This window comes from Hippoglossus stenolepis, chromosome 3 (assembly GCF_022539355.2).
Source record: "Hippoglossus stenolepis isolate QCI-W04-F060 chromosome 3, HSTE1.2, whole genome shotgun sequence".
Taxonomy (NCBI): Eukaryota; Metazoa; Chordata; class Actinopteri; order Pleuronectiformes; family Pleuronectidae; genus Hippoglossus; species Hippoglossus stenolepis.
This window is the reverse complement of record NC_061485.1, coordinates 26,892,777-26,964,865: the sequence shown is the minus strand read 5'-3', so window position 1 is coordinate 26,964,865 and position 72,089 is coordinate 26,892,777. Positions and strand designations below refer to the sequence as shown.

At 40.9% G+C, this 72,089-nt stretch overlaps 1 protein-coding gene across 9 annotated transcripts; it reads left to right on the top strand.

Moving 5' to 3' along the window:
- The first annotated feature begins 26,849 nt into the window (after positions 1–26,849).
- Positions 26,850–71,834, top strand: klhdc8a (kelch domain containing 8A). Of its 9 annotated transcripts, none has more exons than XM_035153261.2 (9): positions 26,850–27,198; positions 29,621–29,677; positions 47,916–48,257; positions 49,973–50,183; positions 53,318–53,482; positions 53,585–53,803; positions 63,742–63,843; positions 66,310–66,458; positions 68,991–71,834. In XM_035153261.2, the coding sequence occupies exons 3-9, from the start codon at positions 48,093–48,095 to the stop codon at positions 69,042–69,044; spliced, it is 1,065 nt and encodes a 354-aa protein (XP_035009152.1). In that variant the 5' UTR covers positions 26,850–27,198; positions 29,621–29,677; positions 47,916–48,092; the 3' UTR covers positions 69,045–71,834. The 9 variants fall into 9 exon arrangements, with proteins under 9 accessions (XP_035009152.1, XP_035009148.1, XP_035009153.1 ...); XM_035153257.2 differs by having other exon boundaries at positions 47,808–48,257; XM_035153259.2 differs by lacking the exon at positions 26,850–27,198 and adding an exon at positions 44,766–44,876 and having other exon boundaries at positions 29,659–29,796.
- Positions 71,835–72,089: the final 255 nt, after the last annotated feature.

The following is a 72,089-nucleotide window of genomic DNA, read 5'->3' as shown; positions in this document are numbered from 1 at the left end:
CCATGTATCTCCAGTGTAATGATTTAGCTTTCCCATGCTGCCCAAGTCTGAATAAAGAGTGGAAAACATGCTCGTTCTCAAGCCAGAAACATAACAAAATAAAAATAGCATTTACAGACATCTTTGCTGAATGAATTGTTGAAGGGACACTCGATGGATTTAAGATAAGATACAATCGACTTTTTCAATCCCAAGAGACAATTCTTGTGCTAGCTTGCTCCAAGATAACACTTACACAATAAACAAGTGAATACAGTAGAACACAACTGAGTATTTAGTCGAAACTATTTAAATATAAAGTATCTTATTAGTGTAAATTAAAATATAAAATGTATATGGAGTACATGCAGAACCAGTGCCTAGAATATAACATAGAAACCACAATAGAAATGTAAATAAAATAATTTATATGAGCCAGTAAACAAATACTAAAGTGGCAGTAATTAATATGGAATATGATGCTGAACATAATATTATAGTAAACGTAATATTGCACTTGAATAGTAATATTGCACATTTACTTTGTCACTTCCATTAAGTACGACAAATTGAAAGAAATAATGGAAGCAGCAGAACAACATGAAACTCACATGAAAATCACTGGATCCTTCAGTTCCCATAATGCAACTCAGTGGCGTCTTTAGACTTCCCTTTATTTTACACCTCCAGTCTTTCTGTTCTGTCCCTGATGACATCAGCATGCAGGGATATTCTCTCGTCGTCTGAGCACAGAACACATCACAAAACAGTTTCTTACACAGGCACAGACTAGTAAATGTTATGACCCATGAATTAAACTTTACGAGTAAAAGTGAACCTTTCAAAAATATATATTTTTGGTGTCTTGTCAGTTTCTTCTCAGAGAGTTGGACTCATGAATCCGTTTTTCATGTTTTTGCAGTGTGATTGACCCAGAAACCCAAATCATTGCACCAATGTCCAAGACTTTGTGTGTTAATTTTTAGTTTGGTAATCGTGAAGTAGGTTTTGTAAAATAGATGCATGGTGAGATGGACACTATCAATGTGCACGCTACACACACACAAAAACAAACATACACAGGTGTATATTGAGCTGTGTTTTCAAGTGAACAGAGATAAACTTTTCTAATTGGCCCGAGGCTGTAAACAGGTGTCCCACATATCTCATGTCAAATCACCATCATCAATGGGAGATAAATCAATTTCTTTCCCCTTTTTTCCACAGCCTTTTCACTTCATCCTGCTCCTCTTCCTGTTCTCTCTCTTTCTCACACACACACACACACACACACACACACACACACACACACACACACACACACACACACACACACACACACACACACACAAACTTCCACTGAGCTGGTCGATACCAGAGCGGGTATATTGAGCAGTGGCTGTGGTCTAAATGAGATTTTGATTTCTCGGGGGGTGTTAGGCCCCTGTAACTGTGGTGTTGAGTCACCATCAGAGACCTCTTGGCCAAATACTCATTGATGATGTGTGTGTGTGTGTGCTTTCTGTGAGGGCACACTTTAAACACATTTTGATTTACTTGTGTTCAAGAACAATACTTTTCATTAGAGGCTGATAGCTTTCATTAAGAGCAGTTCAGCAGGGCCACTACTGTGAGCTGATCTGCTCTTGAACACTTCATTCTCATTGAAAAAACAATGGAGCGTGGCATTACTCAAAGACACAAACACACACGTACACCCACACACTTGTCCCGATTGCATCTTGGGTCAATTCTGGAAACTGCTACAGTTCATCAGAGCTCCAAATACGTGAAAACTGGCCATCTGCGTCTTTGTCCGGGAAGCTCTGGATTTGCTCTCAGTGACACTGAGCCTTTCTGCCCACACAGCAAACACACTTTGTGTCATTTGAGCCTTTTCATAACATTCACTAAGCCATGATATTGTCTAAACCAACAAAAAGCCCATGGGTTTGATGCAGTGAGAGGCCAAAGCCACTGAGCAAACCACTCTGCATTTTCCATCCATTAATGCCGCTTCGCTCGGTGTACAGACTTTGAGTTTGTTTGACTGGATTTGTGTTTGATTTGTAGCATCTCGCACATTCTTTCACCCCTTTTAACCCCGTGCGCTCGCTGCCGCCTAACAACACACTCAACACCCTGTTCTTTGGCGTCTGAGTGTGTGTAATACCATCTCCTCCTTTATATGGAGTTTCTGTGCGTATCTCTGGGCCGTTGCGGCGGGAAACAGGCAGAGATGGAGAGTGAATAACGGAGGAGGAGGAGGAGGAGGAGGAGGAGGAGGAGGAGGAGGGACCTTTGACAGAGCAGCGCTGACAAACAGCTCGACATAGTGAGATACATAAACATGAGGTCAGAGAGTATCGCAGCGGGAGAGGGAGAAGGAAGATGAAGGGAGGGCAGGAGGAAGAAAGTGTGTGAGAGGGAGAGCGAGTTTGAGCGGGGGGGGAAACAGATTCGCTGCTTCGGGAAGGTTGTCCTCTCATTGACAAGCTCTCACTCTGTTCAGGAAATCAGGACACACACACACACACACATCAACCTTCATGGTAGTGTGTGTGTGTGTGTGTGTGTGTGTGTGTGTGTGTGTGTGTGTGTGTGTGTGTGTGTGTGTGTGTGTGTGTGTGTGTGTGAGATAGATAGAGGAGAGAGGATGTGCTAGTGGTCTACGTGGTGCTGGAGAGTGTGTGTTTGTAATGCAGAGCACGTCAAGATTCCTAGGGAGCTCCTTTTGCAGCAAAGCCTCATTAAAGAGACACTTGCCTTAAAGCGAGGATATACTGGCAGACCACACACACACATGAGGGCTCAACACTAGAGATCCTCTCACGCTTACAGAGACTGACGCACACACAGAGCCCACTTTAACCAAACAGAATGAAAATCTCTGCAAAGGAACAGACGTGGAAAAAGAGGAGGAATAAAAGTGTCTCAGTAAATGTCCCCCACTCCAGTCCCCCATTTTTTTTAAATTTCCTCTCCTTTTTCTCCATATGAATAAAGTTTAATTTATCCACCTGCCTCCCCACCCCTCAACCCCCCACCTCTCACTAATATTATATTCATGTATATTTGATTGTGTCAACTCTGTGGAGATTGGCTATGATGTATCTTGTGTGCCTTTTAAAAATGCATCTATGAATAAATAATGTCTGTATCTGCTGATTGAAAAAGCCATATTGCCAGGAAGCCATGATGAAATGATAATGTAATATCTGTCCCTGTGTTGAACAAAGCAAAGCACCCTCCTGCTTCCCCCCACATTTTTTTTTGTATTTCTCTCAGTAAATAAAACCTAAATCTCTGCAAATGCACCTTACACTGCCTGATGACACTCTCTTGTATGGTTTGCACTGCTGCTCTGAGTGTGTTTTAATAAAGAGAAAGCCTCTTTCTATACATCAGAGTGCTGTGTGGTTGTTTTGCGATATTAATAAAGAGAAGCAAGCCATTTCCCTCGAGAGGCTCCCCTGCTAATTGACAGTGATCGCAGAGACTCCTATCTTGGGTTGATGTAGGGAGCCTAATAAAGATGCATGGGGAGAAGGGGATGTACATAATGAAATAGGAGCGAGAACAAGGAAGAGTCAGTAGGGGAGGTGAGAGGAGATGTGGCAAAGGAGATACAACGTTAAGACAGAGAGAAAAAAATCCCAGTAGGAGCAGCTCTGGGCCAAATGAATAAAGTGCTAAGTTTGATACTTCCAGCTTAATTTCACAAATTCTTAATTGGCGTGACATTTCAAGTTAAAAGCTCTATAGCCTCTCTGTGACCCTGTGGTGTCAGACCGAAAATAAAACAGTAACACGCACGTACGCACACATACACTTGACAGGAAGCTGCCGATGCTCATGGCTTTGATATACTCTCATTAGCATAGCAACAGCGAGCTGACCATCCACAAGGGATGCGGTAACCCAGGCAACGAGAGCTGGCCAGTCCAACTCTGTGAACCAGAGGCACAAACGGAGCACCAGTCTGCATCCTATCGTATCAACACTGAGCAAACACACTGCAAACATTTCACCCAAGGGTGGAAGCCATGATTAGCAATTCTTACTGTAAGTGAGAAGTATTTTTATGTGCAGTTCTTTCTTAGTCACATGTTCTAGTTCGATCCATTTTTAAGTAGTGCATAATACCCGCAGGCTCTCAACAAGACAACAGAAAGTTATAAATTAACATGTGATTAAAGAGGGTAAATTCTAAAAAAACGAGATACATTTTATGTTGTGTAGTAGAGCTGGGCTCAAGAACAAAAAGAACCAATGCCATTTCACCCCTTGGCCCTACCCCTTGGCTCTTGCCCTTTGTTTTGCTCACCTGTAGGGTAGGTTGTCTCAATACCTGTTGGGAAGGGGGGGTAGGGCTAAGGTGTAGGGCTTTATAGTCCTCCAAACTGAGATTTTTCCGACCCTCACTTCGAACCTAAGGGGTACCCAGAATGCCTTGTGAGTCACCGGCAAGCTGGGAGAGAGACCCACAAATGTAGGATTCTCTTCGTTTATAAGGATTTAAAAATAATTACAATAATGATTGTAATATCTTAGTTTAATATCATTTTAATGTATTAGGGTGGTTTATTTCACAACTACCTTAAAAAAAAAGATCGCAAGCACGCTAGCGTTAGCATGCTATTATAGGTTTATCCCTTTAGTAACTGCAAACAATAGCATTGGTTTATTTAAGATCTCAACAAAACTTTGGTCTCGTCTGTTTACATCGACGAGGGGTAGGGGTAGGGCCCAGGGGTGAAATGGGATTGGGCCTAAGAGTAACTTTGAAGGTAGGTCTTAATAGAAAAGTCAAAGTCTTGATATACAAAGCAATAGTGCTGACTGTGCTGACTCTTACAGAGGTTTTACTAGCAAACTGGGACTCTCTAGGTCCCAGACGAGATTCAACACTAAATTCAATAGAATGCTGAGAGTCCAGAGTTTGGAGTGGCTGAGGGAGTTGGCAGAGTATTGCAGGCAAACAAAAGGTGATGCAGGTGACTCTCAGCAGAACAGAACAAAGATTAGTTTGCAGGCGGGCAAGCAGAGAACAAAGCTTTCCAAGTACGGGCAAAATATCAGTAAGTCAAAGTCGGCTGAGGTGTTACTACCATGGGGTATATGGCGATCTGGCTGAGGAGTAGTGGTTAAGCCCTGTCTGTGATATGAGGGGGGGGGTCTAGACCAAAATGTCCAAAAATTCACCCCTTTTGACAACCTGCCAATTCTGTTCCCCCCACTTAGCCATCCTCCCATCCCCTATGATAAAGAGTGCTGCATGTGCAGACTGAGTAATTTTGTGTGCAGGGGAGAATCCTGTAGTTAGTGCTGCAAACTAAATTGTGGGATCTGCAAAATTTGAATTGGAAGGATCCAAAGCAAAACAGCAGGTCACAGAGAGACATGATCAGAGGCACACTGCAAATACAGGCCAGAATGGCATCGAAAAGAACAGGACAGCACTCTTTGCCTGACTGTCTCTCTCTCTCTCTCTCTCTCTCTCTCTCTCTCTCTCTCTCTCTCCCTCTCTCCTAAACAAACATGCTGACCATCTGTCACATGGGTTCATCATCAGCAGCACTGGAAAAAAGTTATACCGCTGTTTATGGCAGTTAAAATACATTAAGACTTTTAGTAGATTCTTTGTATTTGTATCAGAATTTGTATGGTTAGAAAAAAATCCAACAAGTCGTGTAAGTTAAAATGTTTCTGCTTGTTGTGTTGTGAGCAATATAAAACCCAGCTTTCATATACAGTCTGCTGCGTGAAATGAATACAGACACACACAAACACACGCACACACACACACACACATATATATATATAGTATATATAAGCAATCGGATAAATTTGGAATAAAATGGTCAGCAATGATTCTTTCTTCTCAGTTTTGAATAAGATTTGACATCAAACATCAACTTGACTTAAATTGTTCAGCCCCCAAATCCTCATCTGACCTAAGAAAGTAAAAATAAAAACAACTGTTAGAAATAAAAATGGAAGTACTAAGATCATTTCTTTTCATCTTTAATATCTCTAACATTAGACAGACAGTTGTGTTGCAGAATACAGTGGGCATTTGGGGTTGAATCCATCCTCTCGCTGACTTATCCCTTATATCTTTGACAATCTGATGAAATTCTTAATTTCTCAAACAATATTGAATTATTGTTCCTCAGCAGCATTTCTACTTATAGACAATGGAAGAGAATCTAAATGCTCTGTGACTAAGTATGTATTTCTATTGCCATCGTAGCCAAATCTTACACTAATCACCAACCATTTAGGTGAACAGTGCATCAGGACAGGCTGCACATGGTACTTTAACCTATACTGTTGTGAAATGGACAGTTTGAATATTGATGTTAAAACAAGGTAAATCTGGTCTAGCATATGAAAATCAGGGACGCTACAGATTCTTCAATTCACTAAGAGGATTTACAAGTAGTGAAGTCACACAGACTGAAGTTAAATATTTAAACAAGTGAATATCTTGGTTTCAGATATTCTGTGGCAAATGTGGACAAAGACTTCAAGATTTAAGACAGAAAGGTCTGAATGTCCACGCAGGTTCAAGAAGACTTCAAGCATCTTACTAGTGTCTGAATAATGGCCCCTAAACTAAGGCACAGGGGTGGGCTGGCCATTGAGAAGCTCGGGAAGACTCCCTACTGGTCGCTCCATTCTGGGCAGAACCAGCCGGTGGTCTAATAGTTTTAATTTGTGTCTAATGTCAGTTGCTGTATGGTCATGTTAATCTGGTCCTCACAGCAGCAACTGAACGCTGCCTGTGTCTAATACTTTCAGTATTGTGTTGGGGATACAAGTGGCCCCTCCCAAAATAGAAATTTTGACAGCCAGTTTATTTTCCACAAGGTTTGTGTAATTACAGAGACCAGACCATTTTTGTTGGAAAACAAGGGCAAAAAGAAAGAAGACAGATTTCTCTATTTCTCAACGTCCCCCACACACACACACAAACACACACACACACATACACACACTCACACACACACACACACACATAATGGATCATTGGAGGTGGTGTAGTTTACTAAATTAGAATTCTAACATATCAAAATGTGTTTTTACTGTATTTTGGTGTGATTGTGATTGTGTGTGCGTGTGTGTGTGTGTGTGTGTGTGTGTGTGTGTGTGTGTGTGTGTGTGTGTGTGTGTGTGTGCGTGTGTGTAGCTGCACCCGTTACCTCAACAAAAAAGAACAGGCTAAATGGGAGCTACTAATAATAGAGACATGAACAGATTGGAAAATCCTTTGCACAAGCAAAATAAAAGTGTTTTAACTACATCTCTGAGTAAGCAAACAGGCAGTAGGGGGGAGAGAGGAGGAGGAGGAAGAGTTGAGAAACAGGAGGGAGGTGGAGAAAAAGAGAGGGTTTGTTTTTCACTCTTTGAGATTGTGAAAAGTGTCTGTGCTCAGTTTTGAGCAGGGTTGTGGTGATAAAGCAAGCTTTTTCAGCGCACTGTTTCAGTGTGTTGTTTGTGTAAATCCTTGTGCAGAGCCTCTGCAGGCCTCCCAAAGACACAAGTTTTTAATGAGCATATCGATCAGTGTTTCTCACACCTTCATTTCCCCACAGAGAGAGGGCGAGGGAGAGAGAGGGAGGGAGGGAGGAGAAGGAAAGGATTGGGAAAAAAGCAATGAAGAGACAAGAGCTTTAGAAAAGCTTTAGACTCACAAAGTGGGGCTTTTTTTCTAAAGACTGCAGGGGAGTCGGCTTTGTGCCTGTAAAATTCAATTTACCTTTTCACAGATGGGCTATACTGCGGCTGGTATAGGCACACAACTCATAAGCCACTCTGAATGTGTGAATGTGTGTGTGCATGTGAGGGTGTGTGAGAATGTGCCGGCTTCTGCTTGCACTGTATGTGTGTGCACACGCATGAATATGCCTGCCTGTGTGTGTGTGTGAACAGAGAGTAAAGCAGCAGTGTAAGCCACCCTGGTGTGAACCAGGGTTTTCTCTCAGAGAGCCGTCTCGCTCCAGTCACTCCTCTGCATCACATTACCTCTCCACCTCCACCCATCCAGCACCGCAGACACAGAGAGAAGAAAAAAGAAAAACATCAAAGACGGACAATGATTGTGCTGTAGCAACTTCACATTTCTGGAATATGACCTGCTTGGTGACTTGTAGGTGAACAGTTGATGCTGTTTGGGTTTTGGAAGGTAGGACTGTTGTTAACAGTCACCCCTGTGTCTCCTGGGTGCGGCGTTGAGTGATCATAATGCGCTGTGTCAGCGGAACATCCCGCTCCACTTTGTATGCCGCTGTAGTTCTTTCAAGTGACAAGTCTGCAGCAACATTTCCTCACAAAATCAATTCCTCTCAACACCTGATGGGAGACTGGGTTTGGGGCGAGCAGCAGAAAGCATCAGAGGATTACATGCTTGTTTGTCCTGGTGACTTACACGAGTAAATTATTTGCCTGCTCCAAAACAGGATGACTTTCTGAGGGGACTTACACCAAGCGATGGGTTAGCAGCCCCTTTGAATTTTCTGCCTAAATGATGATGACCATAAAATATATTTAGATTTAGAAAAGTATTTGGGTGCAAGTCCCATCCTATGCTGTATTTAGGCCACATACATGATACTCTCAAAATACAGAGTACACAGCAACCAGATTAACCAACCAACCACATCCAAAAGTGTACTGAGTGAAAGAAGACAACAACATTTTGACAAAACCAATGAAGTAAAAACCTCCCAAACAACAGTCAGTCTTGCAGCTTTCATCCAGATTTCACTTTTTGCATATAATAAATTCATTGTATTTATAACGTATTACAACTTGATTCTAATCAGAATAATACATTTTATTCATATCGTGCTTTTAACACAGCTGAAAGGCACTCTACATATAGGTTTAAAATACCAGAGAAAGCAAATTAAATCAAAAGAATATACAGATTATAATCACACAATAAATACAGTTGTTAAGAAATAGGTTGTAAGTCTTGTTTGGAAGGTAAACAGTTGCGGTGTGGTGTCTGATTTGTTTGGGGAGTGTGTTCCATTATCATAAGATCCACTATTCTTGGATAGACTGCAGACATTTTTAAAATAGAAGCATGTATCCATGAACACAAAATTGCAGCATGGTTTAGCACGGTGTTCAACATAGATTAATATGTTCAGTCTCAAAACAACCTCGCCATTAGAGGAAAAGTCCTTCTTTTTTTTTTAAAGCAGACAGGTCAAAATCTGTGAAGACATCAGCAAAAAAAGGAAATTTGCCATTGTGGGTCACACACGATGATGTATGACAACCACCTGTTTTCTATATAAGCCAACTCCTATAATGAGACTGGTTGGTGTGTCCTGTTTAACTGTGTCGACAAATAATGCCAAGATCAGCACATCACACTTACTTTAGCTTTACTACTGCTTCTTTGTGTAGGAAACTTTTTGTGTATTTTAAGTCTGGGCATTCACTATGCAATTTTTTGAAATGTTGTTAGGTGACATTGCACACTTAAATGTGTTTTTTGATCTTGCTGGTTTTAATATCACATTTATTACTACATTTTCTGTTGCCACAACCAAAACAATGACAATATGATATTTCAAGGGCTTTTACTTTGAAATTCTGCATTAGAATGTCCTGATGATGTCAGGGTGAGACTCTGAGGTGGTGAACGGACATTGTGAAGTGAAATTCGTCCGGTTAGACTGATTGTTCACACAGAAGAGTAACCATTCATTTGTTAAGTCTCAGTTTTGTCTAAAATAGATTCACAAGCAGTCATCATTTTTCTATCATTAGTTTCATTTGCTATTTATCATTGCTTCATTCAGTTCAATTAATTAAGTATATTTCAACTAATTAATTCATTTGTTTCCTCATTAATTCATTCATGCATTCCCACTCTGAACAAATGTGGCAGGAAGGTCCTTTTATTTTGAAATCACTCTAAGACTCTCGTAACTTAATGCTTAAAACCAATGCCCACTGTGGGGGCTAGTTTGACCATGTGTTTGTGGAGGCTGGTTTCGGTCGTGTACAGCTGCACAAGTGAGTGTCACTTGACTGACCTGGTCCCTTTCTGGCGAACATGTGGCTTATTTTGTTGTATTTTGCTGCATCTGAGGCAAGAGCTTATCTCTTCTTAATTCTCTCCCTCTCTGCTCCATCTCTCCTTTTCTTCTGACCACGACCTTCCATTTCGCTGGCGACTTGTTACTCAGAAGCAGGTGCACGGCTGCTACAACGATTTCAGATAGCGGAGCTGTAATATCATTTGGCTGCTGTGTGCGTCACCAAGAGACGTCACGTCCAACGTGATTACGTCGGTTGCCAGATAAGTGGATTTGAAAGGTCCGTCAACTCATTCCTGCTAGCTATATTTTTGCTGGTCAAGTTATCAGTTTAAGGCAAAAAAGACCATCAGGCCAGCGGGAAATGTCCCGATGCTCCTGATGTGCAGCCCCCCCACTGATACCTGCAGTTATCTCTAGACAACATTACAGCTAACTCAGCCTCCAAGGCTCACAGCCCTGAGCAAAAGTCTTCTATTCAAAGTTGAACTTCAGAATTTGCTAAACTAAAACTAGAACATACAAGGCCAGTAATATTTTGTGTAGAACCTTTGTATACGTGAGTTTAATTTTGTATTGTACTGTTACTGAATAATGCATTTCAATTTTAAATATTTAAGATCCAACCCTCTTCCTGTATCCTTTAAAAAAAGAAAACACTTTGTCTCATGAAGATGTGATTTCTAAAGTTTATCTTTAGAGTCGTATAACAACATGGTTTGGTTTGTACTATATAGTCACATCCCTTCAGTGTAATCCAAACAGTCCAGTTGTTCATAACAGTTGTAGTTTGTCTCCATTCTGTTCAGGGAATAAAATGGAAGAGGCTGAATCATTGATGAAGTAAAACCAAATAGAGAAAGTAAAGAAAAGGAGCAAAGGGCAGATGCAGCAGTTGAGGAGGTAAAAACACAGGAAAGCAACAGTGGAAAAACAAGGTGGAAGACTGTAGAGAAAATGTTGGGAGGGAAATGAAACAGATGATAGAGAGAGAAAGAGGGAGTGTGTGACTGGGATTGCTCTGTCAGCTTCCGTTAGCTTGATTTAACCTTCAGTGTATCAGCGGGTTCGGTTTGTGTTTGTGTGTGTGCACGAGTCAATATCTCTGTTTGTGTGTACGTGCCAGAATCTTCTCTTCTTACAAGGTTTTTCAACGAGGAATCTCCGCTCGGCATCCTGACGTCTCTGCAAACTCATATATGAAAAGAGAGAAAGAGAGAGAGGAAGAAAGAACATCTTCCTTCTACAATTACAGTGATGCAGCCTCTGTTTCTCTGCCAGTGATGATACAGAGCAGCTCTTTAACAGCCTCAGACACTTCTGTAACTTTTCTGCAGCAAAGCGTAGCTCACTCAGAGCAAACGTCTGCGTTGAAAGGGAGTTACAAGAGCAGTGGGGAATCTATTCCCTCTGTGTCTGTCTCCATTTCTCTGTGGGTCTACCTGTCTTTCTCTCACACATTGCCTCCACATGTTTGTGCTGCTGTAACTGCGAGGGCTGCCCATAGACTGTTTGCTCCCTAATTCTATGACCACATTAAAGAAAATGCTGATTTATTATGAGTCATTCGGATTAAAAACATCCTACCTGCAAAGGAAATATATCCAATCAAATCATGGTGTTCAAAGCATGTGACTTTAGCCATCTTCAAACATGAACTCCAGAAAATCTCCAGAAAATTGGAGTTTGTCTTTCACACATGAAGAACGCAGCAGAAGATTGTTTGGGTCAGACGGATTCACAAGAGCAGAGCACCGCCTCTCTCCTGCTCTGCTGAAAAAACACAGCTCATCCAACCAGACTCTGCCAGATCGTCCAGTCACCTTGAGATAAGCTACAGCCAACTCTAGCTTGACAACTTCTAGTTTGTTGTCAGTTTGCTGAGCCTCCAGCAGAATAAAATAGTGAAGCAAATGAACATTATGAATATGAATGAAACAACAACAGGAATTATTTTAAACTTGTTCACAAGGAGCAGGACACTCTAGAAATGTATGATACTTACAAAAGATGCAATATCCCTTTTCCATTACACCATCTCACACAAAGCTGAGATCTTCATAGATTCAATTTCAAACCAGAACACATAAGAGGCCAGTCAATTTACTGTGAGTTAATCTACAGTAACCTGACAGAGTGGGCAGAGTACCAGAGATGCGTTCTCGATAGTACAAATTAGCATCACTGCTAAAACGTGCGAGGAGATCATTGGTGAATATGAAGCACAGTTCTTTCGAGTTGCCATCTTGGAATAAATTAATAAGAGCTGTAGTTTTTTATATGCTAATAATAAAATTGTATTTACACTATGTCATATATCTCAATTATCTTTAAATGTGGATGGTAGACCCAGGAACAGGATTCAACACGGGGGAAGTAAATGAAAATTCTGTTAAGTTCAGGGAAGTTTTAGGAGAAATCTTGTAGCTGCTTTTTTGCAAACTTCTGTCTCATCAAAATAAATGAAAAGTAAAGAACCTGGGTGTCACACTTGACTGAAGATGAAAAAAGTTGACTTGTGCTTTTATACTTTCTCATCTGGAGTACTGTAATTCACTATATTCAGGATTGCAAAAAAAATGCCCTGATCTGCTCCAGCTTGTTCAACATTCAGCAGCCAGGGTTTAATGAGAAATAGGAAAAGAGATCACATTAATCTGGTTTTAGGGTCTTAACACTGGCTTCCAGTATCACCTTGGATTGATTTAAAAATAATTGTACTTATTTTTAAGTCTCTCAATGGTACAGAACCCTCATACATCTCTGACTCTTTATCGGAGTATGTCCCAAACCGTTCCTTAAGGTCGTCTACCACAGGCTTGCTCAATATCCCAAAAATTAACTACAAACAGTTTGGGGAAGCAGTTTTCTCTTGCTATGCACCAAAGGTTTGCTACAAACTCCAACCACACATCAGACAAGCTAATAAATAAATCTGATCTTCTTTTTTTTAACACCATTGTCTTTATTCAATTTTTTATTTCTTTTTATACCTTTTGCTAGTTTTATGTTTTTTTTATCCTAAATCTCTGTTTAATTGCTAATGTGTTCTTATTGATCAATCTTATTTCATGCCTTTGATTTTATTGTAAAGCACTTTGAGCTGCATTTTATGTATGAAAGGTGCTGTATAAATAAAATGTATTATTATTATTATTATAACACAGTTTATTATACTTTTCTATTATTCCAGCATGATTTAGCATTTAGTTTCTCCAATTTCCCCAGAGACAGCTGTTAATTTCAGGATATTTTTGACTGAAACATTGATGAATATATTTATGTCTTCCAAATTTGGATGTTGGAACCTACAAGGGGCACATTATAACAGCAAAACTCTATTCAGTAAATCACTCTCGGGCAGCCTGGGGTTTGTAAATGAGGAACACATAGAGGATAATGAAGCAAATATTGGAGTTATGGACCCGCAATCCAATCGTTTAGCTCCAAGGTGTTGACACGTGTGTATTTTTCTTCACTCTGCCGTGAATTCCCAAAAAAGAAAGGGTTTTACCACTTGCCATTTCTTAAAAGGCTGACATACTGCACCTGAGAACTTATTTATTACACAACCTTTACGTGTTTAAATATAGAGATGATATCTTTATATTCTTAATGAGACTAACATCACCAGAAAACAAGTTCCCTATAGTCTTGTGGGTATGATGTTTTTTTTTTATTAATTATTCATCTCTCCCTCATCTCAAACATTCAATAACTGATTTATTTGGTTACTTGTGGGCAGTAGTTTCGTATCAAAATATACAGCAGTTACATTTTGTACAAGTGTTTGTTGCCACCTGACAATTGAAAGTCCAATATTCACTCTCCTTGTAGCTCTGGTTTTGGTCTCTACCAGTGGCTGAGGGAAATGTCTGGGTCTTCAGCTGCTAAATGTGTTACATTAGCTCATTGCTCTTGAGTCTGTCTGCTGTTTGCTAATATTAAAGAAAGTAAACCATAGGTCAAATGATGCCAGAACTAATTAAGGGAAGCATATTGATATCGATATATTGGCTCAATATAGGTTGGTTGGTTGTTGAACAAGTTGCAGGAGATGATGGCATTTGCTCTGTGTTTTACTGTCTCTTTTACATCTGCAGTAGTTAGTAGTTAGAACTAGCTACATTTGATACAAAGCATCCAGTGACATCGTTTGACACAAAAATTGTGCTTGTATTGTTTATGTATTAGTAAACAGTTCATTATTTCAACATCCAGCAGCTACATAGCTTCATGAAGCTGAGACATTTCAGGAGAGCCTGGTAATAATTCTCTGTGAGTTTGTCACTATGAATGATAACCTTCCAAGTTTTGGATCACAACAACCTATTCTGTCGATTAATTATCATGACGTGGGTCAACTGGGATGTTTGGTTTTCATAATGATTGAAGTACAAACACACATATATATATATAACCTATAAAGAGAATGAAACAAATCAACAGCATAGGAGGAGAAACCTCATTAAGAGTCCAACCCAGACACCCTATTGATGTAACTGGTGGTGCAGGGACACCTAATGGTAGATGGAAGTACTGCGACTGTCTCACACAAGATCAGGCTGATTTAAATCCTTTGTGACTCAGGTCGAGGGAAATAAAACTGCAAAGCCTTTATGTAATCAACCTGCTTCATCAAAGTTCTGATCTGTGTGAGTGTGTGTGTGTGTGTGTGTGTGTGTGTGTGTGTGTGTGTGTGTGTGTGTGTGTGTGTGTGTGTGTGTGTGTGTGTGCGCGCGTGTGTCAGTCACAGTCTGAGCCCCATTTGACTGTTATCAGATGTCTGATTCCAGCACAGGCTTCCTCTGCTCTCTGTGGGATGTGGCAGTTGCTTGTGATTTTTCTGCAGACTGTTCTGTAGAGATCCAGACATCAGGGCTGAGGGAGTTTCCCTCGGGAGATTCGGGAGCTTGATGGGTGACTGCATCACAGCATGGCAACGGCCAGTTTCCAGCCACGGGTCAGACTTGTGGCTGCAATTTGTTCTTCATCTGTAAAGTTGAAGGTTGAAAAATAAAGTTGTCTGGACTCAGTGAGTGAGATTTTAAGACGTGACTTAATGCTTATTCCTTTTGTGCTCTTATTTGATATGCTGAGCATATCTAACTCTGCATGATCTGTTATTACACATGATCAAATGTTTGCTATAAATACGGATCAGCCTGATTGATTGTTTTGTCTTTCGCCTTTAAACTACAATATTTGGCAATTCATTTTTTTTTTTCATGAAGACAATCGAGCAACTCCTTTTTTCTTCCGTCAAGATTTTTGAATAGGGTTCGGCAGGATATTCAGGATTACAGCAACATTCTAATAATATATTTAGAAAACCTAGTTGTCCCTACAAGCTAAAGCAGGCCAGCTTTGCTAAAAACAGATCAGAAATGTGCATCATTTTTTGCCTGAGATATCATATGAAGTTGCTGTGAGGTGTAAAATGACCATTTCTAAGCAGAAGGCAGACGATAACGTTATCTTGGAGCCTGACTGTGCAGCTGCCTTCGTCGTACTCAGACTCACTCTGGGTCTGAGTCTGCAGCCGCCTGCTCCCATCACAGATATCTTCACCAAGCGGACAGGAACTTGATTTTACACCAGAGACTTAAAACGTCCAAAGAACATATTTTTTAAATATTTTTAAATACTATAGAGACTGCAGGTACTTATGAGCAATGCATTTGTACCTGGCCACTTCATTTTAACACCAAATCCTCAGTAAGTCTTCAGCCTGAGGACAAAGCCAGTTTTGGGATCTTATAATGCAGATTCTCTCAGCACTGTTTCTGCTAGATTTATTTCACCATTTGTTACGCTGTGGACTCACACTTCCAAGGACATTAAAAGACAGAGCTGGTAATGATACATCCCTTGTCTCACAGCAAACAGGGAGGAAGGAGATTTCACTGACTCTCTAATTCTGATGCAATGTCTTATTCATCACTAGCCTATCGCAGCCTTTGGAGAGTCTCTTCCTCTTCTTTATTTAGACCCTCCAGGAAAACATACATCTGATATGGACTGGAACTGGAATAGATTTTTTTCAGGGGCTAACTATCCCTTAGATTGGTGTGTTTTGGTGTAGGATGCCTTTAATGCATGCAAATGACAAAGCTCCTTATGGAAATAGGTGTGCGCCAATATAAACAAATCCCTGGTGTTTCTCTCATGCCTGGTGTTTGATTTTCTTTCATTTTTATTCTTTCATCCTCCCCTCTCTGGTACATAGTGTGTACTCCATTCTTCCATGCTCATCTCTGTTTGTTCTGATAACGAGCATAGAGGCACACACGGCCTGCCCACAGAGAGAGTGACAGAGAAACACAGACACAGAGCAGAAAGAGAGAGTTTGAGAGTAGAGAGAGAACGTTCTGTTTTCATAGGAGACTCCTTGTGTTCCACTTTTGCCATAATGGGCTATTTGTGTACGACAATCTCACTCCAACACCTCGCCTCTGATGCCTGGTTTATTTTAAACAATGGGGCGTATGCCTCCCCAGACGTAATTATGCAAGCGTGTGTGTGCGTTTGTTTTAAGTGCACACGCATTCCTGCGTGTGTGTGTTTCCAAATATGTGGGAGGCCGAATCTCGTGCCTCTCATCTGTCAGCTCAGCAGGGTTGCTATGGGAACGACAGAGGGTCCACAGAAGTAATGAAGATGCTCTGAATTGTCGCGAGATGACCTTGAAAAATCTGATCTGAAGGCAAGATGCATGAGATGCAACGCTTGGTTATAAACTAATTTAAAAAGGATGATATTATTGTTCTGAGTCACCTTTCCCACAAGTCATGGTGATGAAAAGTCTTGCAACTCTACAAACTTGAACTTCGATAAAATACTCAAGAGACAAGTCAAATCTTCTTTTTGTTTGGAGCGCTTCAATCATCATCAGATGCTTTCTTTAGATATTCAAGCTCCACCTTGCAGCCCAATCTGAGCCCTGCATTACACAGAGGAGCACCGCAGATCACCAGAGTGCTGGTATTAACACTCAGCTTTTAATCAGAGGCTGATGGAGTGGCATGGAAGCCAGGTGGAGGCTCTTCCTGGGAAATTAGTGCCATTAACGCGTCGAGTAAAGCAGCAGAAATGCACGATAACAGCAGCTGTACTCCCTAATGGAGAGAAACTGTTATAACTCCCTGTCTGTGCGTCTAAGTGTGCATGGAGGTGTGAACGTGTGTGTGGCATGAGCATGTTCATGTATATGTGTGAGCAGATTCAGATCTGTGTGAGTGTGTGCGTGCATGCATGTGCTGTCAGAGGAAATGAGGAAAAGAGGTCAGAGAAAGAGCAGACCTACTTTGTGAGATTCCTGTGCGTTTGTTAATGTCAAGCAACAACCACTTAACACTGATCCCACCGCCTCACTGTCTAGTTCAGGTTGACCTCTATGACACCGTGAGGTGTGTGCGTGCATGCGTGCGTGTGTGTGTGTGTGTGTGTGTGTGTGTGTGTGTGTGTGTGTGTGTGTGTGTGTGTGTGTGTGTGTGTGTGTGTGCGCGCACTCTCTACCTCTACACCAATCAACCACAGAAGTGATATTGATTGCGCTGCACTCTGCTCACCTTTCCACTTGTTTACTTGTTTTCATGATTAGCCTAGCCCCCAACAAGATGAAGCTAATTATGACTGCTTTCCAGTGGAAATAAGTGGTAGAGGGTGGGGCCGTCCAGTAGGAAGGTAAGGGGCGATGTGATGGAAAGAGGAGACAAGGCGATGAGGAAACGAGGAGATGAGGGGATTAGGGAAAGAAGTGTCGAATCCCATACTGGGTTCTGCTCAGCATCGTGAGCATTACAGCTACATCCACATCCGCCAGCAGGGTACAGTGGAAGGGAGCGTTCCTCATGAAATTGAAAATCCAGCACTGGAAAGAAAACAGATGTTTACTTTTATAAGGTAATTGCAGTATGTATGGAACCATGGTTGTATTTGGGTGGCTTTAAATGGCTTCTGTTAAAATAGCACAATCAAAAGAGGCTTATAGATTAGGAGGCTGCTGATGTAAACAGGAAATGGTAAATGTACTGCATTTCTATAGCACTTCTCAATATTATAAAGTCGTAATATTGCGATAGTAATTTTATGAGAATTATGTCACAAAATTACAAAAACAAAATCCTAATTTCACATCAATACTACATCACTTTTAAGTTATTAACTTCTGCTTTTAAGATACAATAATACAGTGCCTTTCTAAACCTGCCTGAGTGGAATGGGCTGTTTGCTAGGTCCGTCGTGATGCTTGTTGCAGCTTTCTTCCTGAAACTGCAGAAGTGACCTGCAGTCATTGAGCCACGGCAGACAAAGACTGCTGCTTGACTCACTCCACAGAACTTTGAATCTGCACCTTCGCTGCTGCACAAAGTGCTGTTCACCTATTTCTTCCAAGTTCAGTGAAACTCGACTCAGTATGCAGAAGCCTGAACTGGCAAATCAGTTTTCATCACTGTTATGATTGATAATGTCTCTTCTGTTGATGAGTCCCAGCTGCCGCTGCTACAGAGCACTGGTCATCTGTTTATTCAAAGTTCATTAATATTGAACATGTATCCCTATTTCAAATTGCACCAAATTCGACTCTGCACTTCCTTGGGTCCTTAACCCTACACATGGCAGATGTGGACAGACGGAGATCTCTGGAGTTATTATAAATTTAAAAAAAAATCATTTTGCACTTGTAGAATGTAGATTCTTCTTTTTTCCATCAATTTCTTAAACTAAATGTGACCAAGGACATGGCTCTGGTGTTATTAATGGCCGTTGACACAATTTTTATATTGCACTTACAGATTATAGTGTACGTGTCTTTAATACATGTCTTAGGTCAATACATTATTAGAGTAGTTGGAAATGCAGAAAGCAACAGTGAGATGCGCCCTCCTGTTTCATTGTGCTTACACAGTGGTCCTTTCTGAGGTATGTTAATATAATGCATTTTATATAGTCTGATATTAACATACTGCAACTTTTATTTATATATGTACGGCCTTTAACAATCAAATTAAGCGAAATCTCTTTTTCTGCAGCAGGATCTTTATTCTGTTCTGCAAGTTACACTATATGGCCAAATTATACTGGCACCTGAATATCACACCCTCATGAGATAGCACAACTTTAATAGCCTCCATACTTCAGTTTTCAGGCAGATTTTGGAACCAGGCTGCTGGTATTTGCTCCCAATCTGCGTGTTATTTTGTCGAAAGATCTTAAGATGACAGAACGATTCAGTCAACTTTACCTAAGACATATTTGCTTTGTACATATAGTCAGAATCAAGCCAAACAATTAAAACACATTCATGCTGGAAAATACTGCAAATTGAGTTCAGCCTCAATTCACAGTTTTCTTTCTGTTTAGCTCTTTAAGTGTGATTCATCACTTCTTGTGGGTAGACAAGAGACATGACATCATAAATTTGGACAAGCAGGATAGTGAATTTATTACATGTCATTCAGTAGTAATGGGGCACTCCAGGCTGATATTAAATTTTTATACAATAATCTTGCCTTATCCAGCACCAGCAGAGACTGGTGGTGGTTACAAGGTGCATGTTGAATTGGGTTTTTAAGATTACGTCAGCCCTTCACAGATTTTCACATAGAGCTCATTCTCCCAAAACAATGTAGTATCACAGGCATTTACTGTACTCCATTAAAGGAATAACTATCTGTACTGGTTTACCATAGAGGTGTTTGGTGACAGCAGAATAACATTTTACTAGCAACATTAGCTTTTGCATTTTAATTCTTTTTTGACACATACAGGTGGTCATCCAGAACAGGGTGCATGGCTCACACAGAGCTCCATGCAGTGACATGTCCAGTCTGAACGGTCCAATCCCTTAAAAATTGGCGCAGAGGAGATGGGTTGTTCTTTGATGTATTTCCATGTTTGAGAGAAATAAAGAGAGAGTGAGAGGTTGGGAAAGCTTCAATCGCATCTCACTGTCAAATGTCAGCAGCTGTAACTGTCAAGATGATTGGGAACAAAAAAGAAAGGCACTAATTTATGGCACGGATTATATAAACCAAATACAAAAAATAGACTAGAAGAGGAAGTACCTTTGAACAGTGTCCTTGCATTTTCCTCTTGAAACTCCATGAACCTGAACGCATGGTTGGTGGCGAAAACGGTCTAACTGCGATGAAGCTTGGCTGGATGTCCTCACAGATGGCATGGCTTTTCAATGCTGATGACCCAATGTCCGTACCAGCAGCTGATGCTGAAAAAGACAATAGATGTTACGGAGCCCATTCTAGGCATTTTTAAGGTATTGGAATTGGCTACAATAAACCCAGTGGAAGATAGAGGAATATATTTTCCCTTTTTACACTATTTAAATGGAGCATCATAAATTACAGCGCTGAAAATCATTACAATCGACAACTTGGGATGGCAAAGACAATGATGTCAGTGAGCGCTAAAGATTGGCCAAAGCAGCAGACATTGGTAGAATATGGATACTGGTAGCCACATAATTAATGCATTGTGTGTAGAGTCATGGTTGACATTAAAAATGCTAGAACTAAACTAAACTTAACAAAAAAATCAGGCAAGGTGTATAAGTCTTACTCTCCTCTCATTCAAGTAGACCATCAGCAGAGGATCAACTCCCGATCTTCACCCTTGAAGATACCGTATTTTGTTTTTGTTTTAAATATGTTTGTCCTAAATACTTCCTCCATTCCTTGTCTGCATTCAACAACCTCAATGGACCATTTACCTCAAAAATTTGTGCTAAAAGAAATTGAATTTTATCCATCAGACTCTCGATGGATGATAATGTTGCTCAGTGCCTACTGGATGTGAATGTAACCAACTGCTACTACTTAGCTGTAAGTCAGAATAAAAGGCGATAATATGCAGTTTTGTGCTTACAGCTTGTTTCCATTGCCCCCAGGTGGCCAAAAAAATTCTGTATGTTACACTAACATTTGAATGATGTAGATGTTATGTCATATTACTGTTGTAGCAGTTGTGATGGATGAGTTCTGACGCTGTTTGCTGACTCTTATCGTCTTGTAGGAACAGCTGAAATCTCTTCATATGAAATCTGAAAGAGGTATAGACACCCTGCTGTGTAATGGAGGACATCAGATCCCAGTGTGCTGAGGCTTTCAGTCTTCACAGGGACAGCTAGAACAGTCTTCACTGCCAAATGACTTTCTCAAGTCAGATTGGAACAAAAGCGGTTTGACTCAAACCTGAAGGTCATAACTGAGGTATTTCATCTTTGTTTCATCTCTGCCTGGGACAGAGTGGTTACTCCTGTATATTCTAATCTTGCTATGCATCCATGAACACTTTTTGAAACTTCAAAGGTTTCTTTTTAAAAACAACCCTCGGTCGCCCCCCCCCACCTCCATCACAAATTTCCATACAAAAGTGTCCTAGCACACAACGCTACACTACACCGACTCTCTTCACAGACGGAGCTCCACTGGATGATTGAAGTCGAGCTCTCCTGAATTTCCTCGCCTCGGCTGCGTGATCAAAGTGGATGAAGGCAGGCGGTTAGTGAGACGGGCCCAGAAGTGAAGCTCTGCCTGGGGCTCACTCGTCCCTGTGCATGGGGAAATACTTTTCTGCCTTGTAGCCTTCACTCTGCAGAATATGCATTGTCTTAAGTTCACACATTGTGTCCCATCTTACTGGTCTTAATGAGTAGCTGAAGTTTCAATAGAATTTTTATATTGCACTTACAGATTATAGTGTACATGTCTTTAATACATGTCTTAGGTCAATAAATTATTAGAGTAGTTGGAAATGCAGAAAGCAACAGTGAGATGCGCCCTCCTGTTTCATAGTGCTTCAACAGTGGTCCTTTCTGAGACATATTAATATAATGCATTTTATATAGTCTGATATTAACATACTGCGACTTTTATTTATATATGTACGGCCTTTAATAATCAAATTAAGCGAAATGTATTTTTCTGCAGCTGGATCTTTATTCTGTTCTGCAAGTTACACTATATGGCCAAATTATACTGGCACCTGAATATCACACCCTCGTGAGATAGCACAACTTTAATAGCCTCCGTACTTCAGTTTTCAGGCAGATTTTGGAACCAGGCTGCTGGTATTTGCTCCCAATCTGCCATGTTAGCTGTTACCTGCTCACAGTGGGTTCCAGTTGATCCCAAAGGTGTTGGATGGGGTTAGTACAGGTTAGTCATATTCCTTCATGTAAAACTAGGAAAACATTTTCATTTTCTTTTGTGCATGGGAGAATTTGCCCAACGAAACATGACAGGAGCCTTCTTCCAAACTGATGACACAAAGTTAGAGGAACACTCTACTGAAGTGACAGTACATGCTGTAATGCTAAAAGAATATAAGGACATCCTGGGAAATATGCTTCCCTTTCATGCAAAGTAACAGTATATGTGAAATTCAACACTATTCTCATGTCTGTGCATTGATTGTGATGCTGGGGAAATGAGGTGATTGCCCTAGCTTAGCATAAAGACTGAAAGCTTTGTGTGAGAAAGTGCTATAAAGCTATAAATACCTACTGAAAGTGCACAGTATATGGATACTGTGGTTACAAGTTGATCTAAATGTTTAATTTATGTGGCACATTTATTTGGCTAGATTGCCTCACACATCAGTTGCAATGTGGGAACTGGTTGTGTCTCAATTAAGGGGCCACATCTTTTTTTCGGGGCTGTATTTGAAGACCAATTGCGTCACAATGGCGCACCTAGACTGTCCCATTTCAAAGCCCCTCTATCTGTGGAATTAAGTCTCCAATGGCTGGATCCTTCCCAGTTGAACCTATCCTAAAATTTTAAGGCTTCAGTGACAAATCGTTTTTCAAAGAGGTAATGGCACCAGCAAGCGACAAGATGTTCAATGTTTTAGTATCATACATTAAAACTTTCTTGGCATGTCCAACTTCAGCTCAGTTGCTAGGCAACAGCAATAAGGGCGGGACGAGCTGGTGACGGCAATCATGGAAATCCTCTGTAAACCATATTGTCTCATTTTGGTTCGGCCTTCGCGGTCTGTGCTGTCCATGAGTGAGGCGGTGTTCGTGGGCCGGGTAGACCGCGTCCTCTAAAGGGTTGAAGCCCCTTAATTAGGCCACATCACATATAATAAATGAAATAGTAACACATGTGTTTCTCATCACATTAATTGTGGCTTTTTGTTCATAATTACAACAGATTGTTAATGTCATTAGTAACACATGTGGCTAGTTCATTTCAAAATGGCTGCTGTGAAAATGGACTATTGTGTTTGCACTGGAGCCAGTGATTTGTCAATGTTGGATCAATTTGTTTCTTGAGATGTCTCCATTTGGTAAGTTGACAGTTGAATATATGCTGTCAAATGATATGTCCTGTATTAAAAGTTTAGCAATTGGTTCACACAGTCTGAAAAAAACACCCCATTACAGCTCCTGTTGACCTGCTGTGAAACAAACCCTCCAGTAACCGTTCCTGGCAAACCTCATACCTGTGCCAAGTGCTGTAAGCTGTGAGTGTTGCCAAGTAAAAACTGCTGGCTGCAGACAGTTTGAGTCTCAACTGAATTATAGATGTAGCCGTGGATCCTTTTTCCTCCGGACCAATGTTCTGCTCCAAAGGAAACATCAGTGATAGAGAGTGATGTGTCGACAAGCCAATTATGTGGCTGACCAACTGTCATCAACAACAATATCAGCACACTGATCTCCGTCTCAGACTCGACTTCAGAGAGACTGAAAACGCAGAGACAGGAGACGAGGAAAATTCGAGGCTCTTAGAAAATAATAATGCTGTTGAAAAGGCATACTCAATGAGCTGCAAAGTACAGATGTTCATCGAGAGAGCTGTGCCACAACTGTGTGTGTGTGTGTGTGTGTGTGTGTGTGTGTGTGTGTGTGTGTGTGTGTGTGTGTCCAGAGCTGAAAGAGAGAGAATGATGGTGCTGTAATCAGGCTAGGTCCCTGGGGGGCAGAAAGCAGTGCTGACAGCAAGTTGGTACCCATCTTCAGAGCTGGATTTCTGGGCCACATTCCCTCTGTCTGGCTTAAAAAATATAGCAGGGGAAGGGGTGAGGGCTGGGCAAGGCTGCAGAAGCACAGGCAGGAGGCATACAATGACCCATGCAGAGAAAATAGGCTGGGCTTGATTTCCTAGAGGCACTGACAGTAACAAAAAAGCTTGACTGTCGATCACACAAAACCACACAGCCTAATTGACACAGTGTAGATTCTGGGTGTGTGGGGAATGATAATGGTCATTACTTAAAGACACAATAAAGTTGAGAAGTGGGATTTTAAGTCAAACTGTGTATATACTGTATATACTTGATCTTTTTTACCTTTTTTGGAAGATTGTTAATCATTGTCATCACTATCTCAAAGTAATAATCTGTTGAATAATGCCAGAAATCTGTCTGTCTATATGAGGGACTAATATCTTGAGACTTGTTCATTTTATCGACCTCACACTTTGCATGTATATTGGTAAGGGCCAAAGGAAGTGCAGTTTTATATTTGGTGAAATTTGGAAACAGGCTGTGTTCAATATCAATAAACTTTGAATATACAGGGAACCAGTTCACTGATCACGACAACAGCAACGACAACTGATTGTCAGTTCGGGTTCTTCATACTGAATGGAGCTTCACCAAACTTTGAATAAACAGGTGAAAAGCTTTCATGCGGCAGCATTTGTAACTCCTCAGGGTTCTATAGACTGAATCCTGCAGCTCAATTATTGCCCATTCAAACAGACAGATTTAGAACAGGCACTGAACAATTGAAAAGCTGCATGGGAAAGTAAGATCTACAAACAACTTCAGCTTTCTCCATTTGAAATAACGTACTATTAAAGGAAATCATTTAAAACTAAATACAATTAGCTTTTAACTAGTTAGTTTTAACCAGCCACAGTGGAGTCACTGCTGTTTGGCTTTGACCTCAAAGTTCTTGCAGATTATAAAGGCTGCATTTCGGCTGTTATTGTGGTCTGTTGTGTAACTGAACGCAGCACAATCTGTACAATAAACAGTAGCACTGAGATTGTACTGGGTACATGGCGATTTCAGGCAGTCTGCCAGTCTACCTTAATTATTTCAGAGTGATCAATAAAGCCACTACTACACACTGTACTGATGCTGGAAGGATTCTACAGCCTTGCTCTGTGAAGGGGACTCTCATTGTAATATAAATGAAACTGCTGGCTGTGTCCTCTATTGTGATGCTGTGGTTCATTTGCTCACACAGCTGTGCACAAATCATGCAGAGATATGAGTAACCAGGTCTCTTATCTGACACGCAGGGTTTTTTTGTCAATATGAAGAAAACCAAAATGAGTTACAACAGGGTCTTGAGTGTGTGTGTGTGTGTGTGTGTGTGTGTGTGTGTGTGTGTGTGTGTGTGTGTGTGTGTGTGTGCGTGTGTCTAAAGTAGTAACAGATCCTGATACCAGAATTGAAACTACTTTAAAATTAACAATGACTCTATTTGGTCAGGTCTCCATTTGAGCCAAATGGAAACAGATGTGGAATTCAGCCTTGATTAATGTTGTTGACACAATTTACACCTGACATTAAAATGTTTCTAATCTCTTTATAGTACCCAGATTATATTTTAACCTGATGACATTACACCTGGTTCGAACATGTGTACCAGTGTCCACATGGCTTTCCTCCTTGGACAAGTATAAGAAATGATAGAAATCATATTCTAGAAGGAGATGGTAGCCGTTGAAGCTGTTTTCCTGGTTTTCTCATCTTCACTCCATCCATGAGTGTCTTGAATAACGTGGCGACTGCTTATTGTGTTTGCTGGCCAATTAATGACTGCTATCTGCCTAGCCTAACCCTTGGGTGCAATTACACCAATAGGCTGCTTCATGTGGGGGTGATTATAACACTGACGGCCAGCCAGGGTATTTCTGTGTGTGAGTTTGCGTGTTCCCCCTGTGTCTCTGTAGGTTTTCCTCAAGTCATCCCACAGTCCAAGCACATGCAGCTCAGGATAATTGGAGACTCTACATTTTTCCACTGGTCAAGAAAGCCACTAACCTCCAATAACATCTGCAGTGTTAATGCTGCAATTTAGCGTGGGAGTGTGCTTGTGACGTCAAACTTGACGCAGCTGGAAATGAGTAAATTTACTTTTCACCCACGTTTAAAAAAACATATGCATACCTTCTAATTTTGGTGTAAAAAAGGTATATAATGGCCCTGTAATACACTGGCTACCTGTTCAGAGTATTGCCCGCCTCTTGCACAATGCCGGCTGGGATTGGCTCCAGCCCCCCACCACAAATGTCAAATGATAGCAGATAATGGGCGGATGGGCTGTCATGTGGTCAAGATCCAGGCTGGTGTGAATGGGGTAATTAACTTGATTCTACCTGTGCTTTTCCCTGATAGACTGACCAGTTGAGCTGACCGGTCAAATAAATAAGAATGAAAAAAAATATATACAATTACAATCATTACTAAATATGATGATGAAAATATCAGTCATGTAGCGTGTATATTTACACACTACACTTTAGTATATATATGCAGTGTAGGCCCTGGGGTGGTTTATAAAACACCAAATTAGAAGGATGTGCTTTGTTTCTTCTTCTATAGATCAGAGGAGGATTTGCAAGTAGAGATTGTATTTTTCAACCTATTTTTATTTATTTATTTCCCTCCTTCTTGGATATATTTAATTTCTAAAAAACTCCTTGGTACTGTAACTTAAAATTCACTGACAGACCAAATAACACCCACTTTAATACATAACGTATCTTTTTCATTATAAATACATGAAGTAGTGTGAGTGGGCTCCTCTTCGCCAAATATAGGTTATCACAACACTCAGGCTCTCCTCGCCTCTCCCCGGATCGTACCATCGCAGGGATGGACGGCAACTTGTGTGAGGAAGAGCCGGAGAAGAATCCTTCATCCGTGACCCACATCATGGCGATGTACGCGGCTCTGTGAGCAGGAGCCCCGCCGTGTTCTCGGCTTCGCTCCCCCCGCTCCGCGCTCACCGTGCGGCGGACGCTTCGCGCGGCGCGCCTCGCCTCCCATCGTCCGCGGATCCGCTTCACCTCCTCTCCTCTCTCCATCCTTCCTCCAGGAAAAAAAGGAGAAGGGGAAGAAGAAGCGGCGCACACCGAGAGCGGGGGCCACAGGACCGGGGAAAGTAAGTGGCTGGAGACGGGAGGTTGGTGGGGATGTGCGGCTCTGCGGTTTACACGACGTTCAGTTAAAAAGTGGAGCTAGTACTCGAGCTAGCTGCATCTCGTTACTCGTTACCTGAGGCTACATAGTAATGGAAAGTAAATGTGTTCTACTCCAACTTCAGCTCGTTGTGGAGACACAGTTAAGCTAGTGTTGAGGCAATGTTAATGTAGGCTACTAGTAAAAGTGTTTTTGTTATTGCTAACTGTGGTCTTCATTGAAACACTAAGCCTTCACAAGATTATACAATGTAAACTATGCTTTTTAAATTTGCCCTTGTATGACAATTAACTGCCTTGAAGTGTCCATTGGATATGTAATATTAACACCACTATAGATGAATGTTGAATGGTTCTTCCCATTCTGAAGATGACCGTGTAAGAATGGTGATAGGTACTAAATCCAAAATATTAGCAATAGAGTCTGACAGATATGGATTTTTGGGTCAATACTAATATTATGGAGTAAAACCTTTCATAACCACATAACCACAAAACACTGTTTCCCTCAACAATCTGTGTAAGTTTCGACAGACTCTGTCCTAACCCTCAACATAGACGGGGGAAACTACCAAAAGAAACCCCATTTAATATGGGAAAAACACTGAAACCTCAGGGGGAGTCACAAGTGAGGGATCCCTGTCCCAGGACGTGTCTAACATAAATAGTGTATCACTGTTTATCAAACCCTATCAACAAAGACATGTAATTGATGTTTGATATTTTAAAATGTATGATCAATAACTAGAAATAAAAAAACACAAATAGAACCACATATAGAAATGTTAACGTAAATGCACATCTTTTCTGCATTGGTTAATCTGTGGTATAAACAGTCTTCATATTGACAAACTAACAAACCCCAATATAATGTCTGCTAAAGGCTTCTATAGGCAGAGTGTTACTGTCACACCCTAATAAATTGGTCAGCCTCTAATTAACAATGTGATATAAACATGCTGTTTTTAGCTAAAACTGCACGTCCGCATTGATATAAATGGAGTTGGCAAAATATTAGGAACATTTGTCAAGATGAAACTACACATTTTAACAGCACCACGAGTTAAATAACACATTATAATATTCCTGTAGGCAGGATTAATTGCAGGTCTAGTAATAGATTACTTTAAACTTTGACTTCCTCAGAAAGCTCCTGTTTTAATATTTGTGGATTGTTTATATCATTTGTCATTGTTGAAAAGGTTTTTAAAATCCTTCCCTAGCCCATGGCATGGTGATTGATGATGATGGATCTATTGTTACAGTCCCCATGACATTAATGACAGTGAATATAAAGACCATCCAGGCCTTATCTGAAAGGTCACTTACTTTGTATGCACCAGTCTGTCTTCACTCTATCTCGGTTCAGGCCGGGCACAGATGTACAGGAGCAAGAATGACATTTCTTTCTCTTGGCTTCTCCCTGGGGGAGATTGTCACTTTCTTCTATATTCACTCTTTCCTCAAAAGTTTGAAAACTCTCAACTTACAATGTCATAGCAATGTAAGTGCTTCAGTGGTCCACATCAGTTAAACTGGGAAAGAAACATTGACGACCAACTTTACTCACTGTACAAACTGTTGTTTGAGTGTAACAATTGTGCCAATGATATTTGTTAGAGCGAGCTAACATTTTGCATTGAATTTTTACATCTCAATTAAATGCAGTTTTATATTTTAAAGCTGAATGAATGAATTTTGGCCACTAGTAGGCAATGTGTCAGTCACTAACAGTTAGTGGACAGTTGGCTACTTGTTGACAAACAGCATCATTAGCATTTAGAGTCATGTTTGTGACCACCAGATGAATATAAGTTAAATATTTGTGCTCCTGGGGTCGCTGACTTCTCAGGGAAGGAAAAACATTGACTAGGTGTTTGACATTATTAATTTAGCTTGTTGCTGTTGTTCAGTGCTGTGTAGTAGCACATTGGATTTATCCGTTTTTGATGAGTTTTTTACAGAAAGCCATTGCTGAAAACCAATATGTGTGTCAGTACAATACCTTAGTTCATGTACCATTCCAAATATATACCTCTCATATTTGACTGAAAAATATTCACACTTTTTGTCCTCGTTGTTTAGACACCAGCAGCTGTAGATGCCATACAGACAAAATGAAATAGTCCTAAACTGGCAAAACTGTGATTGAAAAAAGAACTGGTTCTTAAGAATAAGTAAATAATATAAAATCCGAGGAAACATTTGATGGCAGCTTTACTTGACAGGTTTTGACATACAGTGCTGTGGACACATTTTGTTCTGTTTCAAAAGACCTGGGGTAAAATTACAGACCATCAATATGAGCTAAAACAAGCTAAAGTACGTTCTAGAGTTGCAGAACTGCAGGATATAGTTTTAGTGTTGTCTTCTTTGACTTCATAGGTAACTGAAGCACAGAGAAATCATCCAGGGTCTCTTGCCTGAGACTCCAGCCTGAAGGTACAGTGGGGTCATTAATTTTCCTCTAGATGGAGAGCCTCACTTCCTCACCTCCTCTCCCCATGCCATCCTTCCCACTCGCCCCGGCTCATCTCTACTTCCTGCCCTCAACCGTTCTTGTAAGCATTGATTATTTTCTTCCACACACTCATAAATACCAATTAAAGTCACATGCTATACATAGTGTGCAGTGGTTATGTAAAATCGATGTGGTTCGATGCCGGCCCTAGTGTAACACCAGCCCGCTCATTTGCTCGGAAGGCACACCGAAGATGGAGCTCCTTCCTGTCAAAGTAAGGAGGAAGTTTAAATCTGATGTGCGTATCTGTCAGTCAGCTGCTGGGGTGACGGCCCATCTCCCTCTGACAAGGCGACTGACATTTTAAGATTTTAAAATGACAGCAATGTTCCAAAGTAACCGTTTGATTGACAACTGGTGGCAGATGCGTTGTATTGTTTCATACCACAGGACGGTGGATTACATACATTTCTTGTATGTTAAATAAGGAGCACTGTTTGCATAGTGTCTTCTTTATGGCAGTTGTAGCAAAATAGCAGCTTTATGGCCTACAATGAAAATATACTGAATAAGTAATGTGGGAAAAAAAGTAGGCTACATTGAAATTTTGAACATATTCTAATCCCTGTTATGGCAGTTTTCTGGAAGCTGGTGAAAGGAGAACTCAGGCAGCAAATGCTGTCTTATGCAGAAGATTTTAATGTAGACTTGATGCATCAAGGAGACCAGAAGGTGAAACAATGTACAAACGCTAACAGAGGAACGTGAGCAATTGTCACCCCCGAGTCTGAAGATGTCTCCCACAGCATCCCCATATAACTTCCTCTACTTGCCTCACCCATTCTAACAGCACATCCAGGAATAACTAGAATTGCTGTCACTCTCCATGTTACATGTAGGTGTTCGCATCCTATTGGATAGTTAAGTCTAAATATGCATTCCTAAATCACATTGTCCTTATGTCTTGCCACTGGTGAAATACGCAAAAGAGTTGAAGTTGGTGCCTCTCTTTCTGGAGCATCTGAATTAGATATGAAAGTCCCTCAACGTAGACATTACGATGTACTGTTGGTTGGTCCTTTATCTATAACCTGACCTTGGTACTGCTTAGAGAGAGAATGAAGTATGTGTGGAATTACACAGGCACTATTCTCCTGTACACATATAATGTAATGTACAATATACATAATATATAGTGGCATATACAGTAATGTGTGAGGATGGGCAAAAATTCCTCAATAATCCCTATTGCTTGAGCCTGCTTCACCATAAGAAGTTTGCTTCTCACAAACACCAACACATAGAAGTAGAACTAGGGTTGTGTGCCGTCATCCTACACAGTAGGTTTCTACCGAACCCAATCACAGTGCAGATTTCGCTGCCTGACTTCTATACTGAAATAGTTGCCCCAACATAAACATCGCTACATGTGCCTAGTTAACATTATATTTAACTCTGGATGCAACACACTGTCTGCATAACTCTGGCATCCCCTAATGTTAGCCCACAGTTAGCTAGTAGCTACCTCAAACTCGAGTCACCACAACAACACAACACCTAAAGCTAAACAGTCGAAAGTGGTGCTCTTTCATCTGAAAGGATTCTAAGACGGGGACGTGCAGCAAATGCAAATGAGCGTTAACAGAGAGCTGGGAGCAGATAGTTGGGAAGTAACAACTTGTAGAGTTGTTGGTGGTATGTACCTGTGCAATCAGCTAGTAAAATGAGAGAAGAAGAGAGGAAGGGGATACATTTGAAAGCAGAGGGATGCTCCGTGTTTGACTGCTTGTGTGACCCCACAACAAGCACATCAGCTGGCAGTGTGATAGTCCCTGGCCCCGGCGATGGGGAGAAAAATCGATGACAAGTTTGGAGCTATTGGAGTATTTTGCTGTATTAAGCACTTAAAGTGTTATTTATGGATTATTGTAGTTGGGTTAGGTTTTATTTATTATGTGATTTTGTTGTGTAAATATGTTGAGAGTTTTACACAGTTATATTTGTATATTAAAGTTAACTATACTTTAAACTGTTAAGAGTTATTATGTCAAATTTCCAATTCCAATTTGCCTTAGCAAAGCCATTCTTATCGTTGACCATCTTTTTGTGCTTATTTAAAGAAAAATTGATCAGTTCTGGCACCATTTAGGCACCGCTACTGTTTTAAAGGTATTGATCGAACAACAACAATGCTTTCCTTTAACCAGGACACTGTGTGTGTGTGTGTTTGTTCGTTCATGAATAAATTATCATTTACATCCCTAGTCTCTCCATGTAGTGCTACACAAATAATATATTCACATAATTTGATCTGTTTTTGCTGAATTTGTTGGTGTAAGCTGCTTTAGCTCTACGCTTGGATGTAATCCTTAAACAAACAGTTTAAAAATCCATCTCATTTTTCAGTGAAGTGAAAGAAATAAACAAACAGAGATGAAGCACCCCCCCGCCAGACCCATAGTGTGACAGAACTCCTGACCCCTGCTTCATAATAAACAGCTCTAAGAGTAAATATTCTCAATATGACAATGATATTCCGTACAGATCTTTGTTAATGCAGTACAGGGGAGACAATAGCATTGAACTCACACCAAACTACTCAAATGAGTGGTAGTAGTAGTCGTAAAGCTATTAAAAAAATGTATCAGAACATATGATACAGATGCTTTATACTATTCTGCTTGTCTATCAGGGACTACTTCTCATATGTGTAAAGAGAGATCAAGTGCAGGGTTTTGAGACTGTGTGGCTAAACATCACTGCGTGACTTATAATTTTTGGGCTGCTCAGCAGGTCCAAAAATAGACCTGGCTAGATCAGCTATAACTAATAACACAAAGAGTAATACACTTTATTCTCATTAGGTCATCCCACTTAGCTCGGAGAGTCAGAGTGTCTTGCTTCAACTTTACACACTGTATGCTAATCTGTTAGCATGCAGTACAAGAGAGAGTGACAAACAGGGACACATAATGTGGGTGTTAATCTTCTTGTTTCCTAACGATAAAACTGTCTTTGTAGCAGACCAGAGCTGAGCAGCCTGGTTCCAGTTTATCTGCTGAACGGATGCATAAAAGCAGCCTGCCTGCTGTGTTTAAGGCCCAGAATACACCTGACTCTACCCCCTGCCGTCTTATGATCTACACACAGATGTATTCTAAGGTTCCCTTTGTCCATAAACACGCCTCCGAACTTTACACTAACTCTCTTAAAAACATGAAGCCCGAGAGGAAAATGCCGCCACTATGCAGAAATGCTCTCACTCTGAAAGTCACTCAGATCTTAAAAGGACAGGAGAACAGGCAGCACACACACACACACACACACACACACACACACACACACACACACACACACACACACACACACACAAAAACATAAAAGCATGGTGCGGTGAGCAAAACCGTTAGGGAGTTAATTCCAATTCTGCTGACAGTAGATAGGTCTTACCATTCTCTCTCTCTATCACATAGTAATTACTTATAAGACCATAGGGATTATGATGTCCCCAACTCCCCTATGTAATAGAGCCTGTGCTCCATATACCCCTTTAGCTTTGCCATGCAGCCTCTATCACCCCCTCATTAAGCTGCCCCTCCCTCTCATTATGCCCTCCATGTAATATCCTCCATCCATTAACTTAGTCCACTTCTCCCACTCCACACCATTGCTCCCTCTTCTTTTTCTGTTTCCCCCACCATCTTTCCTGCCTTTCCCTTACGCTTCTTCCTCCTCTGCTCTTTTCTCCACTCAAGCCTTCACAGCTCTGCCACACCGGATCAGCTCACTCTAATTTGACTCCTACACAGCAGGCAGTGAAAGGGAGCAGAACCACTATGTTGTGAATATATGAGTATTTGAGCTGTAGAGAGGGGGGCTTCAGGGACAGAATACAGTACAGTGGATATTGAATATACATTGTCTTACGCAAGCAGACATGGTCCTAGGCGCAGGCATGTCATGTCCGTGCATACATCAAGCTTCGTTTTCTCAGCTCTGTTAATGTTTGCTTTTTCCCGAGCGCCAGTATCTATTTCCGTCTCGTCTCCATGGCTCCTGGCGCAGCAACATGCAAAATGTAACCACAGCGGCTTCTGATGAGTGTTTCTGTCTTCAACTGCTTCCAAGTCTCTGATGAAAAGTTAAGATGTTTGTGCATCTGTGCATCAAAGAGCTACAGTGTGTAGGGTGGTAAATATGTTTGTGTATGTATATACTGTATATAGTTGTGCTGGTTAAACTTTCACCGAAAAATGGAAATTCACTCATTGTCCACTTACCATTATACCGATGAAGTGGTGAGTGGGTATTGAGTGAATTAAATTTTTCTGTGAACTATCCCTTTAAGTTGGTGATTATCATGAGGCCCCCAATTTGTGAATTGTGTTTTTCTGTTTTTTTTATATACATATACTGCTGGTATTCTGGCACAATCAGATTCTTCAGTTTAACAAATGTCCCTGTATCTGTTTAAATCATTTAAGAAACAAAACACACTCCTGAGCATCTCACAGTCTTCCTCAGTGGACGGATTTTGCTTGGTTGTTTGGTGAGATATCTCACATGTCGTCATGTGACCTAAGTATTTATCTTCTGTTTCTTAACGGGGCCATCCATTGACTTCTGGTCCATGACCCTTGACCCTTTCCCAGTTGATACTGTGAGCTGTTTTGACTCAGCTGATTTCAGTTTCCACTGTTCATTCAGCCCCTAGCACAGGATCCTCGCTGTTTAACCCCATGTAGCATTCCCCGGATCTGATGCATGTGATGCCATGATGTCATACACTTTGCCAGTCTTCCTCTTAATTGGAGGTGGTTTAAGCGTGAACCAGCCTCAAGATCTTAAGTGTTGTGACCTTGATAATTGTTTCTCTGACAGCCCTGCCATGTAAAGACACTTGACTCATTGTTTCTAATGGCCCCCAGTCTCCAGGCCGGATTTTCATGATCCACTTCTTGTTCCCATTGGCCCACACTGGGCCCTTTTTCTGCTGTGTGTTGGAAGGTGGTCCCCTGCTGCAGTTCGCATTCACATTAACACATGGATCTGGGGCAGTTTAACAATCTCCTTCTGTTCAAATAAGGAGATATAAACTCATTTTTCTGCTGACTTATTTTTTGTATTCTCAAGCGCTGCCTCCATCACTGTGGAGGGAACTGAATCAAACACTTTTATGCTGACTATAAACTACAAACTCATTATTGCATTGTATATGAAAGAGTTTTTTTCTTAAAAGTCAGAAAATCACACATTTTAGATAAGATGTTTTCCTACATTCATTCCCAACAGTCTTGATGATATATATTTTGACACAGGTCTAATATTGACAGAGAAAACAGGGCTCAGTTGGAGCCCACATTTAATTGTCTGCACAAAATCCCAATTTCGCTTTTATATCATGCAATATATGATGATTGAGCAAAAAGTTCATCCCAAATGGAAAAAATTTAATAAAAAATAGTGACCAAAGAACACATTTTTCTATATTATTGTTGGGAAACTTTGACATTTTCCTAAACCAAAGTGATTTTCTGTGTTAAGCATCAAATAATTCAATGTTGTACAGTTTTACGAAATTTGTTGTTTGTATTATCATAAGAACAGCAGAAAATCTACAGTATCAGGATAGCATTTCTTAGTAGTTTTACGTAGGTGATTTAACAATAACAGTAAATATCAGAATATAATTTCATCAATGCACTATAACAAAGGTTCAATACATATCAATTGATAATGCATTGAGAAGTTGCTGTATAACATATAATACCTTTTATCTTCACACTAACCTGGCTGGTAATCTCAGTTTGTGGGTATTCCCTGTGTTTCCCAGTTAAAGTTTTTTTTACAGGCTGAGATGGTCATTATGTCCATGTAATGGGCTGATGGAGTGACTTTAAAACCAGAGCAGGAGAATGAATTAGGGGCTCAATGGTTTCCCTTTTGACACCACAGCACTCTTGAGTTGCTACGGTGACAGTGTTCTCACTTTTACAGCATCTGTCAGCGGAGCACAGAGACTCAAAAACATGACACACAAATGCACATGAGGACAGCCGCACAGAGCCAAGGGAAAAAGGGGAAACCGAGTGAGTTGTTTGTCTTTTAAAGGTAGATAAGAGAATCGCCAACTGCTCAACAGCAGCCTGAGCCAACAATCAGCCACAACTGATTTAGTCTCAGCTCTCTCATTACAGGACCTGGACCCTGTGCTGCCAAATTTAGCCTGCTAATTTACTTCATCAGTACAAACAGAGACACAGGAACAGCTGGGCTGGAGCCTTTTGCCATTTCAATCTTGTGGAAAATATGTAAATGACAAAATTCGCAGCGAGGTAGCCAGCAGCAGCAACTGAGCAAAAAGAAGCTCTTGGGCCTCATTAATAACCGTTGCATACGCATCTTTCAGAACCCATTTTGTGTGTACGCCATTTTTCACGCAAACATTGGGATATATGAAATCAATGTTGATGGGAGAATGTGCACACTTGTAAGCAAATCTTAACCCATGTGTACAAACATTTTGGAGATGGGAAAATACCAATGCAGACATGAGGAGGTGATTTGAAGCAGATTATTGATCAACTTCATCATTAACATTCAAACCAACAGCGTTAGTTGTGCTTGCGCGACATAACTGTTCCATAAGAACCTTCAATTGAAAAAGAGTACTTCAAGCAAATTACAGTTAAAACTGCAAATGGGAATAATAGTCACCGATTACAACTGTAGTTTTCATATCATGTGCGTGTGTGTGTAAAATCGCTGCTGTGAAATGACTGTCAGGTGCATAGAGCACACAGAGCGCACTGGAGACCATTCACAAAAATATATAAACTTTGTTCACCTTTAAACTTTAATTTCCAAATGATATCCCAGAATGGAGGTTAGGATCCCACTCATGTGTGAAGTAATAGGTCAGATTGCTGGAAACATAAATACTGTGGTGACACTCGTGTGTAATGCTGCGTGATAGATGCACAAATAGAAGGATTACTAGGAAAGGAGTGGTCAGGGACCACAATGATTTCCTGGCCCATGATGTTGACTGACTCATCAGCAGATATAGACTCTATAGATCTGTGATGTTGGATCTTTGTGCTGAAAAAGTCCAGTTCTCACCCCTCTGGGTTAACTAGCCAACAGGTATGTGATATGAATAACACTGTATAATTTTTACCTTTCTGCTTAAAGCCCCATTTGGGACAAATACAAGTCTGTTAAATTTTATAGATTGGGGATATCGCAGCTGTCTCTGAATTTAATAGTCCTGTTTCGGATGATTAAAATACGTACAGGCGGTTCAAGAATTCCCCTCACAGTCTGTCGATGAGAAGCAATTCTTTTTTTGCCTCCACCTTTAAATCGGACCACTTTTTTATTTCATGTCCTCTCTGTCGTACTCACTCTTGCTCACTTTAACTTCATTAACAGCATCAGCAATACGTACACTTTTAGTATGAATCCTACACATTGTTTTATAAATGAGTCCCTCATTTATGAGAGGGTGACTGCAGTATTGGTGCTCCATGGTTGTGGCTACATTATTAGTCTACATTGTTACTTCTCCCTGCAGAGTCCTTTTGTCTGTTGAGGTTGACTTATTATTGCTAGCACATGCTGTGTTTATGTGTGCACAGTAGAGATACGATTATCAGAAAGAGCAACCATTGGCTCCCTTTGCTCTCAGGAGGCTGAGCGATCTCTCCCTCTGGCCTATTGATCCAGAGGTCAGGTCCGACTCAGGCGAGGGTCTTGGTTGAGCGACTTCCTGCAGCTCACAGCCATTCAGATTTTAGCTTTCTGCCATGGTCTGTTAAAGGCAGCACCATCACCTAATCCTGCATGGAACTTCAGATCAGTCGAAGCTGAGCAGCCAGGTAACCCCAGAGCTTCATCCAATTTTGGAGCCGGATGTCTGGAGCCGCTGTTGGGAACAAGGCAGTGATTCAGTCGGCTGAGAGGAGCTGAGCTGTAGATCTGGCAGCTAAAGAGGCTGAATGTTTTCATGCTGGAATGTCCTGTGTGTTCACACAGAAAAGAAGAGCTCTCATGCCTCGAGCCTTTACAGCTAAGAGGCCGTATAAGTGTCATGTACAGTTTATGTGGAGCTGAAGTAAAGCAGTGAAAGTGAGGGTTGCTGTCCTGCTAATCCACAAGTTCTATCTTTACTTTATCTCCCTCTTTTATATTTGTATATTTGCTTTTATTTTATAGAGACAGTGAAGGCGAGACTGGAAACAGGGTTAGAGAGCAGGGGAATTACTTGCAGTAAATGTGAGCACTGGCTGGGAATGGAAACTGGGACCTGGTACTCAAACCATGTGCACCCACGTGGTTTGCACCCTGTCAAGTTGCCCCACTTTGACTCCATATTTAGTGCTCAACATACTGTCTTGTGGTGTGCTGTTAAACTCACACACAGTGGGAGGTGCATCTTTTTTTTCCTTTGAATTTCATGTTGAATTATAAGCTTCTTTGAGTTTCTTTACTTTCTCTGTGTAACCTGCCTGGTATTTTTCATTGTCTGTTAGTAATGAAAATAAACTGCATAAAATAGTTCATATGTCCAGTAAGATTGCTGGACCACAGCAAAACTGTATGACAATGATCTGTGAGTCTCAGCTGTTGAAGAACGAGCGAGCCATAACTAAAGGAGAAGCACATTCCCTTTTTAGTACGTACAAGCTTTTACCATCAGGCAGACGGCTCAGGGTGCCATCCTTCCGAACCACCAGGACTCGCGGATCATTTGTATTCACGAGTATTGCACCCGTGAACAAACTGTGAAACAAAAAGTGACTGAATCTTGGCATGTGAGGTTGCCACACCTTATAATGTAGAGCACTTTGTATGACAGGTTATGTGTGCTGTCTGTGGTGATGTGTGATGTCCGTGCTGTTGTTGGTGGTGTTAAAGGTATTATTGTTCTCTCTAAGTGTCTGACGACTGCTGTGTAGCTCATGATGAATTTCCGAAAGGACAAATAAATGTATCTATCTATGGTAGCCCTCACTCTCAGCTCTTCTGTTTGTTCCAAAAAGCTAGAAATATACCAGTTTCTGTGCTTCACAGTCTAACCTGACTACACATCTTTGGAATAAAACTTAAAGCTAGGGTTAGTAATCCTGGAAAAGCTAGCAAAAGCTAGCAAGAGCATACATATTACCCACTCCCATCTCTCGTCAAAGCTAACACATGAACACGCACTGCCCAACTGCAAGAAGCTAATTATTCAGTGACTCGCTCGCTAACTTCTGGCTATGATGTCTACTTCAGTCCGATTACAACATGGGTCCTTCGAGGGCTTTTTTTAATAGAGGATTTTGACAAATAAGATAAATGTGTTTCAGAAACAAATTAACAACCCTACTTTTAACACGAAGAAGCATTTAGGGCCTAGCTGTTGTGGTGCAGCAGTTGAATAAAAAAAAAACATTAAGCATGCTGGCTCCATCAAGCTTCTTAAGAGATAGTATTTTGTCATTCGGAGATACGTGTTACTGTATGTAGAGGTTCATCCAGACATACACATATCACAAGAAGAGACAATGCTCACCGGCACGGTGTGATATTTTGCACTTTGTGTGAGAGGGAGTAGAGAGAAAGAACAGTATATTGAAAACCGTTTTCTTGAAGGAACAATAGTGTTTTATGTTCTTCCACAGGCTCTATCAGTGATTGATGTGAAAAATTATTCTGCTGCTGAAGCATTAATAAATGACAATCTTGAGCATGAGGGGAACTACTGCTTTTCACAGTGAATCCTCTATATATCAGACAATTTATAAGTGTTGGATGGGAAGATGTTAAGTTGGGGCCCTTGATTGCTTATATTATATTTGATCATGTCATGTGTGAAGTACATTTTGGAAATGATCTGATATTTATGTTAAGAAAATAATAATTCAGATACAATGGGCGACTGTGGCTGAGGACGGAGAGCGGGTTGTCCATTAAACAGTGGACAGTGACTTAATCATCGGTTGCTCCAGTCTGTGTGCTAAAGTGACCGTGACTTTGGTGCATGTTTAGACTGGAAAACTGCTTTACAAATGTGGTCACTGTAGCTGTTAGCTTAGCAGATGGAAGGGTGTCATGGTGTCGTCTTTTCAGTGTTTAGTTTTCGCCTCTTTATAAGAGTGTTTTCAGTTTATTAGTACCTCCTTGTGTTTCATGTATATCCTTGTGTTTCTGTTTGTATGTGTTGTTGTTTCTGTGTCTCTGGTTTTCCCACTCTGTTTCCTGTTTTATTTTGTAGGCCCTGCTTCTAGTGTGTTTTCTTTCTTCACTTCCTGTCTTTGTGATTGTCTGCACCAGTCCTCATGTGTTCCACCTGTGTTCAATTACCCCTGCCTTCCCTGTGTGTGTATATAAGCCTCTGTGCTTCCCTTTGTCGTCGTTATGTCCTGTCGTAATCTCCTGTGCTTTTTGTATCCCTTGTCTCCTGAGCTCCCGTCCTCTGCATCTCTTGTAAGCTTCCCCCGTGTGCTCTGTGTTTTTCGGTTTTTACCTTTTTGAGATTCCTGCGTTTATTCTTATTTTTCTGTTGGACATTTCCATTAAAAAGACTCTTTTGTTTAAAACTCTGCATCCTGGGTCCATCTGCTTCATCGAACCTGACAAAGGGGGCATTACATTCTGCGAATTGTGCTTCCTCCCTCGTTCCTTCACCTTCTTTGCACTTTAGGGCATTTCAGATTTGTCCTGTGTTGAAAGTGATATGAAAATGATATTCTGCCTGACATAGGGGCTGATGTGGTAGAGCCGTCACCCTCTTACCAGTCTTCCCCATCTCCATGCCGAAGTAGTCCTTGGGCAAGATATTGAACCCCCATAGAAAATGTGCTGCACATAGATGCACTCTATGAATATGAGTTTACAGTACAATAAATTGTACTGTAAAGCACTTTGAGTGGTCATCAAGACTAGAAAGGCGGTAATAAAATACAGACCATATACTTAGTAAGACTGTTGTTGTAACACTGACATAAATGTGACTCTGAGACCAACTTGTTGAATTAAAATCTCTTTTAAATAAAGACATGCATGTCTGATGAGCACATTGGACGTATCCGGCCGATGTTGTTAAGGAGGAATCAACAAGTGAGCTTCTGCTGCAATGTTTGCAGAGAACGACAGTTCGCCATCCAGGGTCACCACCAGGTACCTCTGACTCAGAGTTGGCGCCATCCCGGCATTGCCAGTGGTGATGGACAGGTCTCAGTAAAAGGGACCATTTCCATGAGCAGAAACTCAGTCATGTCAGCTCTACTGTTAAATGTCCCATCAGCAAGCTATTCCAGTGAGCAATCACGCACAATAGCAGGACCTGTTCTATGAGGAATGCAGCCATCATTAATGTCATTAAATCATAAATACACTTGCTGACATGTCAAAATGTCTGCTGTGAAAAAGGTCTGTTTACATTAGCTAACTAAGAAACAGATAGAGCATGTTGTGTTGGTTGAGCTTCTTCTCATATCTATCGAGAAGAGAGGTGAATATGTCAGCAGCTGCTATTTCTATTTAGCGTACAGTTTATGTATTTTCTTTACAGAGAGAAGAAATAAAACATATATTTATTTACATGAAATTGTCCCAGAGTATGTACTCACAAGCCTGAGCTGATAAACCAGAATTGCTGCATATCCACTTTCTTTACTTTGCAAAGAGCTTTTCTCGCTCCTGAAGTTAAATAGATCTGTATCAATAGCAGGCTGTTGCCATGACGTAGCTGGCCTGTGCTGAACTTCACCAGATAAGGATTGTTGGAGCCAAACCAGCAGAGATTGTATCAGACTCAGGGAGGTGGAACTGTTGTGGAAGCTCTGGGGGACGAATTCAGCATTGTTAAAACCAGGCCAGTGTGAAACGCTGTTAATATGATAAAGCCCAGGCTTCTTCTCCTGCATTCTTGCTGCTACACACACACACACACGCCTGTAGATACTAACAGATCTTGGCAACTTTTGTGTTGTTCTGAAGGCAGCCACAGACTGCAGCACAGATGCACTATTTGAATACTGCAGACTAATTAAATACAAGTCAATAAATGATCCCTTACTGAACTGCCAGCACCAGCAGAGAACAAGAGAGAGAGAGAGTACAGGAAGGGTCAGTTGTAGACCAGAATAAAGCACTACCAGCATTTCAACTGACCTCAAAATCATACAAAATAAGTCACAGCACTAAAAACAACCTGGTGTAGGAGGCTATTGAAGTCTTTTCTCAAATCACAAGCCAAGCAAGAAGATGATTAAAGCATAGCTATACATGGAAGTGTTTTTTTTTAAGAATTCAAACCTTATATCAGCTTATAGGCTGCTGTTAAATTTGAAATGTGGTTTATTGTTGAACATCATGTGCGTGATTTTAACTAAGCACATTTTCCACTTTTGTTAGTTAAACAGTAGAAGAAATGGGAGAAATGATCACTGCACCAGTTGCAAGGTTCATGAAGGAACGTAATCCCCCTCTCTCTTTAAATGCCAGGCATGTTTGCACCTTGGTGATTTGCTATGATTATTGGAATCTTTCCGGAAATAAAAGAGACAACTTCTCTTCAGAGGAATAGATCCTCTGTGTGTGAGTTAAGAGTTAATGCACGTTGTGCACCCACCTATGTAGGTTTATATTACCGTCTTCGTACTGCAACTTTAAAATACAAGAGAAATACAGCTCCACTGATTTCAGATCACATTTTTGTAGGTTATTGTAAGTTGCTTAAAAATCATTTTCCTCGGACTCAGAAATGAGTTTGATTAAAATGTGTCTGACCAAACCTCATCTTAAAACCCACACACCCACGGGTGCTCAGATTGGTTCATGTGTATTTCCTCTTTAAACAATGTGTGTGCTGGACTGGAAAAAGACAACTGCATCTGTTTGAATCAAGCAAAGACCTTTCCATCACTGTGCTTCTCGTCTAGTGTAAAATAGGACCCCATGATGTCTATGAGGGCTGTTTACTGGCCTCTAATCTTGTGAAAACAAACTCAACACAAACATGCTTATGCAGATTGGGCACAAGAGTGGTTCCAGTTTGGCACTGGATTTGGCAAAAAAATTGGTTCCTACCCCTTATCACAAACACAAGTGCAAACAGTATGTTTTTGGATATAGATTTTTCCACTTTCTCTTTGTAGACATTTCCTATATAAGTAGTCCACATTTTAAGGTTAAGTCCAGCATTCTTAATACTGTACTTCCACTAAGTTGGGGGGATTTAGAAGAGGTTACATAAAAAGACGAGCTGAAATTAAATCATCAGGGGGTAATATATACTGACTATATTCTATATTCTCTAAAGTTCTGGGTCCTACATTTCTCACAACACCACTCAGTAGGTCTTCCATTAGACATCTTCCGTATGTTAGATATCAATGTCTTTCAAACTCTGCATGCTTAATGCAGGATTTTTGTGAAGTGTAAAACTCAACATCACCAACAGTTTGTCTTCTGGAAACACACCTATGTGCTTTCACCAGTTAATACACTTCTGCAGGATTTGAGGAAACCACAGGCTCGCAACTATGTTTAGTTCATTAGACAAATCATGTTTTTGAATTCCAATATATAGATCTGTCTTCCCAGATTGTTGTGTTTGATCATGTCAGAGTCAAGCAACAATCTGCATCGGCTGCCATGGTAACGACCTAGATGTGTGTGAATATGCTAGCCGGTTGTATCATTTTCCAACACAGAGTAAAACTGTGTCCACTCTGTCTCTCTTTTTGTTGCCAGTCATGTATGGACACCTTTAAAAGAGGTTGAATAGCCTGAATAATGGTTCTTTTATAGCTAACCTATTTGGTTCTGTACTGTGGTTTGCCTGGTTAGTACAGTTTGTGCTGGTGTATTCAATAAAACTCTGGTTCGGACCAAATAACCGAACCAATATCATTTGAGAAAGTGGCTTGCTTGGTACTGGGGTTTGTTTGTGCTGCAAAGACAAAGAGACAATCCATGGTTTATTAGGTTATTAGATTATTTTAGCGTGATTTCAAGCTAATTTGCTTATCTGTTGGCTGTGAACTGTTGAAGAAGCGATCTAATAACTTATGGTAACCATTGAACACGTGAATCCCTCATCAGCCAGAAAATGTGAGCAGTGATAACTGCAGCCTGTTGCAAAATTCAACAACGTATCATTCTCCCTTGGTCCAGACCAAATTAACCCATCTACAGGTGCAGCACCCTGAGACACATCAGCTGCATATTAATGGTATTTAAATTGGTTTTGAATATTTATGCTGTGCTCTTTGTCATACCTGCACTGTGCTCACATCATGTTGTATCATGGGAGCAACCGTGTTAGGACAAAATGTTCTTTTAGTGGAGATGAAAAAACTAGCAGCAGATGGTGAACATCTGAAAAAGGTGATAGTGTATTTAACATGTGGCAGAAAGAATTGTTTCAGCAAAATCTTTTCCACATGGCAGCAATGCCTTCATTCGTGATCAACCATTGTTCAGTATTAGTACTGAGGGAGCTTCCTGTCTGTTCAGACACATGCAGCACTGAAGTTGTTTGCATCAGCTGCTTCATTCAAGCCTCAAAACCACAGGCTAACTCAACAGACCACCACCTGACTAGGAACGTACAATCCTATTTACACAGGTGAACAATGCTGCCATTACAGCTTAACGCTTTAACTCTGCTGGTGATCTCAGACCAACCCATCCCCTCAACCTCCTTTATGTCCAAAGTTTTGTCATCATTGATTAATAAGACTTAATATCCACGTGTGTGTTAAATGAGAAGAGCCAGTAATTAAGTGTTTTTATTCTAATAACATTATCTAACTCATGGTGGGCAGTTTTAAAACAAATGCTAAGAATTGATGCAACAGAAGCAGAAATTCCCTGCACTGCATCACCCACAGTTCTTAACTATTGCCATAAGATTGTAATGGCTAATGGGGCCAAGATCCTCTACATTAAAGCAGAGAGAAGATTTTTTTTGGCCTCAACTGACTCAAGTAATTTGAGACATTCTATCCGAATTCATGCAGTTCCCTCAGGAGCCACAGGAGACTTTATCCAACATTTTTTTCATACTTGCAGAAGTACCCTCAAGACAGATGCCCTTTAACTCTAGAGAGAAGATCACAAAACTGCAGTCGAATTTGTTCAGACGGGCTCCTGATGCTGAACTGTTCCATGAACTCCACTGAGGTTAGTAAATGGGGTGAAATTGAGTGTGAAAAACCCATGGGCAGATTTACCCACAAATTCTTTTAAATTAACTAATTCAATAATGTTTCAGCTAAAGAACGTGTATGTGAAAGTTGCATCTGAAAACAACATCATGAAAAATGAATAATGTGGGACTATGTGTGTTAATTCAATCTGATTCCCTCATGTGAGTCTTTTCTCAATGCTGGATTTCTTCCTTCCAGGTCTGATTAATAAGGGATTAACTCACATAGCAGTGTAGTTGGATCCAGTTTTGTCATCTAAAATATTCCAATTTGTTGTATCAAACGTTATTACTGGCTGGATTTGTGCCTTGGCTTCAGGTTAGCATTTTCAATCTCACTATTTGCATATTCATGCATCTAAGGTCCATGAGCAGGAGAACCAGCAGACTGAGTTCAGATGTTGCTCTTCCACTACAACCTGTTTATCATAAATCATGGTTATTGTCATTCAGAGTCGGATGGAAGCTTTATAAGTAACTAATCAGTGATAAGACATGATATGAAATTAACATTCATTTCATTATGCTTCGTTTAATGAATGAAGCTTTCTGTGGCTTTACATCTAAAGAAGGTCCCTGCACGGAGCGAGCGGAGGGAGACTAACTATGCAACCTAATTAAAAGTTTCAAGTTGGAGGCATGCTGATTGTAAATGACTTTAGATGATGCTGGTGGGCTTACTGTTGATCTCAAGCTGTTCATGCAGTTAATTAAAAAAAAACGATGTGGCGAACCAAATCGGTTACAGATTGCAATTAATGCACTCTGTGAGTCGAGCCGGGAGAGAACTATCCTGCCTCGTTAGCAAGCGCACGCCTGCCGGGGTCAGCCTATCGGAGAGCGACTGCTTTTTTATTTGTTTTTCATCCTTTTTCATAAACCATTATTAACAGCAAACCAAGCGATAAGCAATCGTGCAAAAGAGATAAAAAAACAAAACAAGCTGTGGCTCCTGGGAAAAGCTTAACTGTTGCTTGGCAACCTACCCGCATGCATTCAAATGGGGGAGGTTTGATTTTGAAGGACAGTCCTCTCTTCATCTTCACCCCTTCTGCTTTATTCCTCCGTCTGTGAGACGATCAAAGGCATGACAGGTAGATAAAGCATGGCAGTAAAATGAGGGAGATGGGGAGAGAGGGGGAGGAATTTTGAGGAAAAGGGGAAGGGGTGGAGGTTTGGAAGGTGGTAGTGGGGGGTAAACTGGATGAATAAACTGTGGAGAGACTGTGAATTCACAGCTGTGTAATTTAACAGCAGTCACATTTTCACTTAAATCTTCTCCCATTAACCTCCTGAAAACACACCTGACTGGCAGTAATGACTTCTGTTAGTCCTTCCTGTGTGTCACATGAGATCTAGATTCTGGATTCAGGTGATGCAGTCAGAAATAGGTTTACAGTGCATCGGGGGTCTATTCTGGATGCTTCCTTCCTCATTCCTCGTTGGAAACAGTTCGCTGGTGGGAGAGAAGTGGGTTACATGCAGGAACCAGAAAGCTCATGAGGGATGACTCAGGGGAAAAAAAAGAAAAACAGCAGCAGTGCCTGAACATCACAACAAACAAAGAAAGTTAAAGATGAGACATGCCCGTTCCACCACACTACAGCTACTGCTCATCTGAGGGGAGCGAGGAGGAGGAGGAGGAGGATGTTTAGATTCAGTCACAGTGCACACAGGTAGAGTGATGTTACAAGGAAAGGTGGCTAAACTGTGATCATCACACCGCGAGAAGCGTTCACGAGAAGCATGTTACCTTGTGTCACTGACAATCCAGTCTGTTCACCAAGCAATTAGCATTATTCTCTAAATTAGAGAATTAGAGGTTGCGTAGCTCAAGCTGGATGATTCATTTTAATGAGACACGTGTAAACCTGCCACATTTGTTGAAGACTCTAAATCCAACCAAACAAATTCACTCTCAGTAACATAAGAAGTGAATATTCACATATAATTGGTCGTGCATTGTCATACACATAATATTAGCAGTGTCAGCTAAACTTCCTGTGAGCTGTGCTGGACTTTAACAATAATAAAGGTGGAGATGTTTCATAGATTCCTCAAATCAACTTAGATGTGTTTATAGTCTTCTTTGTTTTCCTACCAATGCAATTTTTTATATGATGAGGGGGTGCGGATGAAGTATTCATTATCATTATCGTATTGTGAAAGTATCAGTATCCATCCATCCATTATCTATAATGCTTATCCTATGAGGTTGACGGAACGGAGCTGGACGTTCGACAAGAGGCAGGGATCACCCTGGACAGGTCACCATTTTATCACAGGGCCAATATACAGAGACAACCATGTACCCTCAAATTAAAACTTAAGTTTAGAGTTTCCAAATAACCTGACCCAAAATATCAGTTTGATAAATAGTCTCATTTCATTCGTTTTTGTAAATTCTTTTATAAGTCGTTATAAGAAGTTTACAGTAAATTTATTGTGTCATTGTATGCTTTATCTTGCTTTATGCTTTATCAATTATATGTGTTTAGATGGATGCAAACACAATCTGCCATTTGGTTTCCAAATTAAGAAAATTTCAGAAAATATTGAAAATGTCCTTTATATTTTCCCCCAAATCAAAAGCGATGCATTTACTTGTATGGTGCAAGAAACAGTCAAAATCTCTGCTTCAAGAAAATTGTAAATGGAATACTACATTTTTCAAACAGTTGCCATTTACGTTAAGTTATTTCTTTCAGTATAATTTTTGCAACATTACAGTTTGTAGTTGTGATGCAGTCATAAGTATTGAAACTGTACTTAAGTACTTGAGTAAATGTAAAAAGTTATTATTTTATAAGTTGCTGCAAACTTCCACCCTTGTAACTCAAGAGAAAATGTACACGCAGCTCTTCTCTGAAACGCTGCTAAGTCATTTCACCTCATATCTTCTCCAGGGCCCAGCTTGAGTGCAGCGAAGTGTCCCCAGGGAAGGAGAGTTCAGCTTGGTCTTTAACTGATCCGACACTCCCTCTGCTTACCTTCCCTTTACCGTTCCAATAAAGAACTTCCTCTTCGCCCTGGGGCCCTGACTCCACATTCTTCCAGTTCTCTCATACCTCCATCTTCTCAGCTCTCCTTGATCAACCCACCTCCAAAACTTCTCGGACTCCAGGCCTCCTCCTCCTCCTCCCTGTTCCCTCCCCTCACCGGTGGGCCTGTCCCGGGGGGGTGCAGAGGCCATGGCGGTGCCCTCAGTCCATGAGTTTCACTGGCAGAACCTGGCACGACTGCCCAGCGGCCGCGTCTACCACACTCTGTCTGAGGTGGGGGGGCAGATGTACATGCTGGGGGGCTGCGACGCTGCGGGGAGGCCATGCCCCGGCCTGGAGCTCTATTCTCCTGAGGTACAGAGCGAATCCATCCTGGACACTGTATCTAATATTACATTTTTAGAAGTGCTGTTAGAAGTCGTTTCAGTGCAACAATGAATTGGTAAAACATTACAGTATAATCATAAACAGTGATTCATATTTTTTCAAAGGTCTATAAGCCAGAACAAAAGACACATTCACATGTATAGTCAAATGTGTTCACGATGGTGATACTTATACATGATGCAAATTTTCCCTATTGAAATGAATGCACTGAAAAGGGGTCATAAAGAACTCTCTGAACAGTAGCCGCATTTGAATTTCCACCTCACCAATGTATCATGGTTTATTTAAGACACTGAAGATACTGTCACATATCCATTTAAATTGGAAATAAACCTGCCTGGTTCATAAATCATAACCTGGCTCTGTAGAGGGGCACCAAATAAAAGAAGGAAAACTACAACCTAAGACAGGTTTTACTCCTACATCATTGAAAACCTCTGAACAACCTTCTGTTCCATCATGTATGTCATCATTATTGAGTGGATCACATGGATGTCTGGGAATATCACCTGTACTTGGTGAAAAGGCTCAACAACATGGTTCTGGTAGTAAAAATCACATACTTTTTCTGAACAGATATTTGATTATCAATCTATTGCAACCATCCAAGTGTAGACTCACAACGTTGCATGCTCCTGTAGAAGCCAAAAGTCTGAATGATATCAACTGACTTTTAATAAAACATGTTTTGTTCACCAAGTCAAAGAGAAATACTAAACTACCCACAATCCTCAGGTGTGATAGCAACATCTCTGATTGGTAGAGCTCACTGTTACCATGGAAATGTTAACTACAACCAACATAATCATGTCGGCTACTATCAGATCTCTAACATGCTGTTGTTTTTTAGAGATTTTTAGGAAAAGAGTCCAAAGGGGTGAAAAACAATACAAGGTTTAATTCAGAAGAAGAAATGGGGTGGAAGGCGTTGGAAAAAGATCATTTGCAATAGATGCATAGTTTCTTCACTCTGAAGATAATTATGTCGACGCCTTTGTACCTTTGCCTTTTTTCTATTTTCCAATATTCTTTTATAAGATAAGATAAGAATTCCTTTATTAGTCCCGCAATGGGGAAATTTGTTGAAGGAATATAAAGAAATATATATATTTTTTTTTTAAATAAAGAAGAATATACTGTTATTAAACCGGTATATACAGTGTAAAGAAATATATTATGTGTCAGAATATCCAAATATGTACAGTGGATTATTGCACAGGACCGTTCATATTGCACAGACAGATGATTATGTTACAGTGAATATTGCACAGTTAAGAGAGTTAAAGTTCATTCCATAATGGTGGTGCATGCAGTTTTACTGGGAGCGGAGCTGGTTGTACAGTCTCACCGCTGCAGGAAGGAACGACCTGCGATACCTCTCCTTCAGACACTTAGGGTGAATCGGTCCGTGAATCAGTTTTGCTCTGAATCAAATGTTTTAAGGTCACGATTCATCTCAAAGCTGGTCAGCCTGTTTCCAGACTAAAACTCTTTTACAAGGATTTTCTGAAACTTGGGAGGTCCTTGTTTCGCTCCATATAACCTAACACATTATTGCTTTTTAGTTATTTTTAACTAAGATGTAACTGAAATATAACCATGATATTTTGACATGTTCTGATCTTCTTTGGGTTTGTATGGAACTGCTTTGCCTGACTGCAGCTCCATGTTCCTGTCTGCAGGGGGACCGCTGGATAAGTTTGCCCCCAATGCCCACCCCTCGTGCTGGGGCAGCTGTGGCAGTCCTTGGAAAGCAGATCCTGGTGGTGGGAGGAGTGGGTGAGGACCAGAGCCCCCTAAAGGTGGTGGAGATGTACAACATAGAGGAGGGGAGGTGGAGGAAGAGGAGCGCTCTGCGGGAGGCCCTCATGGGTGTATCCGTCACCGTAAAGGGTATGGATTATAACATAATAACTGTTCACACTATAAACCTAAACCTAGGAGGGCTACTAAGTTGTGTCCTGATTGTGAGCTAATACTGTACCATAGAGCACAGACCTCTAGTGTGACAGCAGCGTGGTGGTGTTGGCTGTAAAGCAATAATGAGACCAAAAAGGTAGAGTTAATTAAAATGTATGAGCTGTTTGGGGCAAATCTCATATTAATGTATAATGACTGAAAAATATAATTAATAGGCAGCTCCAGAGAGAACCGAGGAAAAACACTTTCTCTTTCAATCAACTTGAAATGAAGCGATCTGTCCACGACCCAGTCATAGTGTCTAATTCCATTAAGTGCCGTATTTAACACATTCTACTTTAATATGCATGAAAAATCAAGCCTAAGCATGAACTTTGTTATTGGTTATGCCGAATATATTTTGTAAAGGCAGCAGGGGATGTGTTGTATTATTCATTGAGACCAAATGAAGGATGAAAACTGTGTGTGGGAGGAAAAATACTGGAACAAAATAAATACTTACTTACTTATAAGCCGTATTTGAAGACACGAACTCCAGAGGATGTCCGCACAATTGGGTGTGTTGCCGACAGGGGCAGGACATAATGTATAAATTCAGCTGTGTTTTTGTTAACAGCACATCGACACAGGCATCACGGTTTTTCACCAGAAGCTCTTTTGACATCTTTGGTTTTGTACGTGTGTGGCACCGCTTTTTCCTCCTAAAATATTTGTACTCTTTTGTTGTTGTTTTTTTTCATTTTTGCATCTCGCATGTCAGAAACATCATCAACACGCTCACTCACGTAGGTTGAATCCTCCAAAGGATCTCAAGCTGCGTTCTCACATTGGCTCATCCTGACATTATCCTGGGGGCTGGCTGGGTGCTGCAGTTGTCAAAGCTGAACAGAATAGTTTGAGTATAGAAAACACATCCATGTTATGATTAGGACACCCAGTTGTCGCTACCACCGATGTACAGCAGAGACACTGGAGGCCGTAGTGTAGAGTAGACGTAGGCAAGTAGCAGCCTCTGGGCTTAAACTGGCCCTGCAGCAACATATTTGGCCCCCGGCAAAGGTTTTCACATCTGAAGTTCACAGTAAATCTACTGCAGATAAATGTGAAAAGATGAAGATGAGAGTCCCAACAGATCTGAACTCAATACATCAAATACTGCCCCCATGTGAGAGGAGGCATGTAACCCACTGTTACTGCTCCTCGCTGCACACCGTGCTATTTAAACACATGATGCTGAGATTACATTTGATATACTGAACATATGAATAATACATATGGGTAATATCATCTATATACTTCCTGTGAATTTAAGCACAGCTTTAATTCCTGTGCTTGCTCTGTATTGTCTCATGTGCACAAATATCTGACCGTGGGAAATAAACTGTAGATGTGCTTGTACAAAGCTGCACCCTCAGTGACTGATGTAGAAATGCTGGACCAGGGCTGATCCTAATTGCTCAGCCCTGCTATAGAGTGTATACTGTGAAGTATACAGCAAGTACTGCATGCACGGATCTACACAGTGCACTACTTAGGCTCATAATGAATGTACTCCAGCATATTGCAAGAGAAAATGATGATGATGCAGGTCTAGACCTCATTAAGCTGCATAGTTGGAAGCAAACCACGGAAATATTAAAACTTCACATCAAAGTATAATGTTCCTTCACATGTTATTTTGCCAACATGTTCAGGGAGCTGTCTCTGCACCATGTTTTCATTTTATGCAGATGCTTTTTGATCCTATCCCTTTTTTTTCATATTTCATCATATTACATGAGTCTGGACAAACATGGCTGTAAATCGTAACTTGTGAACGTGTACAACCACTGTTTGTCCCTTTTTAGTATTTCTTTTATTTCTTTTCTATTTTATCACTGCTGTGGCCCTTTAAATGTTCCATTGTCATTAAACTAACTACAACTACAACACTTTAAACAACACCTCAGTACACCTTGTTTTTAAACTTAGAAGTTTTTCAGGTAAGTTTTCCAATTGGATTTCAGTGGATCAGTTTTTTCGGCCCTGACGCTCAGATTTATTCTCACATAGTGGAATTTCACCCAGCGGTCTATAAAGATAAACAGTGTTTTCAGAGAGCGTCTCGTCAGCCATGGATGAGTTTGTATTCAGTCCAGTGGTGCATTTGTCAGTGTCTGCAGGAACACAGATAGATGCTGCATACACACAGACTTATTGGCCTCATATAGGCTTCATCATGCTTCTCTCTCCATCTCCCTGACCAATCTTCGATCCTCAGCCCCTTTGCTTGTAGTTTCATCCCCAAACTCATCCCCAGCAGCTGGAAAAGAGACAAATAGTCTGACAAAGTGATCGATAGCGACAAATTAAAACAAATATGGTATTTTTAAAGGGATAGTCAGTCACAGAATTGATTAAAGTATGTCATTTTATTGACATTTGCAGGATCATTATTCGCCAGATATTAGATGATGAACTTTAGGTAATGAGATTTTTCATCACTCAAATTAATATAACCTATTTGGAAAAAAACAGTTTTTTCCTCCTTTGTTATTTGTGTAATTTAGATGCATTGAGGTTAAAATTTAAAAGAAAGGGCTGTATAATGAAAAACATGAAAAATTGATAATGTAAAAAACATAATAAAAATGCAGATTGTTTCCCTGCAGCTATTTCTCTCGAGTCTGATGATTAATGTTTTAGTTTCTTTTGTTTTCACACCCTCACCCACTTCCATCCTTATTCTAGAGGTGTCATCCTAAAGTGCCAGACGTGGACTCTGCATTTTTATTCTGCTGCTGTACTCGCCGTCCTCCCCGTCCTCCACTCGTCTGTCACACTCTCTTGCCTCGACACGAGCTAGCTCCTCATCCAGCTCTGTAGTCTAGCAGATTTTTAACACTCCATAAAATACAGTGCCGGTGAGGTGTTTGCACCAGCTGGGATTGGTCTTTCACAAGCTGATTATTGCTGAGTGAGGTGTTGTTACTTCTTTTTTGGATGTTGTGAGGGATATTTTGTCAGACTAATCTTAAATCTAAAAAATTGATATATTGTAATGTGCATTAATTTATGATGCTTTGAATTATTAATCTAAGATACTCTGGCTATGTGTGCGTGTGTAGATGGACGGGCTCTGGCCGTGGGGGGAATGGGTGCTGACCTGCTCCCTCGTAGCATCCTGCAGCAGTATGACCTGCGGAAGGACGTGTGGGCGCTACTTCCTCCAATGTTGACCCCACGCTACGATGCCAACACACAACTGCTGGGCAATAAACTCTACGTGGCAGGTACAAACACACCACTGTGGCTGTGTTTATACTGCAATAGTTGCATTTTGTGTGTCAAACAACAGTTTCATTTGTACATATACATTTGACCTGATCTTAAAGGTGGCCGTCAGTGTAAGAGACCAGTAAAGGCCTTTGAGGTGTACGATGCAGAGACGCGTTCTTGGACAACGCTGCCCACGATGCCCTGTAAACGTTCCTATTGTGGCGTGATCTGGGACACAGCTGGGAGGCTCTGTCTGCTTGGAGGACTGCGACAAGGAGGAGGACACCAGAGCTCCAAGTTCACCAAGAACGTTAACATTTTCGACACTAACCAAGGTACAGAGAAACCCACACACGTTTGTAAATCTATCTTAGTGAGGACACTCATTGTCATAATGCATTCTCTAGCCCCGCAACCTAACCTTTACCATCAAAACTAAATGCCTAACCCTTACCCTGACCCTAACCTAAATGTAATTCTAACCTTAACCCCAAAACCAAGTCTTAACCCTTAAACAAGCCATTCAATTTTTTTCAGAAAGTGAGGACCGGCCAAAATGTCCTCATTTCTCAGAAGAGCACACAGACACACACACACACACACACACACACACACACACACACACACACACACACATTTTTTACTTTGAATTTAATCTCATCTTCATATAAATAATTATGAATTTATGATTAAATCTAATTTTATATTTTGGCCAAATGAAGTTTTCTGACTTTGCTCATGAAGTCAGAAAACAGTGAGAAAAAGTTAAACCATGGTAAATGTTCTTGCTGAGCTATTAATCATAATGGTTGCTCAGAACCTCTGAACTTTATTTAAATTCTAAGGTTCTGAATATATGCCAAATATGTAAATTTTAACTGCAGTGGAATGTGTATAGAACAATCCAGCTAGAACAGTTGTTTGAATATTTCATTAATTTTTGTTAAATGCTAAGCCAGTGGTGTCCTTAGATCTAGAGCGAACTAGCATAGCAAGCTGTGTCTCCTTGTCTCCAGTCTTTATGCTAAACTACGCTAAATTCTTCTTGAGTTCATCTCCACATCACACAGCCTCAGACTCATTGATCTTCTCATCTCACTCTGATAAATGATGATATGTATATTGTATATCCCTGGGGTCATTACGCTCAAGTTGGCTGATTAAGAGATTGAAATTAGACAGCACAGATTATGGGTATCATTATATTTTTTGGGGTATCAGCAAATGTATCCTCATCTCCATTTCCACTGACAGCATCCGTCTTCATTTTGTCCTTCCCGTCATACAAAGAAGCCATTAACATCAAGCTCACCATGAAGAGAAATGATTTTGTCCTCAAACAGGCTGGTTCTCTCTTAATTCTGAGCACACGCCGCATCCCACAACACTGGGAGATGACTTATCCCTTTATCTGGCAAAGACACCCCAGAGTAACAGGTGAACAAATTGAGGAGGGACCGGAAGGAGAAATGGGGGAGCAAAAATCAATAACTCATTTTAGACAGCTGGATATACGGTCACAATTCAGGATTGGTGGAAGCCAAATAAAGCAGAACACGCTGTGATAATGTTAATGTATGATAATGGGCAGGAAGTTTGCGTGTGTGTGTGTGTGTGTGTGTGTGTGTGTGTGTGTGTGTGTGTGTGTGTGTGTGTGTGTGTGTGTGTGTGTGTGTGTGTGTGTGTGTGTGTGTGTGTGTGTGTGTAAGAGATATAAAAGGAGAAAGAAGGAAAGAAAACGGCTTCCAATACACACAAATACAAGTGTTCACGTGCATTCACTAATGCATAACCACACGCACGTGGACACACACACACGGCAGCCGTACCCCGTTTCTCCAATCTAATTTTGGTGGAGATGAGATGGGAGATGAGCAGTGGAGGGAGGGAGGGCTGGAGATGAGGACTGCTTTAGATTACAAGATCCAGAAACAGATTGCTTTATTATCCATCTGCAGCAATATCTCTACACACACACAGACACACGCACACACACATGGTCATGCAATCTGCTGTTGCACAGTGATATCCATTACTGTTCCATTCCATATCGCAAAGAATTGAGACGTACGCCTGTTAGGGGATGTTTCAGCATTGTTGGCAAGCTGCAACAAGTACAACAGAAATCCGAAAAAACTGAGTGAAAGTGTTGTGAAAGAACATTAACATGGTGAATGAAAAACTGTCTTTAGAAATTTGTTTAAGGGGTCAGTTCACCTAAATTGCTAAAAGAAATTTCCTCTTGAGGTATCGGTCTCTGAAACCGCTACCTCCACCACAGCACAGTAGAGAATTCAATGCTGTAAGAACCACAAAGAAATTCTATTCACCTCACCACTATTGGGGTGGAGGCAAAAAACTCAGAGATCCTGACAGACAAAGCTAAAACTTCAGCAGCACTGTTCAGAGTTTGCCTGTTTCAACCACAGCAACTTTTCTAGGAACACAAGAATTATTTTCAGACCTCTGGACAGTTTCTTGCTTTTTCACCTGAGTTGTGGTCCCAGAAAAGTCCCTGATCTGGAGATCGTATTTTCAAATAGCCTATGAACAATTCGTTGAAGGCATTTTTGCCTTTATTTGATTGGGCAGTTTAAGTGTGAAAGGGGGAGAAAGAGAGGGGGATGACACACAGCAAAGGGATGCAAGCCAGAATCAAACCTGTGTAGCTGCTGCATAGCTCTACCAAGTGAGCTATGCAGCACCAGCCAGGCAAAATTTGTGTGGACTACATTGGTTAGATGTGAGCCTCTTGGCTGAATGTGTACAACCTCATTCATACATTTAGCAAACTCTGGGTGCCAAACATTTTTATGATAATATGATAAGCAACAAAGTCACATAGTTTTACTTCCTGAGAGGTATACGAGCAGGAGGGAATAGAGTAACACAATGCATGAATGAGTGAGAGAGAGATAGAGATCGTGATCTGACAAGTAACAATTTTATAATTTAAAAGCATAATTTGCTGTTTGTTTCACTTCAGTTAAGTACTAAGTTAGTATTGGGTGCATGTTTGGTTAATTATGATGAAATTAATTTATTATTTTTTATGTGCTAACCATGGTCACATACAGATTGTGATAACTTTATATTTCCATCTTTATTGCACATGTCTGTCATCTTCCTCTTAGACAGCAGCAACAACAACCTCCTCTGAAAAGATGAAGCACACTATGTATTACCTGTGAGACAAAAACTGGGGCAAAAAGCAGCTTTCACTGCTGCTCATGAATGTTAATGGCTGAGCGTGTGATAATAATCGAAGGGGATGATGAGCATATGAGCATAAATCCTAGATCGTCCCATCTGGCTGATGTTGCGGTTTTACCTGCATTGGTTTCTAAATTAGTTGGACCCATTAAACCACAGCTAAGCTAGTGAGGTGCTAAGTGACAGAGCTGCAGCCATAATGACGCTGTGCTTTTGTTGTGTTTTAGAGGTTGTGGAAACAGACAGGTTTGCACAAGAGGATTATTTGAGTTCTGTGGTACCTGGAACTATTTGGTCCAATAACAAGCATTTTTTTGTCAACCTGTTGATCCAGGGTTAGGTTTGGGTTAAGGCAGGAACTAGACCCCCACACACTGGCAGGGTCTAGAGTTGAGCAAGAGCAGGCTACACTTTGAAAAAAATGCAACTGATACATCCCACCACTTCCCATCTCTCGTCAATGCTATGTCACCAAAACACATAAACGTTCACTGACATCTGCTAGTGGCCAAATTTTCCTTGCTCAATCGCTAACTTCTGGCTATCATCTCTGCTTCAGCTGTGTATGTCTCTCCGGCTGAGGACTCCAGTCGTGCGCAATGGGGTGCATGCAGGCAGGAAGGTCAGTTAGTGACAGCCAGGTATGATAGCCAATCATTTTATTCAGTCTGAATAAAGCTAACGATGCGTTTGTAACATGCAGCATGCTGGCAATTGGAAAGGAGTCAATATCTTTTTTATTTACCCACGTTTAAATAACCCACATATATCCACTCGTATCAGTATTATAATCATTCGAGGGCCACAGACAGCTTTTTTTCTTTTTTTCTTTTCAGATTACTTAACTCATTGATGGCTATCGAGACGTAAAGAGCATCAACAATTAAGACAAAAAACATCATTCCTTTAAGGGAAACATGTCTTTTGCTTTCCTCATCTAGATTAATGAATTCTTCTGCTGTCATTGCATCTAATGAAGAAACGTTTTCATCAGTCCCTCATGACTGAACTAGTGCAGCTCAGGCAACAGCAACAGTAACCACAAATGTTGCATTCCTCCAGAGGCCAACGAGTAACAAGTGTTCCTGTGTTGTGATTGATGTCAAGCTTCAGATGGTAAAAACTGACCAAGAGACAAAAAAGCAGATGGGATGAGACCAATTTGGGAATAAAGAAATGGTTTTTTTTGTCATAACAGCGGATCAGTTTGTAATTAAAACAAAGTAACGGTGAGATTGGGTCCAGAAGGATTGTCTGTGTAGTCAGCAGCGTCTGAGATTTCACAGACAGAATCCATCAAAGAGCGAGAACCAATCACCATTTCTAGTTTTAATCATGAGGGACAATTACAGAGGAGAGCTGAGGACCAAATTACCACCACACAGACTACAAAGCCCGGTCTTCAGAGGATCGCCTCATCTCCTCTGTTCTATTGTCACTCCCTCTCTCCGTCTGTAATCTCTCTCTGTGTATTTTCCCTGGCTCTCCTCCTCTTTATTCTCCTGTCCTGTCTCCCAGCAGAGTAGAATAATGCATGCTGGTGTTTTCCCTGCGTCCTACAAAGAAAATCTTGGTGCAAATTCTCTCCCAAGCAAATAGGATTCAGGCCGGCAGTCGCAGCTCAGTCTCAAAAGACTGACCCATAAGTCTGTATCGGGATGTGTTGACACAACTGTAATTTAAAAGAGAAATCCAGCCCCTAACACTGTAAGCGCTGTTTAAAAAAGAATTACTAGTGTGGTAGCTTGCATTCTGTTCTCACTTTGTAGATCAATTCTGTTTTATTTGCTATTGCTTGATAAATGGGAAAAATAGACGATGTCACAGTATGTTCCCAGCATCTAGTATGAAGAGAAATAGAAGATAGAATATAATGTCGGTATCGGATCAAAGAGAAGAATTTTCTTTCAGATATCCATCATTTTGTGTTCACAATCATTAACAGAAAGACAAATCAATTGCAGTGAAGGAAGTGATTTTTGACCAGAATGCAATGCAGTTACCGGTTGTTGCATCACTGTCAGACCGTAAAGGCCAAAAAGGAAGACAGTTTGATCTACTGAGGATTTTATATTTGTGTCCCCAGCTTGTACCATCATGTTGGATCTTTTGTTTGGGGGAATGGAGGCAAACCTTTTTCTCTATTTACAGTTTTCGCTTGTATTATTATTGATTTATTCTCTGTATCATTACATTAGAAACCAAACTTGGTGCTAAAAAAAAAATTTGTATTAACTAAGATGTTAAATGTTTTCTGAACACAAGCAGCTGACCTAGAGCTGTGCCGAAAATATGGATAAACAGTCTAAAACCTCTCTTTAAATCATATCGTAAAAAGAAAATAAAGAATATGAATCTGAGCAAGGATACGACGCTTTCGGTGTAACTGCTGCAGGTCTTGAGGTTCGATAGTTTGTTCTTGACCACACAATGGCGCCTGGGATTTATTGAATGTCATAGATTGATGTAACACAACAGTGAATTACACACAGACAGGATTTTCCTCAGAGGTGAGAACCAGCTGTGATCTCTCGACTGTGATGTCTGCCCTGTAACTTAAGCAGGCTGGAAAAGAAAACACAGCTCCTGATCGCACTCTGCAACGAGCAAGAAAACTCCCCATCTGGCTACTTATCTTTCCCTCGCGTTTCTCTTGACCTTGTTGTCTCTGCCTTTTGTTTAAGAAAACGATTGAAAATAAATTGGAAAGAGCAGAGAGAATGAAAAGAGAATGAGAAGACAATGAGGGAGAAGACGTAGAGAAAGAAAATGGAAAAAAAGTATCAGAAATAATAAGAGGAAGAGAGAGATTCAGAAAAAGAAGAAAGCTTTTCTTGTGCTTTTCTTTTTCTTGTTCTGCCTCGATCTCTCTTTCTAATGCTCTCTCCCTCCCTCGCTCCCTAATGAAGTTATCTTTCTTACTCTGTCACGCTTCTCCTCAGTCTGGGTTTCCTACAGATAAACAAGACTTGGCAGCAACAAAACCTAAAAAAGAGAAAACTTCAGGAGAGAACCATTATTTTGAGGGCCATGTTTTTATTTCCTCCACTGTAATTTTCCTATCATCTGGAGTGTGGATGCTTGAGCGTGAAGCAAAATGTCACCTCTGCACTGCATACGGTTTTAAGAAAGAGCTTTAAGTGTCAGCTAATTAGGGAGATTAAATTAAAACTGTAATGTCTTCCACACCTGCGACTCGACTGATTCTTGTCTTTTGTTGTTTTGGGATTAAAGCTGCCAATGGCTATTTTAACGGGTAGATAAGAAAAAAGCACTTTCTCACCACTGCACCTGCGTTATAAATCCCAGTGGTGGTTATTTTTATTTTTTTTCTATTAGCAATGTTCTGGGATGGAACCAGTTGAAGGATCATTTGTGCCTCATTGTAACGAACAGCTCCCACTGGTTGGTTGGGATATCTGTACAGAGGAGTGGGATATATGGGCCGAGTGGAAACAGTTGGCTTTTAAAGCAACACAATGCAAGATTAGCTCTTGGCTAAACACGGGCTCCCCCTACAGGTGGAATGCGTTATTCACTGTTGTTAACAAAAGTTCTGAACTGAGCCTCCTCATGTTCACAGCTGTACACATGTGCATTTTTTGACAAGCTGACAAAGAAGAAACCGTCAAACCTCAGAGGCCAAAGAACCACATCGACTGACAAGGTTTTTGAGGTCTGACAGTAAATGTTTGCACATTGAGTGCACTCAACAATAGCATAACAGCTTACAACACAGCAAAACAAGTTGCCGACACAGTTACAGTATAAACGTCTGAGCATGATGTTTTTCAAATCACTTCAAATTGTTTGGTAACTTGTAGCTATCTCTCGATATTGGTTTACTGAGGTTCTGACGATAATTTAGAGAGTCAACAACTTTACAGCCCATCATGAAACAAGCAGAAAAGCACAAGACGTAGCAAACAAGCTAAAGTTATGACTTACTGTCCAATAACAACAACGGCATGTCCACATCTGTCCTGCATCCTTTGGCCTCTTTAGCTCTCGCCAACAAGTGAAATGTGATCGGTTATTCACCAACAATGATTTGGTTTTCTCACTCTGTCACCTTTTCTCTCTCTTCTTCATATTTCCAGACCATTCAGCGGCTCTGCCATGATGTCCACACTGAGAATGGCAAGCTAGTTATCTTATAGCTAGCTGCTAGCTCTGGCTCTGGTTGTTGGTGTGTGACGTGTGTCGTAAAGCAGTTCGTAATGTTCAACATACACCAGAGTTAAGTAATTCTGTTCCAGGTGTCGATTGAGCGCTGTGGCAATGACAAACAAGCCAGTATCCCTATTATCATTTTTTGTGCACCATCCCAATGATTTTGAAGCTGATATTTTAAGGTTTAAAAACGAACTAGTGTTGCTGGAGCAGGCATTCAAACTGAATACAGAAAGGCGGCTGTGTTGGTGGGGGGGTGGAGTAACAGTGTAATGCATTTACAGTCATATCAGATGCCAAAACATTGCAATGGATAATAATTCTCTACAAAATCCAGCACAGCAACAGCTATTTTGCCTTTTGAAGTGACAACAGAAATACAGCATTCAAATTTACAAATAATCAACCAAGAAAAAAAACGTTGAGCCAGCTTCCCCTTTTGTGCTTAACGAATATGCACAGGTGTCCTGTTTCCATCCATGCTGTGCTGACAGGCTGGCTCCAATCCAAAAGAAAAGGAGGACAGCCCTAAGTCAGTACATTCTAGATGTAATGATAGTCAGTTTCAAGTTACCAGTTTAATGCAGAATTAAAATTTCTCATTAGAATGAATTCTCCTTCACGTTAATAATAAATGGACTGGGTATAGTGCTTTTCTAGTCATATCAACCACACAAAGCGCATTATATAGCAAAGTCCCATTCACCCATTCATACAGCACTTCTACACTGTGACTTTTTAATCACACACCATTCATACACTACTGGCAAAGCCATCAGGGTCAGTATTTTGCCCATGGACAGTTCGGCAAGCTGACTGGAGGAGCTTGGGATTGAACCAGAGACCTCCTGGTTATTGGACGACCAGCTCTACCCACTGTCGCTCCATAAATGGGACTTCCAGTATTTTTCAACCTGGACCCTATGTTGATAAATGTGGGTGTGTAACTAGCTGCTGCATGGTGGTGAGTGAGGCATCTTGTGGAGCGAGAAATGTTGCCAGACATTCTAAGCAAAGACCCACAAAAACAATTAGAGCTCGTTATTAGTGAAAAAAACAAACATTTAGTGGACATTTTGTGAACTGTTGCAGTTGCCCCCTTTGGTTGGTGGATGAAGTTTATATGTGACACTTACACACAAGCAAGAATTTCCTTCACACTGCACATAAGCAGCTGTCTTACAATGTATGATCACATGAATCAGCTTGTGAACCTCCACAGCTAATTTAGAGGTTGTCTCTCTCTCGTTTCACAGAACAGGAAGTCTTCTTTTTATCAAATGAACCAATGCACGATGACTCTGTCCTTTCTACCCTCTGGTGCACCTACTTAAGCATAATCTCCACAGACAGCTATTTAAATCTGTAATGAGGTTATCTGTAATGACTGATAAGGGCTCCCAGTGTCACCGTGAACTTTCTGCTTTCACTGTAGGCAGGTTCCCCCGCCCTCTGGAAAGATGAGGGGAATCAATAAATAAACAGTGCCGATTTATCCTCCTGTTCGGTAACTTTCGGTCAGTCAGCCTGCTCCAGACAAGGTCACTGTCCTTTCAGCTCCAGACAGACATGAAGCCAGTTCTGACAACACAGTCTGTGTGGATTTCACAGACTGAACACTTCAGTAACACTTATGGATTGTGGACAAGGGACACTCTCTCCATAATTGTCACTACTTAATTGGAAGACACCAGTCATGGAGGGAACAGAACCTCTCTGCTATTTAAAGAAATATCCAAAAACTGCTGAACTAATTTTCTTGAAACCTGGTGGAAGAATGGGTCATGGGCCAAAAGGAACCAAAGGCAAGTGCTGTTCTTGTTCAGTTAAGCAGTTTTTTTTGCTTTTAGTTCCTTTACTTGGTTTATTTGTTTTTTGTTACGTATGTAACTTGGGACAGGACGTGGTGTGTCTAAAAAATGACTCTGGACTTTCTCACCCAGACCAGCCCCAGTAACCCCTTGCGGGCATGAAACCTGTAATTTATCTTTTTATGGGTTGTATCATCAGCTTGAGGTCATTTTTTCTTCAACCTTTTCATCTCTGCCCTTCCTCTCTCGGGGTTTGGATTTTTGTCCATTTTGCACGTTCAATGCTGCTATCAATTGCTTGTAAATATGAGATTTTCACAACGTCTACTGCAAGCGAAGCAACTGTGCCACAATTCAGTTTTGCTTTCAGATGACATCAGCCCAGAATGAGAAGAGCTGCCTCCCTGTATGTAGGGGTGGGGGCCGCTCTGCTCTGGTTTCAACAACCCACTACTACACAGTAAACCTGGTGTCAGATGAACTGCAGTTTGTAGGAGTCCAGTTGAATTTTAATGCTGCTGAACCGACTTCAGAGTTAAGAGCAGCCATCTTAGGCATACAACCTCCTTTCCATAGTAAATAGGAAGATGGCCCAGAAGAAAAACAAAGCTGATTGAAGTGATCTTGTCAACATCAGTGTCAGTGTTGGTCTCTCATTATTCATCAGTTCAGTTTTTTCATGTAAGTACAGTCATAAAAATGATGAGCGAGCAGGCAAACAAAGTTGTTCTCTCTGACCTCCAGCTCCAGCCTTCCTGTCCCCTCACTGTCTGTTTGTAGTCTGTTTGTTATAACCTTCGTGCGCCCTTGCCAGCTGTGTGTGTGTGTGTGTGTGTGTGTGTGTGTGTGTGTGTGTGTGTGCGCGCTGTATGTTCAAGTCCTCACTGCAGCTGCCTGGTGGATGACCTGTTTGCGGAAGGTCACTCTGAATAAACAGGCTCAGCAGCATCCTGTCTATCGGAAGGTGCACTACAGTGCCACTGGACTTCACCTCAAATACTTTATAAACTTGTGCACACCCACACTCACACATTTACTAATTCGTGCTCTTGCTTCTTCTTCTTCTTTGTCTGCAGGTGTGTGGTTGAAGTCGGAGGAGACGGTGGCTCTGAAAACAAAGAGAGCTGACTTTGCTGCTGCGTTCCTGCGCGGCCGGATGGTCATAGCAGGAGGACTTGGTAAGAGAGACAAACGGTAAACTAAAACTTCTGCTGCTCAAACATGTTTGTGCTGCAGCTTGGTGTGTCAGCTGTTGGAATAACACTTTTGTGGCTCAGGCTATCTCATTCCATCCCTGGATCTTGTGAAACATTATTTGAACCAACAATTGTATAATTGTTTTTTTCTAATGGTCACAAAGCACAGGGTAGCTTTTTCTGCTGCATGGCGAAAGCAAACATGCGAGCTATTCATAGTAGGGTTGGGAGACTAGCTAAAATGTACCAATCAGCCACCGTCAGCCCAACAATCGTCGGGTCTGAGAGGTGAAGCCGATGCGAAAGTGCAAAAAACTGCAGTTCACTGAGTAGCTGCCTGAGGGTGGCTCCAGGAACGAGTCAGTCCCCATTGACAAGCATGAGCCTGCACTGCAGAGTCCGGGGAGCAGGAACCGGAGCGGGCGTCGGCTTCACCACCGACCGGGGTGAAGGAACAGCTTTTCAGCATCTTTTATTTAACAGAAAGAGCAAACATAAATTCAATAAAGTAAACTTAAAGCCAAAAACACAACCTTTTCATGCGCAGCAGCAGCTCCGTTCAGTCTGTCTCTTTCTCCATATGTGGACCTCATGTGTTTCTCCCTGTGGCAGCTCTCCTGCTGCCTTTATATCCAGGGAGAGTGTTTGGCCAGCTAGACTCAGCTGTGCCAATTTACCCTCCCTAGTACAGCTGGAGGTGCTCACATCCGAGCCACCTGCACGCCCACAAATGAGTATATATGACATAAAATATAATTAAAGAAAAAGAGTGCCAGTTCCCAGGTTAATTATTTGAGTTGAATTAATTCTCGAGGTGAGAGAATATGATCTGCTTGAGGAAATTACGTCAAATTTGGTACAAACATTTACTAAGGCTCAAAAATGAACTGATTACACTTTTGTAGTAGAAGTTCAAAAGGTCAAGGTCACATGACCTTGCGTTGTATTGAACACAATATTTCAGAAATGCCCAAAGGGATTTTCATTACATCTGGTGGTCAAAGGTCAAGGTCAAAGTGACCTCACGTCCCTGTGAATGTGATGTATTAGGTCTGCCCGTAAGGAATTTCATTACCTCTGGTAAAATTCAATTGGACTCAAAGATAAAGTGATTACGTTTCATGGGTCAAAGGTCACAGTCACATTACATGAATCTGGGGAAAAAAGTATGTAGAAATATGTTCACTGAAACTACACTGGTTGGTGGAGGCATACAACCGCAGTGCGGTAATTCTAGTTTATCAGCTGAAGCATTTACTGTCTGTCTGTGACCAACATGGCATCTTTTATTGTACCAGGTCTTTCTCATCTGCACTGGCAGAATTGTTTTGTCTTTTACATTGGACCATAGTCTGTATAGAAACGGACGCAGACTCAGGGCTCAGAAAGTGAAGCCAATGCGGAAGTGCCTGATACCTGTGTTGTCTTGAATGACGTGCAGAGGGTGACTCCACTGATTGAAAAAAGGACTCAGTTTCTATAAAAGTCTATGAGAAAATGTACCTACTTCTCACTTGATTTATAACGTTAGTAAATATTTTCTTGAAGAGTTTATGTTCTCAATCTCTATAGATTCAAGTCTTCTTAAATACATCAAGACATTCATTTTGTATTAGTCAAATAGACGATAAACCACTGCATGCATTGGGATGTGGATACCGTGTGATTGACAGCTAGTACTGTCCAATTGGTGGAGGTCCCTAAGGTAACTTTTCAATGAATCTACCATCAGCACAAATGGTAAACTGTTGCACAGGTTTAGAGTCTACAGTGAAATCATTAGAGCACTATCAGAGCTTTTTGCTGCCATATCAAGTTTATTATTTCAGGGAATTTATTACTTAAATGCAATAATATTTGCACTGGAACTTAAATCTCTAAACTCTAATCTCTCAATTTAATATACATAAAAAGGCACTGGCTGCACTTTGAGAAAAGGACTAAGGTATATATTTGAGCAGTTGTATTATTGTCTTTTGAGACTTTAAAGTTTTTCACTGAGTTTTCCCTGAAATCCATACAGTATGTTTGCTTCATCCAAATAAACAAAACATAAATAATTCAGAGGAGGTGAATTAATTCACATTGTGCTACAGCATCAAAAAAGGAGATTTATCAAATTCAACAGCAACATCCTTTTACAGAAACAGTTATTCGGGACATCCGCAGAGCACGATGTCCACGGTGTTAATTGGAGCTACTTTCTTCATAGTCGATATGAAAGCTGTTTACAGTTTGTGGTGAACACTCGCCCTCAGAGGAAATATCTCCCCGCCCTCACAATTTAACCCCTGGCTGTAAAAATAGTCTCAAACACCTGATTAGCTGCAGCATTTGGAGCAAAATTCTGATGTAAAGGTAAATCTGAGATAACTGAGATTTCAAGGGGAAATTTAGAAATATTGTTCTGTGACTGTGTGTGTTTTCATGTCCTCCTACATTCTTTAGGTCATGAACCCTCGGCTCTGGACACAGTGGAGGCCTTTGATCCTCAAAGGAAGAAGTGGGAGAGGTTAGCTCCCATGAGCTTCCCGAGATGCTCCGCCTCCTCCATTGTCATCAGAGACCGCCTCCTGGTGGTGGGAGGAGTCAACCAGGTACAGAAGGCCTCAGTGTCACTCCAAGGTTTTGTTCTGTTAAACAGAAAGTAATTACAGTAACTTAGCAGCTGAATGAATCAATATCAGCAGATGCTCACTGTTTAGAAAAGAGGAAAAAATGATGTCCCATTTTATTTCAAGTTTATTTATACCATCACCCATCATGTGGAGCAGCAGCTGCTGCTGAGTGAGAGGTCATGCTTGTGTGTGGACGTGTGTAGCTGTCTGTCGACTTACTCACTGCATGTATGTCCATGAGGATCACACCTACACAGATCTGTCCCTGCTTTACTCACTGCACACGACAGTGCTGGACAGTGACATCCTACTTATCTTACCTTGTCATGAAACAACCGTCACTTTTCTCTAACAACAAATACAGAAGATAACAGTGCAGGAATGACCAATAGTAACCTCTACATTACATTATTACATATCATGTAGCGGACGCTTTTATCCAAAGCGACTTACAATAAGTGCATTCAACCATGAGGGTACAAATGGTTGAATGTGTCTCTACTACACAATTAACTCACATCAAAATTAAACCTGCTCATCCATAGTATTAAAACTGTTGATAAAAATGGACGAGGCGTTTCTGCGTCCTCCCACTATCCAGACATGAAGCCAATAAGCTGCCATCTGGAGCATCTGGAGCCAGAGTGTGCGCAGTAGCGATCAGCAGATGGTACATATGCTCAACCAATCCCAAGTCAGTGTCAAGTATCAATCATGATGTTTCACCCTGTTTTCCTTACATCAGATAACTAATTAAAACCAAACCAGTATCAGAAACATGAGCACTTGAACAGTCATCAGCGTGATAAGAACTACCTTAAGTGACAGGAACTACCTTTTAGAAAAATGTACTTCATGTGTACTGTGACTTTTTAGTTTATGTCCCAACTGCTAACACGGAAGAGGCAGGGTTTATGACCTGTACTGCAGACAGCCACCAGGGGGCGATGGACATCAAGTCCTTCTCCAGCTGTAACTTTGTGTTTTCAGGGAAAGAAGTTTCTTCTGTTTCTCATCTTAAATCTAAGTCTCTCTCAGATGACTTATTGACTCTCGAAATTGTAAATCATTCATAATCAGGCCTCCACTCTGTCGTCTGATTGGTTGGGCAGGATATTAGAAAACAATTCCTGCTGGAATCAATGCAAATATACCTTGTGTATTACTATGGATTACGAAGAATCAATTGTTGGAGAAGAGTATCCAGAAGAAATGTAGTGCTGTTTACTCCAGTATATTCCTGCCTTCAGTGAAGGAAATTAGATTTGTTCAATAATAATTTGAACACTTTAAGAACAGAACAGGTGATGTAGAGAAAGCCACCATTTGAGGATTGTGTTAAATTAGGGACATTGTGGCCTAACATGAGATTTCAGAGCATGTGAAACCAAACACTGTCGGAGCTACAGATTCAGACCTGCAGCTTCAGTTCAACCTGCACCAGTGTCAGCATGACAAGACACGGCGTAGAAATGTAGGTAAATATTAAAAAAACTATTAAAAGAAATTAAGTAGTTTATGGTTAACCCTAACCCTTTCACAACGAGATTGAGTTTGAACAGTTTCTAAGACTTTTTTTGGTGCTCATACCCATGAATCAATCTGCTGATGAGGACTGTGTGAGCTCCAGAACAAATAAGTATGTAAGTGGAGCTTGAGTTGAGGTTTGTCAGCTGCTGTTTCCAAGGTCAACAGCTGTTTAGCCCAACATATGACACTTTTAGAAAGGTCACAGACAATTAACACTTTATCTCAAACCAACTAGACCTATGTTGTGTTTGTTGACTTTCCAACAATGTTCAAACCACAGAAATCCCCAATTTTATTGAAGGTACCATGACGTTTCATTTTGGTCGATTTTAATTACGTCATATCCAGTTTAACTGTGGCTTTGCTCATCATTATGTAACGTGAGCTCCGTCCACCTCCAATCAGCCAATACATAAATAACTAAAAGTGACCTAACGTTGGCAACTCACATTGAGATCCTGTTTTAGAAAATGTCTTATATAGTTCTTTGATACTCACTGAAGACTGTTAAACCTTGAGATAAAAGCACAAAGAAAGGAGCAGCCAGAGAGAAAACCCCCTGCAACATTAGAAACGCTGCACCTATCACTTTAACTGCCTGTTGGTTTCAACAGAATTAATGAAACTGTTCTGTTAGTGACTGAACAGCTCCCCCTTGTGGAGAAATCTTTAGCCCACTAAAAGTCACTGAGTTTGCACATGAGCTTCAAGCCACATCTCAATATCTAATTATTGACAGAATTGATTATTATTGAGTGGATTATTGTTTCATGGTCAGAAGGGAAAGGAGGCTTTTGTTTTAAGGTAGTTAACTAGAGAGTAAGAGTACTCTTACCTGCTATTATTAAAATACAACAGCTGGCTGACTGACTCAAGACAGTGGTTCAACTATTGACAGGGACTGTGTTCACTTACTATGTCAGTACAGAAACACGTCCAGCCTTTGACTCCTCACTATCTTTTTATTTCGCTCTCTTTCAGGTTCCCAGCTCAGCCCATGAGATCCTCTATGTGAAAGAAGAAGAGTGTGTGTAGCCTGTAGAGACTGACCCCAAATCAGATTCCAGCAACCCTCCTGAATCCGACTGTAGTGCAGAGTGTGTGCGAAGCTTTGAGAACACTGAGGCAGATGGAGTCATGACGTGTGCTGCAACAGATAACACTTCCCCCTGCTGGACTGCACGGACACTGAGACCCACATGGAAGCACACACATGCACAATGGAGGAGCTGGCTCTTTCTTCACCCCAACTCATGTTTCCTGATATTTTCAGTATGTTACACTTCTGCGTTGTACGTTGTTGTGCATACTTGGGGAAGAGGATATTTTGTAGCGATCTTGTCTAGTACTATAGACAGAGTATATGGAAGACCTACTGAGTTGTATGGGGTAAATGCATTTCATGTTTGGTTTGTTAAAATGTGTTTATTTGTGATCAGCTTGCTAACAACTGAGCATATGTAGACAGTGTGACTTTTATCTAGTTTGATGAAACATGCAATATTATATAAAGAAAGTCATTACAAAAGAGGGAGGTTTACTTATATAACTGTATAGCAACAACATTTGCACTGAAGCACCAACACTGAATGGAGGTTGATTCTAATATTAATAACTTCTGGTGTAGTGTATTGTAGTAATTACACTGAGAATGCTGTACTACCACTCCTCTGTGCTGTAACAGTGCACATTTGTGATTATTACCATAGATCTGTTTAAATGCATTGCGTATATGAAGAGAACAGATGTATGAAATGACAATATGGTTGTATAATTGTTGGTTTAGGCAAATAAGAGGATGATTGTACACATTTGATTTCTGAAGCAATACAAATCTCTCTTTTATTCAGTGTTTCCTTTCTGCAACATGTGCTGTGCAGTAAGACTACTGTCTCCTGGGCTCAGATGTATAAGCTGTAGAATAGGTTCATTGTATTAATGATTCAGTTTATTTTATCCTACCTGATCGATCTCTGTTATGTCAAATAATCATCTAGGATATGAGTCTTCATAATCGATGGAATAAATTCGATTTGTGTTTTGTATTGCACTTCTTTCGCACTAGATGGCAGTGTTGACACACATGAGCATGTGAGAGCTTCATTGATTCAAAGCTGTGCAATATGACTGCATACAGTACTTATAAGTGGCTGTAATGATAAACTAGCTAACTGTTAGTTTAACACTATCACATACAGTAGTTGTCATGATTAGATGAAGATAACAAACAAGACAGATGTTGGTTATCAGTAGATCAACGTGAAGAGTCGTTTTCCTGCCTTAAACTGCAATAATCACAAAAGTAGTGAGTGCAAAATGCTCAGTACACCAAACGAGCAGTCTTAGCTTACAGTGCATTATTAGCTATTAGCATGTAGGGATCTGGTCAGAGCCCTGGATGTTATTTAGATGGTGAGTAGTTGAAACAGGTGGGCAGAGACACGTATTAGATCACCCTGATAGTGTGTGTGTGTCTGTACATGTCGGGTTTCAGTGTGAGTCCTGGTGACAACGGGTCGACTGAGTGCTTTGGCCAGCAGCCAGTCATTCAATGTGCTAACCACCAGCCGGTGTCCCAGTGTGGCCTGTTAGCCTCCAGTCTGGACTCCAGTCAGCAAGTCTCGGCTCCGCTACCTCCCAGCATGCTAACCGTCAGCCTGCACCTCAGCCTGCACTCGGGCCACTTTGGCTGGAGTTAGGGAGCCTGCAGCCTTCCTGTCTTGAACCAGCTAGTCCACTGCTCCCAAGCCGGCCGCTTTCTGTCTGAGCCTGACCCTGGAGCCTGTGATAAGTTCCCTTACTCGAGAACTTGTCTGACTAGTTCCCTGAGATATCTAGGGATTGAAGACCCCAGAAGAAAAAGTAGGTCAAGGAGACAATGATCCACCAAGCCGCCCTGCTCCACAGAGACTCAAAGGCTACATCCATACAACTATGTTTGCTACAGATACGCCTGATGTCCACTCTACTATGGAGTCTTAGACTTGCTAAAACAGAGAAGTTTCTCCTCTGCCAAGACCCTGAGTTGGCCGTCCCCTCCCCCCTCATTGTCCACAGTCCGTAGCTGAGTCGTCCAGGGCCAACATCAAGCCAACATGGTCCTGAGTCTGTTCCAGAGTTTGCCGTGATGACAGACGTCTTGTCAGTTCCTGTATCAGCAGTTTGATGTCTTGTCGTGTATTGTTGTGTGACACTAGACAATTGCCCCACCATTCATTCGGAGTCAATGGTTTTGCTCACAAGTAAGATCCCAAGTAGGAACTCGGACTTTGAGTGGCATGTGACATTGTATTCTTTATTGTAGATCAGAAAATCTCAACCTCTGAGTTGCCTTGAAAGCAGCATTTTACCATTTGTCCCCACTCACCGTCAAATCATCTGCCCACATTTCTGTCTCTATTCAGGGATTTTTCCCGTGTATCAGCCGCCTGTGTTTATTTTCCTGTCGTGACCTTTCTGCCATCTTGTCCACACATCTGACTGTAACCCTGTTGCTCTTACAAAACGATGCTGTATTGCATCAATATCATTATACTAACAGATTTTTTTGCATGTGAACCAGTGACTGTATATAAAGATGGACGACTATTACCCCCTGGTGGTTGGCTGCAGTATAGGTCTTACTCCCTGTCTCTGTTTGGTGTTAATGTGACATGGACCAAGCTAAAAAGTCAAACTACAAGATAAATACATTTTCCCCTAAGATGTTTTCTGTCATTTTGAATAGTTCTCATCAAACTGATGTACCTTCAAATGCTCTTGTTTCCGAAAAGTTTGGTTTTATTCACTTAATTGATGCTATAAAATCAGACCTTAATAACATAACTCCACTCTGCTCAAATTCTTGTTCGAAATTACAACACCAGCACAAGATGGCAGTGGGAGGAAGTGGAGACATGCCACCCATCTATATATACACAGTGACTGACGCTAACATTACTTGTGTTAGAGTGAATTCTGGGAGCCACCCAACTAGTAATTTTGTTAGCGAGTAAAATCAGCTGGATATTCTGAATTTATTGTTTTCTGTTAAGATGTAGGATATGCCGATATTGTTCATGTTTTAGGAGCCTTCTTTTT

Coding starts and splice junctions, on each gene's coding strand:
- klhdc8a (XM_035153262.2), top strand. CDS start 48,093: ATGGCGGTGCCCTCAGTCCATGAGTTTCACTGGCAGAACCTGGCACGA. Junction 53,804..63,741: donor CATTTTCGACACTAACCAAG/GTACAGAGAAAC, acceptor CTTTGTCTGCAG/GTGTGTGGTTGAAGTCGGAG. Junction 66,459..68,990: donor TGGTGGGAGGAGTCAACCAG/GTACAGAAGGCC, acceptor GCTCTCTTTCAG/GTTCCCAGCTCAGCCCATGA.